This window comes from Eutrigla gurnardus (genome assembly GCF_963514095.1).
Source record: "Eutrigla gurnardus genome assembly, chromosome: 7".
NCBI lineage: Eukaryota > Metazoa > Chordata > Actinopteri > Perciformes > Triglidae > Eutrigla > Eutrigla gurnardus.
Window position 1 is genome coordinate 12,350,558 of NC_139921.1, and position 72,089 is coordinate 12,422,646.

At 43.2% G+C, this 72,089-nt stretch overlaps 1 long non-coding RNA gene across 1 annotated transcript; it reads left to right on the plus strand.

Moving 5' to 3' along the window:
- The first annotated feature begins 21,855 nt into the window (after positions 1 to 21,855).
- Positions 21,856 to 56,414, plus strand: LOC311016416. Its single transcript, XR_014597484.1, has 3 exons — positions 21,856 to 21,921; positions 22,073 to 22,115; positions 56,276 to 56,414. It is a non-coding gene; the product is annotated as an uncharacterized lncRNA (long non-coding RNA).
- The last annotated feature ends 15,675 nt before the right edge of the window (positions 56,415 to 72,089 follow it).

The following is a 72,089-nucleotide window of genomic DNA, read 5'->3' on the forward strand; positions in this document are numbered from 1 at the left end:
CGGCAAATACAACAACAAATGGCAAATACTTTTTTAAGACAAAATCTAATGTTTTCAGTATCAGTGAAATCAGTAGTGTATATCATGGTGATAGGCCCCGGTGCAAATAGTTTTTTGTGCCCTCCATCCCCGACCTAAACACAAGCGCACGCTTGTGAGCACTCCACGCACGCACACACACGCTTGGACACGCACGCACAGTACGGTATGATAACTCTGCCGGCCCGGGGAGAGAGACATGCATCGGCTCGGCCCACAGTGCTCAGCAGCAGAGAGGTGACGAGACTAGAGCCGAGCTGTATTGTGTAGTGGAGAGGGGCCAACACACGCTATGCGTAATTGCGCACACACGCGCGATCGTCCTCTCAAATGCGGCTGCATCCGGCCCGGTTCAGCAGCATCAATTTTTTTTTTCCACCTTCAAAAAAAGTCCTCCCAGTGCGTACTGGATTCCGGCTGGCAGCGCCACTGGGTGTTGTTATATATTCACATTGAAATTCTGACATTGATTTGAGCCCCACCGCCGTATGAGTTAGCCCCACCGTAGTTGAACCAGAAAAAATACTCTGGCGCCGCCACTGCCTTTGATACATGTCACATCCCCCTCTCTCTCCCATGTTTCCTCTCTATCCACCGCTAAATACAAAGGTGTCTATGCAAGAAAATAATCTTTAAAAAAAAAAGCCTTGATCATATTGTTAAAAAAAGGTCATGCTATAGCATGTCGAAAATTCACGAAAAAGTCAGTCAGAATATATTCATAAAAAAATATTTAAAATTGTTAAAAAGGCATAAAAATCGCTCATCTCGCTTGACGCGCCTAGTCTCAGTGTAGTGAGTCCAAAACAGCTATAAAAAGCCATGGTCAACTTTTTCAGGGGAAAAAAAAGTCATACTATAGCATGTCGAAAAAAAAGTGAAAAATCGACAAAATTCATAAAATGTTGTAAAAATGATTTAAAAGCCGTAACATATGCTTGTGTATCGCGTGTCAATCAAAGTCTGGGTGAAGTGAGTCCAAATAAGCCATAAAAAGGGTTGTTGACGGCTGGCAGGTGGCCTAGTGGTTAGAGTGCAAGCCATTTACCCATGTAAACATATATGCAGACGACACCGGTTCAAATCCCGCCTGGAGGTCCTTTGCTGCATGTCACGTCCCCATCTCTCTCACATGCTTCCTCTCTGTCCACTGCTAAATAAAAACTTCTCTATGCTGGAAGAATATCTTAAATCTTTTTTAGAAAAAAGTCATACAAAAGCATGTCGAAAATTCACGAAAAAGTCAGTCAAAATAAATTCTTGAATTATTCATAAAAAATATTAAAAAGTCATAAAAATCGCTCATATCGCTTGTCGCGTCAAGTCTGAGTGTAGTGAGTCCAAAACAAGCATAAAAAGCCATGGTCAAATTTTTCGGGGGGAAAAAAAAGTCATACTATAGCATGTCGAAAAAAAAGTGAAAAATCAACAAAATTCATAAAATGTTGTAAAAATGATTTAAAAGCCGTAACATATGCTTGTGTATCGCGTGTCAATCAAAGTCTGGGTGAAGTGAGTTTGTTGTATTTGTTGTTGTATTTGCCGTTTCTGTGCGTACAAATTGAATCGTGGCGGCGGCGCTGACAACACCCTCCCGCAGCTTAAACACACACACAGTGAGAGAGAGAGAGACAGAGACAGCGAAACGTGAATAGTTACGTTAACAGCCGGGACCCGAGTGGTCATCTTCCCCTGCAGGTGTCAACGGTGCGTCCGTAGTTTTATCCAACACGCCCGCCACCGCCATCTGTTGTTCCGTCCGACGACGTTTAAAAACAAATGTATCCATGATCAATTTTGACCAGCTTACTAACGTTAACTTAACGTGAGTGACTATAAGCCGCTAACGCGAACTGCTAGAGCCAGGTAGCTTACAAACTAGTAGCCTGCTGTCTCTGTGTCGAGCATACACTAAAAGCGGGCTCACATGAGTGACGTTTACGTACGGACAGTACAGTCTGTTAATGAACCCAGATCAGTGACAGTTGTCATCGCAGCTGCCTGAATGCCGTTACGACGTGACGTGGTGGTGCTGTTGAACTCCGCACTTTTCACATGGGAGAGAGAGGGGGATGTGACATGTATCAAAGGATCTCCAGCCGGGATTCGAACCTGAGGCTGCTGCATATATGCAGACATGGGTAAATGCACTCTAAATGCACTCTAACCACTCAACCACCTGCCTGCCATGAATAAGCCTTTTTATGACCTATGACTTTTTTTCCCCTGAAAAAGTTGACCATGGCTTTTTATGGCTGTTTTGGACTCACTACACTGAGACTAGGCGCATCAAGCGAGATGAGCGATTTTTATGACTCTTTAACAATTTTAAATATTTTTTTATGAATATATTCTTACTGACTTTTTCGTGAATTTTCGACATGCTATAGCATGACCTTTTTTAACAATATGATCAAGGCTTTTTTTTTTAAAGATTATTTTCTTGCATAGACACCTTTGTATTTAGCGGTGGATAGAGAGGAAACATGGGAGAGAGAGGGGTATGTGACATGTATCAAAGGCAGTGGCGGCGCCAGAGTATTTATTCTGGTTCAACTACGGTGGGGCTAACTCATACGGCGGTGGGGCTCAAATCAATGTCAGAATTTCAATGTGAATATATAACAACACCCAGTGGCGCTGCCAGCCGGAATCCAGTACACACTGGGAGGACTTTTTTTGTAGGTGGAAAAAAAATTGATGCTGCTGAACCGGGCCGGATGCAGCCGCATTTGAGAGGACGATCGCGCGTGTGTGCGCAATTACGCATAGCGTGTGTTGGCCCCTCTCCACTACACAATACAGCTCGGCTCTAGTCTCGTCACCTCTCTGCTGCTGAGCACTGTGGGCCGAGCCGATGCATGTCTCTCTCCCCGGGCCGGCAGAGTTATCATACCGTACTGTGCGTGCATGTCCAAGCGTGTGTGTGCGTGCGTGGAGTGCTCACAAGCGTGCGCTTGTGTTTAGGTCGGGGATGGAGGGCACAAAAAACGATTTGCACCGGGGCCTATCACCATGATATACACTACTGATTTCACTGATACTGAAAACATTAGATTTTGTCTTAAAAAAGTATTTTTCCATTTGTTGTTGTATTTGCCGTTTCTGTGCGTACATTGAAATTGAATCCTGTCGGCGGCGCTGACAACACCCTCCCACAGCTATAAACACGCACAGTGAGAGAGAGACAGCGAAACGTGAATAGTTACGTTAACAGCCGGGACCCGAGTGGTCATCTTCCCCTGCAGGTGTCAACGGTGCGTCCGTAGTTTTATCCAACACGCCCGCCACCGCCATCTGTTGTTCCGTCCGACAACGCTTAAAAACAAATGTATCCATGATCAATTTTGACCAGCTTACTAACGTTAACTTAACGTGAGTGACTATAAGCCGCTAACGCGAACTGCTAGAGCCAGGTAGCTTACAAACTAGTAGCCTGCTGTCTCTGTGTCGAGCATACACTAAAAGCGGGCTCACATGAGTGACGTTTACGTACGGACAGTACAGTCTGTTAATGAACCCAGATCAGTGACAGTTGTCATCGCAGCTGCCTGAATGCCGTTACGACGTGACGTGGTGGTGCTGTTGAACTCCGCACTTTTCTTGGTTATTTTGTTGTTGTTTTTTTCTTGGTGGTTTTATGGTAGGGCTACCGGTAGGGCTGACACAATTCTTGATGGGGCTATAGCCCAACCAAGCCCCTCTCTGGCGCCGCCACTGGTTGTGTGTATCATCATCTTACCGAAACATTGGAGTCTCCGTGCTCAGTAAGGCAGCGCATCCATGCCTGTGAATCGACAGTGGCGTAATGATTCAGTTCGACTCCCAAAACGAGTCTTACCGACCGGCCAATAGGAACACTCCCAAAACGAGTCTTACCGACCGGCCAATAGGAACGTGGCCCCGCCCCTGACATCATTTTCACAGCGAGACCAAAATCTTGACACTAGAGCAGAATGCTGACACAAGAGCAAAATGCTGACACGAGAAGAAAAACGTTTTGAGAGAAAATGTGTTCACACTGATAGCAAAAAATCTATATTGGAGAGTTAAAAAAATATATTTTGAGAGAGATTTTTTTTCTCAGAAATAATTTTTTTTTTTTAGTCTCAAATATTATTATCTTTTGCTATTGGTATGAAAACTTTTTCTCTCAAATATTTTTTTTTCTCTCATCAAATGCTTTTTTGCTATCAGTGTGATAATTTTTTCTCTCAAACATTTTTTTTTCTCTCAGATCATTTATTTTCTCGCATTTAATAAAGACACAAATCTAACTCCAAAGGTGGCGTGATCTAAGGGATTTCAAAGGGCATGGAGTTGAGGGGAAGGAGCACGGTGGAGGAGGAGCGTGAGAGCTGTAAACATTCAAAATCTGACTAAGTGCCCTCGATCCGCCGGACTTGCCGACTGGGACTTTAACCGACTAATCAGACGCACCTAAAGCCACACTGAAACAACACCTCAGACACTCTGGGCTCCGTTAGTCTGTTCATAAGTAAACACAACATTATCTTAATCACTTGTCATTATTGCTGCTTATTACTGATGAAATAAAAGTTGGATTTAGTGCTCTGACGCCGTTGGCACAGGTTGCTGGTGATTTTAATTATCCAGAACGTGTCATAAGGACAAATGCTGGTTCAACTGGTTTGCATAAATCAAACCTTTGAAATTGTTTACTCATACCTGCTCTGGTGATTTCAGTGTTTTTGTATCGTATTATACTTGAATAACTCAGTTTCGGGTTAATAAATAACAGTTTTTTCAATACTTTGTTTATATTTATAAAAAAAATTACATCATCTAATATATCATTAACAAGAGTGAGCTAGTACAATACAAGGCTTTTACAAGCACATTTATTAGGGGTGCAAAATATCTTCAATTATCATATCGCAAGATCCCCAAAATATTGGTCGGATGTCAGAGATATTCATTTTTGTCAATATCGCACACCCCTATGGGACATTAACCTCTCATCATTGAGCTAAAATATTTACCTAATGGACAAACATGTTCAATCATCATTTATCAGCAGCTACAGTATGTGCACAAAGCAGACGTCTACTCAGTCTCCACCACATGTGCATCAGCTAATGTTAGAGGTTGGAGAAATAATCGATTCTATGATTCCTCGCAATGCTTTGTTGAACGATTCTGCATCAATGCAATAAAGTCTATAATACATTTTTTTGGGAGGCAATCTTTCCATATTTCATATCAGTAAAGTAGCACATTAACTGTATCATACAATAGGAATTGGTTTGAAAGATCCATCCATCCATCCATTGTCTACCGCTTATCCTGTATTCAGGGTCGCGGGGGGCTGGAGCCGATCCCAGCTGTCATTGGGCGAAGGCACAGGTCGCCAGTCCATTGCAGGGCCAACATGTAGAGACAAACAAGCATTCACACCTACGGGCAATTTAGAGTCACCAATTAACCTATCCCCATCCTGCATGTCTTTGGACTGTGGGAGGAAGCCGGAGAACCCGGAGAGAACCCACGCTTACACGGGGAGAACATGCAAACTCCACACAGAAGGAACGTGGGGCCGACCCGGGAATCAAACCCGGGACCCTCTTGCTGTGAGGCGAGACTGCTACCCACTACACCACCGTGCAGCCCGGTTTGAAAGATTTGAAAGACAAATTCTCATTATATTTAAATAAAAAATAGAGATAATTTACAGTTTTTCTCGATTGTTTACACACATTTTCTGAACGCATGCCTCATACTCTCAGAACTCTACACACAAATCAAAAAACACACACACAATGGGCTAGGGCTAGGGTTGGGCGGTATGAGCAAAATCTTATATCACGGTATGAATAATTTCATATCACGGTAACGGTATATATCACGGTATGGTTTTTCCCCCTGTAAATTAAATTAATGGCTTAAAAATAAACATACTGTCGCATTTGATCATTTTCCTCTTTTATTTTAATTTTCTCACAGCAGCATAACATTATTTTAAAGAAAATATAATAATATAATAAATAATAAGCCACAAAGAATGTGCAAATGTCTGGTAAACATTTGAACTCCAGCTTTAACTTAAGCTATAGTGTGTGTGCAAATGTAAACACAGAGCTCCATCTTAATAAGAAATAAAAATAAGAAATGAGAAAAAGTATGCGTCGTGATGGCCTCCATTATCTCCCTCGCCTTTGGCAAAAGACTCGTAATACTGCTTCGCATGTTTTAACTTTAAGTGGTGGAAGAGGTTACCGGTGTTTCCACCTGCAGCAGCAACAGTCGCGCGACACTCTTTGCAGAGTATCGCTTTTTGTTCGTTCCACACAACAGACGTAGCGGCCTTTTTCGGAACGAGTTCCTCCTCTTCGTCATGGGTGGGTCACGCTGCCTCCGTTTCCTCGTGACGTTCACTCTCCGCCTCCGCCATGATTGTTATTACTCAGGTAAAGCTGTTTCTTCTTCGTCGTGCTCATGCAACCACGCAAGCAGTCTGCTGCAATGCCTGCAGTGCCCCATGTGTCGAGGCGGTGTAATTACAGTGACTCAGAGCGATGCCGCAGACATCTGCGCTTTCTCCGGTATAAACGGTATTGCAAAATCTCTACCGGTAGACACTTTTATACCGTCACACGGTATAATACCGTCATACTGCCCAACCCTAGCTAGGGCTGAACGATATATCGTTATCGTCTAGATATGAACATTCAAGATATTGTGGCACCCTCAGGTGTGGGGAGGGATGCCACGTGACCAATCTCAATAAACAAATCACTGTCCACACTACAATCAGCTTTTGGCAAGTTTATTAAGTGAATAGGGCTGGAGCTGTGCAGCGTGGGGCCCGCCGTGAGGTCCTCGTGGCCGTCGGCGTGGTGGTTGCGCACGGGCGGCGCAGTCGGGAGGGGCGCGAAGATCCGGGGGCGGGGGCAGATGAGGCGGCGTCTTTGGGCGAGTGCGGGGTTCGGTGTCCGGGCTCGGGTAGTCCTACGGTCCAGGGTTCGGCAGGGGGAATGTCGGTCAGGCAGGCGTGGGACGGTACACAGGGGGGTTCTCAGACGATCCGGGGGTCGGGCAGCCAGCAGGGTTCTCCGTCCTAAAGGGGTCATACACAGCGCTTTGTTTCCACTCTCTCTTACTCTCCACATCCACCTCTCCAATGTTTCACCGTAGCTACTCCGGCGTTTCTGGGCATCTCTTCCTCCTTTTATCTCCGCCCCTCTCGTTACGCCAACTCTCCCCAGCTGTTGCCTTCGCTGCACAGGTGAGACCGCTTCCCTCATCGGAACTCCTTATATGGTCCTCTGCGGAGGGAGAGCATTCAAAGTGCCCCGCTGCTCTCGCATGCCAGGGCGCGATGTACACACCATCGACCACTTGCCCACATTCCCTTTTCCCCATCCTTACCTGGCGGGCGCCACATATCCCCCCCCTTAGCCCCGACCTTGTGGGAGGGGCGGTCCAGCAGCTCAGGGCAACGGCCGGGGCCCCATGCAACCCGAACGGGAGCCGGCGGTACTGGAAGAGCCCGTTGGGGGTTGCGAAGGCGGTCTTCTCCCTGGCTCCGGGGGCAAGGGGCACCTGCCAGTACCCCTTGGTCAGGTCGAGGGTGGAGATGAAGCGGGCCTTGCCCAGGCGCTCGATAAGCTCGTCCACCCTCGGCATGGGGTAGGCGTCGAATTGGGAGATGCTGTTGAGCATGCGAAAGTCATTACAGAACCTGATTGACCCATCAGGTTTGGGGATGAGCACAATAGGGCTACACCACTCACTTCTGGACTCCTCGATGATGCCTGCCTTTAGCATTTTTTGTACTTCTTCTTTAATGGCCTTCTTTCTAGCTTCGGGCACTCGATAAGGGCGTAATTTTACCTTTTTCCCGGGGGTTGTGAGGATGGGGTGCTCGATAAGAGTGGTGTAGCCCGCCTCTGTGGAGAACACCCGCTGGTGCCGTTGTATCAGCTCCTTGAGGTCTTGGGTCTGCCGGGGTGTGAGCTCCTCCCCCATGGGGACGGCGACGGACTCCCTCACCGGTGTTTTCTGAGGGAGAGAGAGAGAGAGAGAGAGAAGAGGGCGTCGCGGGCCACCCACCTCTTCAGGAAGTTGATGTGGTAAATCTTGGTGGGGTGTCGCCTCCCTGGCTTTCGCACCCGGTAATTCACCTCCCCTACCCGTTCCATTACTTCATAGGGCCCCTGCCACCGGGCCAGGAACTTGCACTCCACCGTGGGGATCAAGACCAAGACCTGATCCCCCACCTGGAACTCCCGTGGCTGGGCTCCCCGGTTGTAGACCCGGGCCTGCGCCGTCTGGGCCTTGGCCATATGCTCCCTCACTAAGGGCCACAGTCTTGCCATCCGGTCGCGGAGCCCCTCCACGTGCTCCACCAGGGTCCGGTGCGGGGACGGCTGCTGCTCCCAGGCCTCCTTGGCGATATCCAGGAGACCCCGGGGTCTTCGCCCGTACAGTAGTTCGAAAGGGGAAAATCCTGTGGATGCCTGGTGAACTTCACGGATGGAAAACATGAGGAAAGGGAGGAGCTGGTCCCAGTTCCTCCCGTCTACTTCCATTACTTTTTTTGAGCATACTTTTCAATGTCCAGTTGAATCGTTCTACCAGCCCGTCAGTTTGTGGGTGGTACACCGAGGTGCGTAATTGTTTGATGCGTAGCAACTTGCACATGTCCCTCATCAACCCCGACATAAAGGGCGTACCTTGGTCTGTGAGGATCTCTTCCGGGATGCTGAAGAGCAGGACCAGTTCCCTGGCGATACCTTTCGTGGCCATAGTGCGGAGGGGGATGGCCTCGGGGTAGCGGGTGGCATAGTCGAGGATGACCAGGATGTATTGGTGTCCGCTGCTGCTCTTCGGTAGGGGTCCCACCAGGTCCATGGCGACCCTGCTGAAGGGAGTTGCTATAATGGGGAGGGGGATTAATGGAGCTCTTACGTGGGGTCGCGGGGCTACCATCTGGCAATCGGGACACTGCCGGCAGTGGTCCTCCACCACTCTCTTGACCCCCGGCCAGTAGAACCTGGCAACCACCCGCTCCAGTGTCTTCTCCACCCCGAGGTGGGCGCCGAGTAGATGGCTGTGGGCGAGCTGGAGGACCAAATGACAGAAGGGACCCGGCACAACAAGCTGCTCTATTTGTTCCCCGGCCTCCATTATCACCCGATACAGCAATTTATTTTTTATGGCAAAAAAGGGGTGGTGTAGTGGTCTTACCCCTTGTACTGGTCGGCCGTCCACCACTGCTACCTGCTTCAGGGCGTTGGCTAGCTTGGGTCCTCGATCTGGGCGGATCCGAATCGTCCCGTCAGTCGGGGTGCCAGGGGGGGGGGGGGGGGGGGGGCGTCCGAGCCGAGGGCCGGAAACAGGGCCGCGTCTCTCCCGATGAGGACCTCGACGGGGAGGTCCGGCACGAGCCCGACTTTATTCCTAAATGTCCCCCTCGTTGTCTGCACTTCCAGGAGCGCCATGGGGTATTGTCTGGTCTCGCCGTGGATGCATGTCACGGCGAGCGTGCCTGGAAGGGGTTCACCGGGGCCGTATTCGGGCCGGGCCAGCGTCACAGCGCTGCCTGAATCCAGAAGGGCCGTGGCGTCGCGGCCATTGAGACGGATGGGGGTCATCGGGGAGGAATCGTCGGTCTGGCCCCAGCAGACTGTTAGGAGCGGACCGCAACACCGCCTGCGCGGCCTGGTGGCCTTCCACGAGGGCCACCAGCTGCTCCGCCGTCTGTGGGTTAGCCTGGCAGGCCAGCTTTTTGGCCTCATAGGGGAGGGCACGTAGAAACCGGTCCATTATAACCCTCTCCACCGGACCCGGGGTCGCTGGCTCGGAGGCCAGCCATCGGTTGGTGAGCCTTGTGAGCTCATACATTTGCGCCCGCGGTGACTCGGTGGCGCTGAAGGTTCAGTCATGGACGAGTTGTGCCCTAGAGATCATTGTGTGCCCCAGTCTTTTCAGGAGCTCCGTCTTTAGTACCTCATAGGGGACCGCTCTCTCCTCACACAGGTCCTGGTAGGCATTCTGAGCCACTCCGGTGAGTAACGGGGCCACCAGGTCGGTCCACTGATCCCTGGGCCACACCTCTCTGGTGGCCGTCCTCTCGAAGGTTAAGAGGAAGGTTTCGACGTTGTCTTGGTCGGTTTGTTTCATTAGGAACCGGGCCGGGTTTATCTGCTTCTTCGGCTCGAGGTTCAGTAGTCTCTGGGTCAAGGCGCCCGTCTGCTCCATTTGCATCCGCTGCATGTCTACCAGGCGCGCGCACAGCTCAGCGAGGTCCGGAGCTGCTGCCATCGTAGTGGGGAGTGCTTTTTTATTGATATTGGTCGGCGGGTGTCTCTGCCCGCATTCTCCACCATATGTGCCACGTGACCAATCTCAATAAACAAATCACTGTCCACACTACAATCAGCTTTTGGCAAGTTTATTAAGTGAATAGGGCTGGAGCTGTGCAGCGTTGTGCCCGCCGTGAGGTCCTCGTGGCCGTCGGCGTGGTGGTTGCGCACGGGCGGCGCAGTCGGGAGGGGACCGAAGATCCGGGGGCGGGGGCAGATGAGGCGGCGTCTTTGGGCGAGTGCGGGGTTCGGTGTCCGGGCTCGGGTAGTCCTACGGTCCAGGGTTCGGCAGGGGGAATGTCGGTCAGGCAGGCGTGGGTCGGTACACAGGTATATGGTCCTCTGCGGAGGGAGAGCATTCAAAGTGCCCCGCTGCTCTCGCATGCCAGGCCGCGATGTACACACCATCGACCACTTGCCCACATTCCCTTTTCCCCATCCTTACCCGGCGGGCGCCACAATATTAATATCGAAAAAGCAACGATATACGATATAGATTTCCCCCGCGCTCGCCCTGCATGTACAGCTCTGGCAGTCACAATAATCTTCATTTTTACGATTGCCCATGAATGCACCGCTATGGCCAGCCAACCAATGACGAACATACGAGGGCGGGACTCCCGCCGCGGGAGTGAGGGAGACGGAGACTGAGACGCAGACACAACATACGCAGCGGGGAAATCAAAAAGAAAGAAAGAAAAGTGAGACGAGTGCGGAAGATAATGCGGCCAGTGGCGGTGCCAAATCTGATTTGGTGCCAAAACATAAATCATCCTTCATTATTTGGAGGTATTTTGGATTTAATAATGATGATGTCGACCAGAGCGGGGTGTTCAGCAGGTCGTGTTTGGCGAAAATTGCACCGAGTGTATTGCAATGCGTTCAGTACGTTACACCGTATGAGTTGGCATCCACCAGACATAAAGACATTACAGACGCTATAACATACCACATTGCAAAAGACATGGTACCCGTGTACACAGTCTAAAATGTTTGATTTTTTATTTATTGATTGGTGACTTTATGTTAATGTTGATGACTGGCAGTGAGTTATCATCAATAAAACTGCAGTTTCCACATTCTTTTGTATTATTATGTTTTTATTTTTCTGAAAAAGATTTGGTTTTCACCGAACCATAGTCATATTTGTATCGATATCGAGATATCTGGCATGAATATCGAGATATGAAATTTCGTCCATATCGTTCAGCCCTAGTACAAACCTCCACCTACCGTCCTATCTAGGGATGTCCCGATCCGATATTTGGATCGGATCGGCCGCCGATATTAGCAAAAAATGCATATCGATATCGGATCGGCCTGCACAGGAAAATCCCAATCCGGACTCCCGATCCAGTTTTTTTTTCAAAACTCTGGTCCGTGTTTTCCAGCGTACCGATGTAGGTAATCCATTCCAGTGTTTTTCTGTTATTCCCCAAAAACTGGTCCGCGTTTCCAGCACACCTAGCGCACACCTGTCCAGCATCCACTAAACAACAACAAGACAGACTTGTCTGTGCATGTCCAGTGTTTCCCCTACCATTGTACAGGCCATAAAATCAATACGCCAAAAATAAGCCACCTATCAATTCATTCATAAATCAATAAACATTTACATTAGGAGCGCCTCCACGCAGCACAGTGTAGACTTGCTCCGCAAGATGCGCAGCCACAACAATCCTCGGCGCGCGCTCCCGCTACGTTCTTCTTCGTGTACTTTACACGCTTGATGTTGTTCTGATGCCGCTCTGCCTCGTTAAACCACAACGATGTCGCTTTCTACTTTGAAAACACGGAGTTGACACTGTATTTTGATAAGCTGTTGCACTCTTCAGACTCGTGGTGTGAGCGGAACCGGACCGGTACCGGAACCGGACCGGCTTCTGCGCTGCCTGCTCGCACAGATCCGCTCGTGCGCACATGCGCTGATGCAGGTCGAGTGTTGTCGATATATGCACTCCTTCAAAACAGCATCAAGCCATATTGTGTGTAGTATTAGGACGTGATGACGTCTGTGGGGGAGGATTGTTTTTGATAAGCTGTGGAACTCTGAGTTAACCTATTTCTTCCTGAATTTCTATGAATTATTAGGCTGTTGAGTAAACCTATAACTTATATTTTACTTGATAAAATAAGACAATATATGCACTCATATGTGTTATAGTGTTTTACAGTATCTGTAGCTATTTATGTGATGCTCCTCATTTTCCAGCCATATTTTTCCGGCCCCTAATTTTGGATAATTTCCATCAACCGGCACCTTAATAAGTCACTCTCTCCTTGAATCCTTGAAAACCTTGAATACACTCTGGGTGAACAAAAATGTCGAATGCAAATATAATAATTGCAGAATTGCAGACTGCTTGCTGTGCCACCTGACTTAATCCAACTGCACCAATACACCTTTTTATTATTATGCTATTTATTATTTTGTCTATTTTGTGTTTATTTAACCCTGTTAAGAATAAACAGGTCAGCTTCTCATTACCAACCATTGTGGATTATTCAAACTAACCTAATTAAGTTGGCTAGTTGTTCTTAAGAGTAAAACCCTTTTCAACATGAGTCCGACAACAAAATAAGTAAATATCTTTAATCTTTAATACATGCTTGGATCGGCCGGTATCGGTATCGGCCGAGACTAAAAGCTACAATATCGGTATCGGATCGGAAGTGCAAAAAGCTGGATCGGGACATCCCTAGTCCTATCCAGCCACAGCACCAGCCTGTAACTGCCTGGCCACAGTACCAGGTTCCAGTTTCCCAGTCATCGCCACATACGCATCCACCTATCCAGCCGCTCCACCAGTATGCACCCACTCTGTCTCCAGTCACACATTGTTCCAACCTTTCGCAGTATCCAAAGCATCACCAATCTCACACGGCACTGCCCACATCTTCAGACCTGTCAGAACAACCTGTTTTGGTGGATTTGGATCACCAAAGACAGCCACCAGCTCCGACTGTAACACCCAAAGAAAGCTTTCTCAAAACGTTGTACAGTCCTAGTAAAAAACAAAAACCTGCTGTTCTTGGGGACCAGAGCCAGCCTAGTACATCTGAACATGAGACTTCTTCATGCTCGTCATCTGCAGATACTTTCATCATCGAGCGTGATCCACTTCCAGAATCTGGAGATCAGTTTCCCTGAATCAAGAGAAGACAGATCATGGAAGCCATGCAGGGCATGCGAGGCAGAGGTGGAAAAATTAGTGGAGGAGAAGGCCAAACTGCAGGATGTGCTGTGCAGTATAAGTAAGTACATTTTGTCTCTCTGTTGCAGTTAATTGTTCCTTTAACACTATTACTTTTTTCTCTCACAGTTTTCCTAATGTACCAAATTAAACTAAAACTTAAAAGCTTTTAACAATTTGGTAAAAAATCTTAGCCCATCATGAAATCTCTTGATTTTTTAAAAACTAGTCTCTTCCTTTTCTTTAGTTTATTTTTGCTTCTGTGTCCCTGTAAGGTAATTCATATTTTGTGTCACAGATGGTGAGCACCTCGAGGCATTAAAAAGCTTTCTGGACAAAGTGGAACAGATCCAACCTCAGGCTGGTGTTGGGGCTCCAAAACACAGATCTGGGAAGCAAGAGCTGCATCCAGAAAGTGGCCTATTCATGTCTTCTACCCGCCTGGCTGCAATACATGCAGAAGCAAAGAAGGACTACCTGAGATTGTTCCATCTTCTTTTTGATGAGTTTTTTACTGCAGAGGAGTGCCGAAATGCTGTGGCCTTTGGGAAGCACGGGAAGGTGCCAGATGGGAAGACAGTCCTGGATAAGTTCAAAGTCAATGGGATTCTAAGTAAGTACATTGCTCATTGTTAACAATTTATGGAAATATGGAAAGGTTGTGGAAATCCATCAGTAAAAATACATAACATAAAGAAGCACAAATTATTTTCAAAAATGAATTTGTTGTAATTCTACTTTTTATTTCTAGTTTGGTTTCCCCTCTTTTTTCTGCCCCTTCTCACATTCATCACAATATCTGGCCAAATTTGGCATAGTTTCTGATGTGTTGGAACCCCATGTATCACATAGCTACATTTAATGTTTTGATTGTTTCTGTGACCGCACAGTTTTACTGAATTTCCTCGTGTGAACCATAGAGATATTTCAATGTGAATTATGTGGAGCTGGAGCTTTAAAGTAGGCCTCCCTTAGAAAGTCCATGGAACAAGTATTTAAAGGGAGAACAGCAGATTTCCATGCTGCAGTGCATGGACCTCGTGCAGAAGCGCATAGAAGGGTCATCTGCACAAGCAGCGACCCAGAAGTGGAAAAAAGCAGAAAGAGTGAGAGTCATCAATTAACCTGAATGTCTTTGGACTATGGGACTATAGTCTGGACTATTCGAACAGAAGCCATGTTGACACGGGGACAACACGCAAACTCCACACAGAAGGCTGGCCTGAAGCTGGGAATCGAACCTGTGAGGTGACAGTGCTAACCACTACACTATTGTGCCATCCCGTTCAAGATTAACATGCACAAAACTACAAATCCTGTGCAGTGTTTCCCATACATAGATCAATGTGCAGCGCAGTGCCACAAAATCAACACTGAGCACCACAAATTGATTACCCCATTTTTTTTTCAACACGATTTTGAAATATAAATATCGTTCCCTTCATTCATCTCCGCATAGCACTCTTTCTCCCTGTCATTCTCGTTCACACACACACCCACACACACCAGTGTTTCCCATACATTGATTTATTTGTGGCGGCCCACCAGAATATCAACATTGTTCGCCACATATTGATTCTATTTTTTCTATCTATTTAAAATGGGAAAAATTGTATTTAATTGTAGAGCTGCGCACAGCACATCAGCCCCTCCCCCCACTATCGCTCTGTCTCGCTCTCTCTCAGACCCGTCTGTGTATAACCCCTCCTCTCCGTGCACACTCAATGCTCATGCGCAGGAACAATTGTTTTCTCCGCAGAGAAGACAGCTGGCTGAATTCCTGAATAAAATCAAACTTTGCTCCAAGTAGGCTGTGAAGCAGTCAATTAAAGTGTTGCAATGGAGCCCACACTATATATTTTTCAGTTATTTGACACAAAGTGTTGGCAATGGAACAAGAAAAGAATTATTAACATGAAGACCATTGCTTCTGCAAGTCTAGGATGTTAAACGTGTGCAGTAATTAAATTATAAGATTAAGGCAAATAAATAGATTCCAAATCAAATCGTGTAATGTTGTTTGTGTGACTAACTGTAAATTAATCTGTCTAAATTAACTAATGTGATGAGAGGGTGTGCATTGGGTTGATATTACCATGTGTGACCCCTCATCTTTTCCATCCACTGCAAAGCTTTGTGAATTTTTCTATCCAGGAGGTAATACCGGAAGGAGTCGAGGGCCCTCTTTATGGCCAGTGCCTCCTTTTCCACCGTTGAATATCAACCTCCCTGGGGAACAGCTTCTGGCTGATGTAGGCAACAGGATTGTGGTCGTCTGGCAGCCCCTGGAAAAGCACCGCCCCCAGACCCCTGTTGGAAGCATCCGTTTGTAGGATAAAATGCTCATCAAACTTTGGACTGTGCAGAACAGGTTTCTCACCCAATGATTGTTGAATGTCCCAGAAAGCTGCCTCTGCCTCCTCTGTTCACTGGACCTTATTGGGACACCGGGATCCAGTCATGTCTGTGAGTAGAGCTGCCCTGGCTGAGAACTGTGGTATGAAACGATGATAGAACCCTGTCATGCCCAGAAAAGACCGAAGTCCCCACGGTGTCCTGAAGGCTGTCAGCTCTCTGGACCACTCTCTGAGACAAATCTATTGCGGTCAAGTATTTAGCTTTCCCCAACTGTTCAAGCAGGTCATCAATTATTGGTGTTGGATAGCAATCAAACTGAAAAATAGAATTTAGGTACCTGAAATTGATGCAGAACCTTATGCTGCCATCCTTCTTTGGCACCATGACCACTGGGTAACACCATTCGCTTTTTGAAATCTCGATGATCCCCAGGGACAGCATCAACTCAACCTCATTTTTCAGGGATGCCAGCAAGCGCACTGGAATCCTGGAACTCAGTCATCTCACTGAAGCACTTTCCTTAACAACAATGTCATGTTTAACAATATTTGTCCTCCCCGGAGTCTCCTGAAACACTTCCGAAGTACAGATTGGCCTCACCTGAAGCTATTTGTCTTCTGAGAGGTGGCTGAGGTCACAGCCCACCGAAGCACAAGCCGGAGGGAGGTACTGCTCATCCACTTCCTCTTTTTCTGGAACACCTCTGATGAGCATCACTTCAGCGCTCCCCCCAGATCACTGCACCCACTCCTTCAAGAGATTTATATGCAATACCGTACTGGAGCGGCACTGTTGATATCTGATATGTGGTGGGCCCAAGTTTCTTCAAGATCTCAAACGGTCCTTGCCACTTTGCCAGCAGCTTGTTGTTATCACTGGGGAGGAGCACTAGCACCTTTTGTCCTGGGTTGGAGGATCTCTGACCGGCTGACCGATTGTACCACAACTTTTGCTGTTGCTGAGCCTCCATCATGTGTGATTGGGCAAGCTCACTCATTTTTCCAATCGTTCTCTCATCTGCAGGACACAATGTTAGCAGACTTCACCCTCTCCTTGTCTCCATCCCAAATCTCCCTCAGGAGTGAGAGAGGCCCTCTTACTTCGTGCCCATACAAAAATTAAAATGGGGAGAAACCTGTGGAGGTTTGGGGTACTTGCCTGTATGCAAAAAGAACATATGACAACCAATGATCCCAGTCTGTACCAGTGTTGTTCACAAACTTGCGAAGCATCTGCTTCAGCGTCTGATTGAAATGTTCCGTCACTCCATCAGTTTGGGGGTGATACGGCATGGTCGTCAGGCTCCTAATGCCAAGTAATTGATACACCTGTTTCAGCAGAGTGGACATAAAGTTAGTTCCCTGATCAGTCCATTTTTCATGAGCCTACTCTGGAAAACAACTGCACCAAACAAAGAGTGACTGATTTTGCTTTTATGGATTTCAATGGAAAGACTTCTGGGTACTTTGTAGCATAATCTGTTATAACTAGCATATAACAGTTCCCCCTTTACTCCTCTCAACTGGGCCAACAATACCCATCCCAAGGCGCTCAAGTAGGGTGCCAATGATGGGTAGCGGTTGGCGGGTGGCGCTCTAGAGGGGGTTTTAGCAGATGACATTTGGCACTGCGGGCAACTCCGGCAACTCAGTTGCTGTCTCCAATACATAATTGAAAAAGTGTAAGGCGCTGAGTGCTCACTGGATTTTCCTTCCTGCGCTCTGGTCACAGCAGCATTACATTTTACACTTTTTAGGAAAACCACACAATAACTTCCGTGCATCAAAGCAGATCGGAACATTCATGTCTAGTAGTGTTCATGCACGCCAGCTGTTTACTGTCTTTAAAGCACCAGGTGCGTCTGTCTAATTCTCAAACAGCAGAATGCTTAAATGCTATGTTAAGCTACAAGTAGGTCAATGTATAACATTAGCTTGGGATGTTTTTAAGAATTTGTAGTTGTGAAAGTAGCTGCATCCCTTCTAAATATCAAAATATGGAAATCCTAACTTATCTTTTCTTCCTCCCTCAAGGTGCTTTGCATAAATTTCTCACCCCTCAACCCTCCACTGATGAAAGAAGAGTGAATTTCTCTCACTAAGCTGAGCTGTTAATAGTGACTTCTTCCAATATATAACAGTGAAATGGTCAAACGTACTTCACAGGTAATTTCAGATTTTTTTTAAATTATTTTCCCAGCTACACCATCAACTTCATCCTCCATTCAAGAAGAAGAGAGTCGATCCAGTGGTGCCATGGCCTCCTACTCGAAAGATGCATCACTTCTCAGTGCTGACGTTTCCTGTATAGAGCAAGGTACCACAAGCTCTATAATTATAGCTGATATCCTGCACAGCCCAGAGTTTAAACTGATGTGTGAAGTGTGTGCTGTCATATTGTTAGAAAAAAAACAAACAGTGCAAATCACTATTGAATTCCCACCAAACTGTGTAAATACCAGTCACTTTTACCCATGGACATTTCAGAATTTTTAATATACAGTAGTGCCTATCAAATTTCTAGGTGTCAGACACTCAGTGATGCATTCTGTCCCTGAACAGTGGATTATATTAATAAAAACATAATTTTTTCCCCAGCTACAATAGCATCTCTCACAGTGGAAGACACTGCATCCTGTATATTGGATTTTATGGTACGGTGGTGTTTTTTTTTGCACATGTTAAAATGTTCCAATTCTTATCTCAATTATATAAAGTGTGTGAACTTAAACTGTATGGCTATGCTGTGGTTCCTGTAGGCTTTGCATGCAGGGGGGCCTCCATGTCCATTTTGCTTGGGGCCCCCAAATTCCTTGAAACGGCCCTGTATGAAAGTCATATATAGGGTACTGAAGTAGAGATATTTTTTATTTAAATCGATGACTTTATGTTTACAGGTATAATTATTTAAAACAGTGACTTTATGTTTTAAATATATATTTAAAATATCATCATTTACTTTAAATGCCAACCAAGGCTAAGAAGCACTTTTGCATTTGAAAGTGTAACATTTTTTTTTCTTATTTATTTTATTATACAATACACTTGAATGTGTCTGAATGTAAAAAAAAAAAAACTTAGCCTATAAGCAAAATAAATAAATAAATAATTTTTGAATATATAAATAGCAAATCGTTTTTCTCCTTGAGCACAAAATGTGACCCGCCACGGCAAAACCAGCAACAGGTCGGTGGGACGAAGTCACGTAAACGACGAAATAAGCTTTTTTTTGCAGAATATGCAAGTTGAGATCATGAAGAAGCCACTCCATGTTTCAGATAACAGTACATTTTGTATTTGTAGTTTCGGAAAGAATCTGCCCTTGTCTGCGTCTTTGCTGGGGCGTGTACGGTGATGCAGTTAATTTCCATACTGATTACCGTTGGTCATTCACGCGTTGTTGTTATTTTTTCGGTCAATCATCTACTGGCATTAAGTTGGTTTTATGTTAAATGAATGTCATACAGGTGGATGTCCCACGTGTGCCACAAGGCTTATTTTTCAGATATATGACCTTTGAATTTTGAATGTTAAATGAATGTTAAATGAATGTCCAGGCTTATTTTTCAGATATATGACCTTTGAATTTTGAATGTTAAATGAATGTCCAATGAATGTATGACATTCATTTAACATTCAAAATTCAAAGGTCATATATATTATAAATATATTATTCTCCTTGACATTTTGACCTGAAGTCGTCAAACCAACTCTGACACATACAGGTGGATGTCCCACATGTGCCACAAGGCTTATTTTTCAGATATGTCATTTTGGCAAATGTGCATAATTAAAATAAGTTAATAAATGTATTATAAACGTATTATTCCCCTTGACCTTTTGACCCAAAGTCGTCAAACCAACTCTGACGCATACAGGTGGATGTCCCGCATGTGCCACAAGGCTTATTTTTCAGATATGTCATTTGGGCAAATTTGCATAATTAAAATAAATTAATAAATGTATTATAAACATATTATTCTCCTTGACCTTTTGACCTGAAGTCGTCAAACAAACTCTGACACATACAGGCTGATGTCCCACATGTGCCACAAGGCTTATTTTTCAGATATATGACCTTTTAATTTCGAATGTTAAATGAATGTCCAATATAAAACCAACTTAATGCCAGTCAATCAGCTGCACATTAAAAGGGAAGCACATGGCTACTTATACAGCGCCCATGTCCCTCGCAGCGGAGGAGTTGGAGCGGAAGATATCAGACACTATATCTACAGTTACATTTCAACGGGATAAAGACAGCGAATGGAGGAAATCCATAGCTTTGACTGCAAATGCTACGGAAGAAGAAAGGAGAACTCTCCTTGGAAGACAAACTTTCTCAAGAGCTTATGTACAGCATACAGATGGATTCTTTAGCTGCCGAAAGAGAGCAAACGGACACGTAGTTACGTCGGAGATGGCTACATCCACCAAAAAGCCGCGGATGAAAAGAAAGTCCGCCCGGACCTCTTATTTCTTCGAAGCCAACATAGTCTGCAGGAATACTTTTCAGTTTCTTATGGGGTGAGTTGAGTTGAAAAAATATAATCTTAGTTTGCTTCTCAGTTTGCTTGTCACTTCCTACTTTTGTGATGATCATTAAAGAAAATCAACAGGTTAATTACCTTCTCTAATATTTTATTAAAGAAATGCTTTTCTTTGTCACAAGTAGATTAGATAAATAGACTTTCTATGAACACACAATCCTCCTGTTACAGGCAATGAGCATATCCCTGAGAGAAAAATAGTATACTGTAGCCTATATAAAAATAAAAAGCTTTCAATGCAATAATCAATGCAGCTTGCATTTCAACACATTATGGAACTATCTATTAGCTCTCATACTAAAACATGGTTACTTTCGGTCATTGACAATAAAAAAAATGAACAGATTCATTTTTCTTCTCTGTGTCATTAAAAACAGTAGGGGCAAGCGCAAACCTGGGCAGTGGCAGCTAGCCGTGGCACTTCCGGTGGCACCGCGAGGGGCCACGGCAGCTGATGCTGTTTGCTCTGTCACTTCCGGTGGCATCTTCAGGTGCCACGGCACCTGCGGCTGTTTGAGGCACTTGCCACTGACCTGCCACGGCATTTACTGACCTGCCACAGCAACTACAGCTTTTTGAAGCAGCTGCCACAGGATGAAGTGACTGTGGGGCTGGTAAATGATATTTTTTAATAAAAAATAATGATAATAACAAGTGATTTAACCATATAGAGTTGGCACATAAGGATGTAACATTATTAGAGCACTAACTATTTGTTGAATTTATGAATGCCAAAATTACGGGGGGGGGGGGGGATATATAGAAACATAAATATATCTAATATATAATAGGATTTGGAGAGAGACCTACAGAGTGGACATGTTCTGTCCAACAGAATGTATCTGTGGAAGCACAGAGGATTTGATCCAGCCCTTCGAAGACACTATAGTGAACATTTCACTTTATTCAGTGACACAAAGGTATGTACGGTGTTCTCTTTTTGTCTTATTTGCACACAGTCCTGTCTTCAAATAATTGCAAACAACAGTATGTGAGTGACAAATATCTGGAAATCACGATTTTCTAGAATTTATATTCCAAAACATACTTAAATTTTTGTAAAGATTTTTGACAGAGAAATGCTGGTGAATGGGAGGAATGACATGACTTACCAAATGTTAAGTAACAGGACTTTTAGGCAGAGGATGGGGGAAAGAGAGGAATTGATCAAAAGTGACAATATTGTTTTTCGATGTTTCATCTTTCCCAGACAGAAAAATGTATTGAGCGACTGGAGTAGACCTGTAGTAGAGAAGCAGCAATTCCTTTCACAGGTAATTTTGCCAGAGGTGAGCTAAAACATATTATTAACATTGTTATTGTTATTGTTGTTGTTGATTATCATGTTTGTTTTTTAGATTTTGATTAAGTGGTTGCAAAACAACAGCAACATGTGCCGATACCAAGCAGAATCTTTGCTTATGAAGAGCACATCTTCCCAGGACAAGACAAGGTAATGGTTTGTGTTGTGGCTGTGCATGCACAACATTACTTTATCTTTTCTGTCTGTCTTGGCATAAATTAGTTTTGCAGATCAAGTTAACATATTTGCAGAATGTAGTATGGATTCATTTTCAGATCCTTATCTTTTACTGTTTTTCCAGAGCTGCAGAGATCACAACGGGAGACACAGAAAGCTCAGAAGAGGTAAGACATTTCTAAACACAATCAATCAGTCACTAACTCTCTCTCCCACTCACTCACACACACACACACACACACACACACACACTATGAAGGTAAAACGATGTCAAAACACTTAGAAAGACGCGCAGCAACGTGTGTGTGAACGCATGGTTACTTTGTTATGCGTGCGTGCGTGCGTGCGTTGTTGGGCGCAGATTGTATTTCACGCGTATATGAAGGTAAATCGATGTCAAAACACTTAGAAAGATGCGCAGCAGCGTGTGTGTGAACGCATGGTTATTTGTTATGCGTGCGTGCGTGCGTGCGTTGTCGTGCGCAGGTTGTATGTCACGCGTAACAAGAAGCTGCGTACATATGAAGCAGCGTGCGCACGTCTGTCTCTCACTGTTTGACAAATGTTGTTACGCGTTCACACGCACGTGCGGTCGCAGATTCTGATGCTGCGCGGCCGGAAGTTGTATGGCGTCAGAATCGTTTCATAATGCTGTGCGCACCTACTCCGCGTAACTTGAACGCGTAATGTAGTTGGCCTTTTCATTTTAGTCAACCAGGGGAGGCAGCAGCGAGCCATACTTTGTCTGCCGGACCGGAAATTTAAAAGAAGAAGAAGAAGAAGAAGAAGAAGAAGAAGAGAGGAAGGAGAAAGGTGAGTGGGAAAGATTGTGAGTACTTTATAAATAGGCTACATAGGTAATTTGTGTTGTGTAAGTTTTAAAGTAGAGTCTGGAGTATTGCTTGTTGCAGTGTAAACAAAACATTGAAACTGGGCCCCTCCTCTCGGGCTCAACTGTGTAACGTAACGTAGGCTACGTAACGTAGCCTCCTGCCACAGACAGCAGCAGTTATAAGGACCACAAAGGAAAGGAAATATAGCCTAGTCCAGCGGTACTCAATACTACTATACCACTATTTGTGTTTTGGTTGGGTCAACACGTGTATCGGGACTTGTCTCCATGCCAACAGACAGCCTGTTATTGGGTCGCGCTGCGAGCATTTGTAAGTTTCACTTTCGTTTTTGAAGCGGTTCGCATGTTGCCACTTTGCCAGTAGGAGCATAGATAGATAGCATAGACGGGAAAAGATTACATGAAAGTGGCGTGTTCCAAGTTCTCTGCCTAAAGAAAGGTGGACAGTGAAAATCGCCAATTTAAAGAAGAATGGACTGAAAAGTTTGCATTCATTCTTCCTCCAACCAGCACAAGACCCATGTGCTTAATATGCAGGAGACTATCTGTGATGAAGATTTCCAATTTGAAAACGGCATTATGAGACATACACATTTTGAAGAAACATATACTCAAAATTCAGAGGTAAGAACAACAAAAAGAAATGCACTAAATACAGTATATGACATGTGGCCTGACCGACCTCAATAAATGGACCTTTGAGTCATTGAAAAACATCTTTGTGGCCCTTGAGGATTTGTATTTGAGTACGCCTGGCCTAGTCCGAGAGAAGCGTGTGCCCGAGGTGACGGTGAACAGTTGATACTCTGCCCCATCGTGTGAGTAACAATCTTAGGACGTAAATGAAGTGGCGTGCATGTATTGGGTGTAAAAGTGCAGTGACTGCCATCTTGTTTCCCTCACAGCTTCCGAGTCTGCGCCCGGCAGAGGACAGAGTGCAAGTGGAAGACCAGCAGTGGTCGTGGAGGATCGGTGTTGCCAAGCTACCACAATTACGGACCCCTCCCCCCCACACCCCCTTTTATCATTTCTGTGAATAAATATTGTTTTAAATGCCCTTTACAGTCTCCAAGCACTTTCTTGCCTTTAAACAGCTCCTCGCTCTTACAGAGCTTGCTTTAATTGAAAACACATTTTAAATTACACAAATAACTTTTGCTAGCTGGGGTCTATATAGACATGTTATACAATTTTATTATTAGATTTAGGCTAATTGAAAAACACAGACACAAAGTTAGTAGCCTAGATACAGTACATGTTTGAGCGTAAATATTGTTAATATTAATAAATTGCAACACATTTGTATCAACAGATTTTCCCTCAGTTTTTATTTTGATAAGAGTCTTGTCTAGTGTCTAACGTGTCCAAACATTTAACATTTAATTGTGGATGCATTCATTTTAAGTGGGTTAAGTTCAAGTTCTTATTGACTGATTTATTTAACTGAAAATGGATATTTATGTTTTCTTTGATTTTTCCTGTACAGGAAATCATCCACCACCCTTTGTTCAATAATCATGTTTGAAACAGAACTTACTTCTCCTCGCCTTGTGATGTTTGTTGCTCGGTTTTGAACCAGGGAGCTCCCACAACAAAGTGTCCTGGGAACTCCCATTGACTGGTATGTCTTGGTGGGGAGGGTTGGCAAAAACATCTGGGATGCCATGTATTTTGACTAGTGACGCAGTTGAGTTTTGCGAACCATAAGGACAGCAGATCGGAGAACATACTCACTCAATGACTGGCTGTGTGACTCCATTCATAAATGTTTTATTAAAACTCAAAGACAGCGTGTGAAGACTTTACTTTTAATTCTTAACAGAATGATAGAAAACCTTTTGCCACCACAAGAGACCTATGAGATAATTCTACTATAGACAGGAAATGTCTCAATTTCAATGTAGTTTTTTTTCTGGAGGACAGTGTACAGTATTCAACATTCCCTTCTGAAGAGGAAGGGATGTGGCTGTTCACAATATCAGCCGGGGCTGATTTACATTGGCAGTCCCCCTGCCAGATGTAATTTGGCTCTCAGTGATCAACCATGGTTGACACTGACTTGTGTATAGGATTGGAATTTACCATTAAATTAGATGAGGCATCAAATTACATTTACAATGCACAGTTTGGTATGTCCTGCACGGTAGTACAAATAAACATTGTATTGTCATGCCGATTAAAACAATAAATATTATTATTATTAAGTGATGTGCTTATGGTGTGTATGGCTGCTTATGTATACAAGTAATGATAGTGGTGCTGCAATATGATAATTAAGGAATCAGGATTCCCACACTTTGCTTGAAATCATTTTCCAGGACTTTTCATGGAGATTTTCAGCTGCTACAGTCGGACAGACATGTTATTGTTGGAGAAGTGTTCTTTTCAACAGTTGTCCCTTATTTTGGACATGATTGTTTCTGCGTTTACTCCTCATTCTCATTCTCTCACCCCCAGAAGTCTGATTTAAAGATGTGCAGTCTATGGTTCTCACTCATCTAAGAAATAATCTCTTATATGCTTAGAAATTATGACAAATTTATCATACAGAAACGCAAAAACATGTTTTTGTTTTTTAAACTATGTCCACTACAGCTCTGTGCTGCTCCTGTCACCCTCATGCTCGCCATCCAATACAGAAAACACTCATCAACTAAAGTTTTCTCACTAGGCACTTCTTTGGAAAAGGAATACTTGGTGGGTTCTGTATAGTCAAATATGTGATAAACTTATATTATATACACGTAGAATGCTCAGATAATCCTGAATGCTCACTAAATACAGGAGCAGCTGTACAGTCATTTGTAATAAAATTGATAGCAATCATAGCAATGGTAACAACAGTACTTTGTTGTTGGGCAGACTTATGTGACATGAGTACCAATACAAATACTGATTGAAGAGTAAGGATGAGTGTGATGATTCTATAATTATTATGGTAATGTTATTATTGGTATAATCATCAATAACCCCCCCATGGCATGGCACTGAGCTGTCCCTTGGTTTAGTTAAACCTGGCAAGAGGGGGTTAATGCTGTGGGTGGAGAAAGTCAGAACTACCTCAGGACATAATGAAAGAAGAGAGACCTCAGAACAGACTGGAGGACAGCAGTTTTTAATAATGTTAAAACCAAATTTAGCTGCAAGAACACTTAATAACAGTCTGTAACACTCATCACAGAAAATGCATGAAGCTCGGGTGTAAAGTTACAACTATATTGTTGCTCAAACTGTCACTGAGCGGACAATAACAGTGATAATGAGATGTCAGACAAACTACTTTTGTAATGAAAATTTGATCAACCACAAGGACAGTGGTTTGAACCTGTGACATAAAACATAAAATGTAAAAACCACAAATTTAGCATAACCTGAAACTCAACTCAACCTCAGGATGCTAGAGTAAACTTTGGGACATCAGGCTGTCCCAAAGTATGGAGATTGAACTATTCCTGATATCATGTGATTGCTGAATTTGTCATAAATTCCATGCAGAGGCAACCTCAATACCAGGGCACATGTGTTTGCCTCTGGAAACACACGCTTCCTGTTGTTAACCGACTCATGAAGGAAGTCCAAAGTCGGCTTTTGATCGAATCCCAGAGGAGGAATTTTTTCTGCACCAGTTGCAAAGCTAAGTACATCCTCCAGACTCAACTTTACTGGTTCCTGCCCTTCAACATGCAGGACTGCTTCTCCTTCTGTAAAGATGAAGACATGAAGCTTTTAGACACTAGCCAGACTTTTTTTTTATTTTTTTTGCAGTAACTAAAGTTTGACACATACCCTCAATGTCGACCAACCAGTCCCGCCAAAAGGCAACTGCTCTCTCCTCAGCCGAGCGGCGAGAGCTGCCTTCAACAGAATAGGTGACTCGGAAGAGGTCTTTGACTTCCGAAGACGTCAACGGTGCTGGGGGGCTTCCAACAAATAACTCCTGCAAGTCCGGGCTGTCTTTCAGGGCCTGCAGAACACCCAGTTGCTCCATTCCATCGCATAGCCTTAAGATATTAGATATAAAAATAATGAGTGATTTTCTGTCATTAATACCTAGGAATACAACCTCAGTGCCTGCTATTGTGTAAAATTTACACTAACCTTGTAACCACAGTGCATGTAAATGTTTTATATTATTGAACAAAATTATTACCAAATATCTATTAGAATAAACATGTCGCACACTTACTGTTGGAGAGGCAAATTCAGCCTGCCATTGAAATAATACTCCAGGGATGAACTCAACAGTTCATCCCTGTCACTTATTGTTCGGATGACGGTGCTGGTAGCACCCAAGAGGGACAAGTGTTTGTCTGCCTCTTGCACGGCAGCACGGATTTCTGACAGATTCTCTGCCTGTTGGATCTGTAATGAATTAAAAAATTAGTTTCTACTCTTGAGAACTAACAACATTTCTATATTCTGTTGGCTCCTTGCAATGGAAGAGAATCCTTTTATTTCCATAAATTCTGTTTTTCCATGTGACCAAAAAGTAAAACCAGTGTGAGAAACAGCTTTGTCAAGAGGTATCGCAGGAGAAGGATAGCACATCGACTCCATTGTACGGACAGAACTGTATCAGTGCATTCCTGCATAGACGTAAAGCACCTTTTAATCAGGTTTCAACATACAGTACAAACATACAGAAGCCGCCTCATCAATCTGCAAGACTGCCTGAAAGACATCAAATCCTGGATGTCCTCTAACTTCCTGCCACCGAATTCAGATAAAATTGAGGTCATCGTGTTTGATGACCTCACTTTCTCTAATCAGATCCCTACTCTAGATGGCATCACCCTGACCTCGAGCACAACTGCGAGGAACCTTGGAGTCATTTTTGACCAGGACCTTTCCTTCAGCTCCCACATAAAACATGCGACTAGGACCGCCTTCTTCCACCTGCACAGTATCGCTAAGATTAGGAATATCCTTTCCCAGAGTGATGCTGAGAAACTAGTGCATGCATTTATCACTTCTAGGCTGGACTACTGTAACTCTCTCCTGTCAGGATGTCCGAAAAACTCTCTAAAGAGTCTCCAGCTAGTCCAGAACACTGCAGCAAGGGTTTCGACAGGAGTTAGGAAGAGAGAACACATCTCTCCCACTTTAGCTTCTCTTCAGGTAGCTCTGAATCAAGATTTTTACACATGCCCTTAAGCAATTATCTTCGATCACTGACCGACAGTCACAGCGCCCTTCACCTGTCACACAAATAGTCATGTCAGCTGGTAGGCTAACCTTTTTTCCATTGCCACTTATGTTTCAGGGTTACGTTCAGTGCTTGGGATGTGCCTCTGGTTCTGACAGCAGTATTCAATTTTTAATTTATCAAATTTAAAGTGTTTTTTTTAATAATTATTTGGTCTATTTAACTTGCCTTTTGCAATTCTGCCCTTAACTCTTCATCATCAATCTCTGAGATTGTAGCCGGTGGTGTTGGCTGTCCTGTGAGCTGGCATAAAAGTCTCTGGGAAAAGACATGTGGGGCCACTCCTCCATGGACAAGACAGACCGAAATTATTGAGCCAATTGCCCTGTAGTTGCCCCTGGCCAGTCCTGAAAGTATAACAGACATTTTTTAAGTTTTGCAGGACAAAAAGTTATGCAAGAAATTCAGTGGATACGGATATACACTGGTTGCAGCGGTTCATAATTCTTGCAAAACGTAACTTCACATTGAGATTAGTTTGTAAATAGTTAATTCATGTTAGCACATATATTTTCGACTGACAGTTTAATTGATTTAATGTCCCACCTAGTTGCGGTGGGTAACGTGGTGTCCTCTCACGTACATACCCACTGCATCCAGTGCAAGGTTCTTGTTATCGGACGGTCCCATGAAGAAGCGTGAATTTAGAACGGACTTCATTAATAGAGTAAGAAACTCCCTTGTCGGTCCTCCATTATCAACAGCTCCTTCCCCCTGACCGCAGGTGTCCACAAAAACTATGTCAAGTTTCAATTTGGGGTCAAATTTTTCACGTCGGAAGGCTCTAAAAGCACTTCCGAGTACATCTGCCCTGAGTACGTTTATGTTGTTTGCCGATGGTGGCTTTGATTCTTTATCCAAATTCATACTCAGTGTAGTCATAATAGCCTGAAGTTTGGTCAGGGGGCCTGGAGAATGTCTGGGAGATGTGTGCCGAGGCAGAGAGGCCGTTTGTCCTCCAGTATGGCCATCATTTACTCCGTCAGTGATGTCCTAAAAAACACACAGATAGGGTATTGTTAATGCAGGTATTTCAACAAAATGATTAATCATACAGTAACACTAACATGCAAATGGGATTACAGTCATTTCAATCAGACAACTCTGGAATGAGAAGAAATAATTTATTGAGCTTAAATTTAGCAAGCTGAAGCACGGATAGCATATTCTTGAGCATGGCTGCAGCAGGTTTGGCATCAGGCTCTGTCTCATATTTGTTCCCTGAATGATCTGCTTTTGCCAGACATTACAGGGAATGAAGCGGACCCCCCACAGGGAATCAAGAGAAAGAGCCCACATGTGGACGCTGGGGAGGTGGTGGGTTTGCAAAAGCTCATGGGCAGCAAGGCAGCAGTAGTGAAAGGCAGAGCAGCAGCAGAAGCATAGCCAGGGATGAGCAGGTAAGCTGGGGGATTTAAATAACAGTACTACTACACTAATAGGAGAGCATGTGACTGATCAGCTGCGGCTGATATATCTATGTAGTGAAAAGGAGCCACAGCAATCGCAGATCATGTCCATTGCATAACTGTATGGGCTCAAGACTTACCAAGACCTCAGGCTCAGTGTCAAAAACCCCATCAATGTCCTCATCGTTGTCGGATTCCTACAAGTTCCACAAACACAGATTGTGTCACGAACTCAATACAGTAACAGGACAGTCAGTGCTATTATTTCATGTACAGCATCACTGACATGCAGATGGAATTACAGTCATGTCTGTCTACTGGTATGTCCAGTAACACATTACATTTACATACATTTAGGTCATTTAGCAGACGCTTTTGTCCAAAGCGACTTACAATAAGTACATTTGTCACAAAGAAACCACAACGAATCATTGCCGATAAAGTAAGAGCTAAAAGTAGAACAAGTGTTAGGTCCTCATCTGAGTAAACTAGTACTTCAAGAGCAACAGTGCTACGATCAGAGTGCTATAGGTAAGGTTGTTGTTTTTTTTTGGGGGGGGGGGGGGGGGGGGCGCGTTAGTGGGTCATGCTAGTCGAGGTGAAGTCTGAACAGGTGAGTCTTGTTTTTTTTTCGGAAAATGGCAAATGAATCAGCTGTCCTGACATTGGTCGGGAGTTCGTTCCACCACTGAGGCGCCAGAACAGAGAAGAGTCTGGACTTTGCTGAGCGACATTTGTTTGATTTCAGTAGAGGAGCGAAGTGCTCGCTTCGGGGCATGAGGTTACACATGTTAATAATCAGTGAAAAGGAGCCACAGCAATCGCAGATCATGTCCATTGCATAACTGTATGGGCTCAAGACTTACCAAGACCTCAGGCTCAGTGTCAAAAACCCCATCAATGTCCTCATCGTTGTCGGATTCCTACAAGTTCCACAAACACAGATTGTGTCACAGACTCAATACAGTAACAGGACAGTCAGTGCTATTATTTCATGTACAGCATCACTGACATGCAGATGGAATTAAAGTCATGTCTGTCTACTAGGGCTGCACGATTCTGGAAAAAATGTGAATCACGATTTTTTTGCTTAGAATTGAGATCACGATTCTCTTGCACGATTTTTTTTCACAAAATGTTTATTGCACTGATGAACTTTAACAAAACAAAAAACACCCCGCAGCGGTGTTTCACCGCGTCCCATTCATTGGGTGCAGTCGAATAGTCAAAAAATAAGGTCCTAACTCCTACTCCTATCTCCTATTCCTTGACCTCTGGGGAAAACGTCACGGGGTTAAGGAAAGGCGATAGGAGAACTCAAAAGGATTTAGGAATAGTCGACCGCGGTGCTCAGAGAATCCGACCGGACTTTCACTAAACTACGTCATTAAAACGCGGCCGCTGATGATTGACAGCTGATGATCGGCACCGGCGATTGACGTGCGTCTGCGCTGGAGAAACTACAATAATGGACTACAAAAAGCGCATCGTCCACTTCTCCACATGTTGGTTTTATCAACAGCTGGTTCACTGACCGGCTTCAGTTCCAGCAGCTTCTCCTTCCTGTTTGACCGGTTGCTTTATTTACTTTTCATTTGTGGTTTTAGTTTCGTTTTTGTCAAACATTTGTAACATGATTGAAATAAAAAAAATTAAAAAAAACATTCAATTATTATCACTGTCCACACACATTATCACTATTCCAATTACTATATGTCTGCATGAAAGTCGTTGTTAAATATGTAAATGCACATATCGTTTGTTTTCATTAACGGCCGAGGTGTGCGGCACTTTAAATGTTGCTCTCGCAAAGAATTGTGGGTCGGCGTAATCTCCTTTCCTATGGCATAGGAAGGTCCGTTGCATCCTATGCTAAAGGAGCTCTGAAAGGAAGCATTGGAGCTCCTTTCCTTTGCATTTAGAGAATTCGAACAGCTCTTATCATGGCGGCCACTTGTTTACTTCCGGGTCACTTCTTCAGTTAGGAACCTTCCTAAGCAAAAAAGACTATTCGACTGCACCCATTGTCTATGTGAAAAGCCGTGCAATGCATTCTGGTAGCGTCGCGGCGAATGTCGAAATGCCGCTCCTCATTTGCATAAAGTTGAAGTCGAATCTACTTTATGCTAATCAGAGGAGCCGGGCTCGACTCGCCGCCTCGGGAACGGTCGCGAACGGTCGCGAAAATCTTCTAAACTGAATGTTGTCGATCTAGGATGATTGACAGGCGCTCTCCTTCATACAATCACGCGCACACTTCATGGCTGCACCTGATTGGACGATCGCTTTCACTGCTGTCCTGTCTGCTCCGGAGTTCACGCAGACCAACATGGCGGCTCGTTTGGAAACTTTCTATTATTCTACGAAAATAGTTCACCGAAAGGTGTTTCTGAAAACATTTTAAGCGAGAAATAAGATATGCAGTTGCTGAATCTGTCTTTATTTTAGATCGACAACATTCAGTTTAGAAGATTTTCGCGAGCGCTCGCGAGCGTTCCCGAGGCGGCGAGTCGAGCCAGGCGCAATGAATGGGACGCGGAGAAACACCGCTGCCTGTGGACACGCACCATCTTTGCAAACACTCAACTGCAGGCGGCTTCCTCCACTGAATCACGTGTTGTAAAGACGCTTTACCATAGGTTGAGGGAGGAGGCAGCGGCAGTGCTGCGTTTGGGGGCGCTTCAAAAAATCCGGAAGGAAATAGGAGCATTTGTGATGCAGCTCGAGATATAAAATGCTTCAGAATCGCCGTGTGTAGAAATGAGATCACGTGTATGTGTGAATAGAGATCGTGATTTTTTAACGATTTTTTGTGCAGCCCTACTGTCTACTGGTATGTCCAGTAACACATCATGTTAATAATCAGTGAAAAGGAGCCACAGCAATCGCAGATCATGTCCATTGCATAACTGTATGGGCTCAAGACTTACCAAGACCTCAGGCTCAGTGTCAAAAACCCCATCAATGTCCTCATCGTTGTCGGATTCCTACAAGTTCCACAAACGCAGAGATTGTGTCACAGACTCAATACAGTAACAGAACAGTCAGTGCTATTATTTCACGTACAGCATCACTGACATGCAGATGGAATTACAGTCATGTCTGTCTACTGGTATGTCCAGTAACACATCATGTTAATAATCAGTGAAAAGGAGCCACAGCAATTGCAGATCATATCCATTGCATAACTGTATGGGCTCAAGACTTACCAAGACCTCAGGCTCAGTGTCAAAAACCCCATCAATGTCCTCATCGTTGTCGGATTCCTACAAGTTCCACAAACGCACAGATTGTGTCACAGACTCAATACAGTAACAGGACAGTCAGTGCTATTATTTCACGTACAGCATCACTGACATGCAGATGGAATTACAGTCATGTCTGTCTACTGGTATGTCCAGTAACACATCATGTTAATAATCAGTGAAAAGGAGCCACAGCAATTGCAGATCATATCCATTGCATAACTGTATGGGCTCAAGACTTACCAAGACCTCAGGCTCAGTGTCAAAAACCCCATCAATGTCCTCATCGTTGTCGGATTCCTACAAGTTCCACAAACACAGATTGTGTCCCAGACTCAATACAGTAACAGAACAGTCAGTGCTATTATTTCACGTACAGCATCACTGACATGCAGATGGAATGATCTGCAGAACTTGAACTTAACCCCAAATGCACCATATATCGATCATCTGTAAAACACAGGAGCTGCACTTTTTGACGCACCTTATCAGAATGGTCACTGCCCTCAATTGTTATGTGTCATTGTGTCAAAAGAAAGATTAGGTCTCCGATTACAAATGAATAGCATGAAGACAATGCAAACAAAATAATGCAGTGATAAAGCCACAATCACACTACATGAAGCAGTCATCAGTGTAACACAGTAGCTGTATTTCTTTGGGATGTCTTACCAAATCCAAATCCTCAGACTCTTCATCTGGATCACTTATTTTTTCCTGTGGAGAAAAACAATAAACCTCAACTTTATTTTGTCATACAAGTGAAATTATTGAGGCAACTTAAGCCTGCAACCATATTAATGACATCTAACATACTGCACCTTGGGTAAGATGTAAACTGCCGACCGTTTGTTTTTGGTCAACATCCGCAGGGATTGAGATGTCCACGGTTTCTGATGGATTACATGTATATTCTTGTGTCCATCAACAGTGCACAGGTCAAATGGCTTGTCTTGGATGATGGGAAAAGCTCTTCTTAGCTCAGAGATGAGTCCAATGTCATCTCGATCGAGCGTCACCGTGATTTTCTGGACTCTCAAGGCTGACAGTTGTTTAGAAAAAACAGTTATCACAATGTATCTCAGTTTTGCTGAAGAACAATTCCATGTGAAATCATATCATCTGTCTATCTTTTTAGTGTAATGGGAATATAATTGAGTTATTGTGTTTTAAAGATATTTCAATACCGTGCCGATGTGAATACGTCTTCAGCCTTGGGTCCAAGATAAGTCCCACCCGAAGTGTGACTTTGTCGCTGTTAAAACACAATGGTTATTGAAGTCAATGTTGGTCTGAAAGCAACAGTGAAGTTGCATAAGATACTTTTGCTCAAGATGGACGCTGGTCAGCCTTCACAGGTGTGTGAAAGTGAAATGTACTGCATGCGGTGTAGCTCACTCACACCTGTTGGTCCTAGTCCTTAATTGTACTTTAAGCACTATGATCAACAGGTGTGAGTAGGGGTTGGACAGACCAACACCCCCGCTCACACTGATTGGTCATTTTCATTTATTGTGCAGCACTAGCCCAGATACTTCCAATGATTCTTAACAGAGAGGTATTAGAGCTCTAAAATGAGGCTAACAGAATGACTTAAAAATGCTATCAGTAGGCCAACCATTTAACTTGCTAGGATAATGGCACAATTCCAAACCATCCCCTAAAGACTCCAGCTCTGAACCCCCACTGACTTTACTGACATCAGCTGTAAGTGATTTAGTGTGAGGAAGGGCTGCAAATGCTATCGTTTCATAAAACGTGCACTAAGTCAACAAGATTGTGGAAATTAAGGACTTGCAGCGACATTGTTTAAAACTTTTTACGGAAGGAAAAAATACACTTTTGTATCGTTGTAGTACTGCTAAATGTATTTATGGTCAGACTACATTTACAAGTACAAGAGTTCAGCAAGTCACCGAAGGACGCACTTTGAAATTGTATCCGTCCAGTTAATCACAAAATGTGGATGAAAGGCTTCAGTCTCTACTTAGGTGAAGCATTTAGAGACTGAAGACTTGTGAGTGTAGCTACAATGCAACCACATACTGCATTAAGTGTATACCTACAGAGATAGGCCAGCAGAGGATGTGTCTTGAATCTCTTCACCTCCTGCATGTGAGCTATACACAAAAAAAAGAAAGATTATACACTTTTAAAGACACTACACCGATGGCACAGATTAAAGCACATTAGCTAAATAAGCAATTACAAGTACCTATGTCCACAGGACAGCAAGTGGATGTCCAAATATTGCAGGGGTACATGATGCTGGCAGTACCGGCACAGCTCCTTGACAACCTAGTACAGACATAGGGACAGAGAGATACAAATTATAAAAGGTCCCAGTTGTTGATGTTCCATTTTTGAAATGCATGTGAAACGCATCATAGGTAAGATCTGCTTTAAATAATGTTCCAAGGCCAGTACTTTCATATGGTGGGGACCATTGGTCTGTCTGCTGGTCTGGAGGGCCACTGGGAAATTTCCTTTAATGTCAACCTCTGAATCTTTCTGTTTTGGTGTAGCTATATGTGTGTGTTTGTATGAGAGAGACTTTGTGAACATACATGTATGAGAGATGACTGTGTGGCAAAGATAAGGAACTTTGGGTGGTTGGCATTTGACAATGTTGGTCCTTTAATTTTGTGTAATGACGTAATGATGACTTGGAACCTGTGTGTTAGGATACCCTGCTGTCAATAAATAACAAACAAAAACAATAACAACAACAGCATAATTACCAATTCATCAGCAATCACAGGGATGCTTTCATCCGATCTCAGCTCCTCTTGTAAGGGAACAATATATGCAACTGACCGGTTCAGTCCACTTTCGTCCTTCAGGTACTTAATAGTATAACCATCAGGTTGCGGTGGAATTTCAAACAATTTGTTTGATCTGTTAGAGCGGTACAACTTAAACCCTCCTCCATACTTTAGTGGTGGGTAGGCACCATGGAGGCCTTTCAAGAGGTCTAGATGTGTACCCTCTTTATCAGGGAATCTAACTCTCTTCTTGCCCAGTCCACGTTTTTTCAACTTAGCTGATTCGGTGGGAGAAGGCACGGTTGTTTGGCCTGGCACAGCCAAACAGATGAAGTCATGCTCCCATGGTATGGCTGTTGGTTTTCTACTTCTTCTCGACACCAGTGTTTGGAGCCTCCTGTTTCGAGTAGGCTCAAAAAGTCTGGACAGGGATGCTTGGGAAAAAGTCTGAAAGTTGGAACATGCAGGTCCTGCGTTGTTGTTGCTGCTGGTGCTTGCTGTCATGTTGGGTAGTGTAAGTGGTACTGTGTTGTGGATGGAATGTGTCAGAGGATTTAAGTTATGAATTGAATTATTGTAAAAGTGTGGTGGTATGATGGGTGGGTATGTACCTGAACTGTTTGTGTGTGGTATGTTATGGTTTATGGCACGTGTTGTAGTATGGGTAGTAGCTGGAGTGTCAATGAAAGACGGTCCTTGCTCATCTTGTGCATGGGAGGAAGATGGTCTTTGTGATCGTAGAATTCCAGCAACTTGTTCCAAGAGCATACCAGCATTCATTGTAACTGCAAGAAATCAGAGAGGTAGCTTGATTAATATTTAACCACTTTGAAGCTCCTTCATTGATCAGGGTCCCCCAGGGGAATATGTCCTGTCTTACCTGAAAGGGGGCCAGTGTCCAAGATCACATTGCTATTACATCACGTTGAGGGCTGCTGTCCAGGCAATTTTCACAAGTGTGACCTGCTTAAAGAGGTATTTCACTTTAAAACACTTTAACATCTACGATTGGGCTGGACAATTATTGCAAAAATAATAATCACGATTATTTTGATTGATATTGAAATCGCGACTATAATGATCATTCATGGAGTTGAAAACATAATCATTACACTATCCAATGTAGTGCCCTGAGTGAAGTGACTGAAGTGACTCAAAAATTACTAAAAGTTTGAGAAACTTAACGTTCCTTTAAAAAACTCTAGAGGTGTAGAGGAGCTGAGCATGATGTAAATATTTACATCAGCACGTGCTCAGCTCTACGACGGCATTAGGGCCACTGTCGAGAAAAAAAGAAAAAAAAAAACGGAGCCGAGAGAGGTGGGCAATATTCTGAGATTAAAAAGTCAATAAGTCAAGATAATGAATAAACTAGCAAATTTGCCACTTTAAAACTCGCAAATTTGCTAGTTTTACTAGCATAAATGCAGGTTGTTCGCAAATTTGCTAGTTTTACAGTCGCAAATTTGCCACTTTAAAACTAGCAAATTTGTGACTTTTAATCTCAGAATATTGCCCACCTCTCTCGGCTCCGTTTTTTTTTCTTTTTCCCCGACAGTGGCCCTAATACGCCGTCGTACAGCTCTGACGTAAACAATGGAAATAATCCGGTTGTATACACACACCGGCTGAAACCGAATCGGCCGAAAATTTCACCCTGGACCCCGGTGTCAGTGTTGCAAAAGCACTGTTGCTTGTGGACAGAACAGTAAAACCGGGAACATGGTTGCAAAATACCCGGGCTGATGTGGACAAGGCCTAGGTCAGAGGAGAAAAGCCAGCCTGCTCAAAAATCCTTTTGGAAAGTTAAAACAGTATAGCTGTCCTAATTAAAGTTTCAAGAATGATTTTTGAGCGTCTTCGGCTTTTCTCCTCTGATTTAACTTTTTTCGAACATACTATCTCTCTTCAAGGCGCAGACCTACCTGGACGAAGGTTCTCTTGGTTTCACTTTTTGCCTGCAGTGGAGGTATGCGCAGTTCCCAGCGCGGGAGTGTGCCAGGGCGGACGTCAAAACCCGGAAGTTTAGCATCGCGCTGGTTCCCAATGTTGTTGTTGTTTTGAACATGCCACATTACATGAACACATACAGAAAAATGATTGTGGTAGTGTATCGCCTACCATATATAAATAATAAACATATGTTTATTGTATCTGTCATATATATGACAGATGAAAACAAGAGAGAAAGGAGAATAATAAATAAAAAGAAACATTTAAAAAAATATATTTTAACAAGTGATCCATACAAAACAAATAAAAGGTTTTTAGGACAGGTTAAGTTTTGCTACAAATGTGTACAGTTTATTATCATGGGGATTATGTATTTGTTTCAAACATTTTTGTAACAAGGATAATTCATTCTTAAGAGCAAGCCGAGAGGGCTGGGATTTTGCATATCGACACTTGTGTACATGATAATGAGATTACTCACCAAAAACTCAGTTTATTTTAATTTTTTTTTATCTTTGATCATTATTTGAATATTTTGAAAGGACCAGAAATCAATGTTTATGGAATAAAGTGAATGGATTTTTGCATTTGGGATGATGTCAGAAAATCAGCTCTGTGACTAACACAAGTTTACGATACAACGTATTTTCAGCGAGATAATATTCACATATGAACACCTTTTCTACACTTATCTCCTGGTTTCCTCACCCACCCTGGTTTCCGGTTTTTCGCTTCAAAATAAGAGAACGAAAAACGGAAAATGACTCGTTAACTGATATCAGATACTGTGTTTATAAATGGGAATCGGGAATTAAATAACAGTGCCATTTTTCATTCCAGATTTTGCAGTACGTCTTTTTTAATGACCCGGAAGGCACCGTATTATATGGGGTCAGTTCAGTCTCATTAATAATGAATGCACAGAGAAGGATTCACAAATATATTTTGTGATTTATATATAAATGACTCTCTTCTCACAAATACATTTCGTTTTAAATAAATGTAATATAGATTTATAAATATATGAATTAAAAAATTATTTGCAATTTACATCAAAAATGCATTTGTATGTTGTTACATTTATATACAAACTGTTCAACTTTAATTTACAAGACGCTTTTCATTTGTGAACTTGTTTGCATTTGTTCGTGAACTGGGGCCTGTACTACGGAGCGAGTTCAACATACCCAGGGTATCTTTCAGAGATCCAGCTTAAGTAACCCTAACAAAGGCAATCAGATAAGCGGTCACACAAAGCTGGTTATCAACTCGTTAACTCAACCCAGGGTTTACCTGTCCAGCTATGAGCGCGTGCACATGAAAGAGGCGGCGTTTGCAGCATTTGACCAATCACATACATGGATCAGTCTACGGCAGCGGAGCGGTGTATTTCACGTACGAGGAGCGAACCATAATCTTACAGAAATATGAAGAAGTTAAACACATAATGCAGGCAAAAAGCAACAGTTTCATCTGCCAAATGCAGGAAGGACAGCTGGCAAAAACTCGCCGACTGTGTGGATGCGGAAGTCGTATTAATAGTATTAGTAGTAGTATAATATGACTGCCCCATCATAAGGACACTACTAGATCTGACTGATTTGATGACAACATTAACTTCGCTGATAGCTTAGTGGTAGTGTTGACGCCCCATGTACCGAGGCTTCCTGCAGCAGCCCCGGTTCGAATCCGTCCTGCGGTCATCTTTAAATCATGTCGTCACTCTTTCTTTAGTCCCTTTAACTCTTATGATGTCCTTCAGCAATACAAGGCCAAACATAACTTTAAAACAATGAATTTGTTGCATGGATGTATTCTTATAACGTGGTTTATGACAATATCAGCCTCATTCTTTCAGCTGCAATCCCGGCGGTGTAAACTTGGGAGCAAATCAAATAAATATAAAAACATAATTCAAAGTGGTAAGTAGGCTGTACGCTGACACAGAAAAGTCTTTCCCTCCGATGAGAATCTGTATCTCTCATATAAAACATCGTCAGGGACAGAAAAAGGGTTTTGCCGGTCTCTGTACACTCTATAGTTCTCCTACGAGACCCTCTCACGATCCACCGAGCTTCTTTTTTTTTATATCCGAGCACCAAGACAGCTGATTGGTCAGTCGGCGGTGTGTTTCTACACGTTGATCTCTTATCAGGAACATAACCTGCTCCTGAGCAGGTTAGCTCCACAGCGTAAGTTACCATGGTGATCTACCCCGGTAAGAAGTGAACCAGCGTCGTAGGACGGAAAACCCAGAGTTAACGCTTAAGTTACCTCGCTAAGCACAAATCCTGCTTCCTAGTACAGGCCCCTGGTCTGCATTTATTTGTGGATTTTTGAGACTCTCCTGACGTGGCTGGATTCACAAATGCATTTTTTTCAACATGGAACTCTCTGTAGCCAATCAGATGCCTCCCTCGTTTTCAGCCAATCACAAATGCGCAAAATGCGCAGAGAAAAGGCTGTGCTCTGGCCATGGTGAGGTACCCCGTGGGAATGCAGTCATGTGATTGGCTGAAAACGAGGGAGGCATCTGATTGGCTACAGAGAGTTCCATGTTGAAAAAAATGCATTTGTGAATCCAGCCACGTCAGGAGAGTCTCAAAAATCCCCAAATAAATGCAGACCAGTTCACGAACAAATGCAAACAAGTTCACAAATGAAAAGCGTCTTGTAAATTAAAGTTGAACAGTTTGTATATAAATGTAACAACATACAAATACATTTTTGATGAAAATTGCAAATATTTTTTTTAATTCATATATTTATGGATTTATATTACATTTATTTAAAACGAAATGTATTTGTGAGAAGAGAGTCATTTATATATAAATCACAAAATATATTTGTGAATCCTTCTCTGTGCATTCATTATTAATGAGACTGAACTGACCCCATAGTATTATGCCGCAAAAACATCTGATCCTTAGACCATCGTAGATCGGGAGACGATTTTTGTGTCATGTCTTTATCTGAATATTCAGAGTTTATAACAGCCAGGAGGTCAAGTGGTATGTCCTGTGGCGATATAGCCGCAGCACTGAGTGATCACTTTGGCCTCCTGCGAGGCTTTTCCGAGAGGAATGTGAGCCGGTGGTGCTCTGAGTACGGACTTGTCGTGAAAGATTTCTGCCCAGACAGACGACTGGAAGGCGAAGTTGCGAAAGCAATTGAAGAGGTAGGTCAATCGTTGTCACAGTCCGATTTGGCTAACTACTGGTTCGATCTACTGTCAATCAATAGGCTATATGTCTATAAGAAAGCGTCACCAACAGTGTAAGCCAACGTAAAGGGGTGCAGTGTACGTCAAGGGGTGTGATTTTTTCTCATAATAAACAGTAAGAGCAGATAAACATACTTATGTGGCCAGTGTCACTGTAATTTGTGTTTGAGACAAATAAAGACACAAGTCTTGCACTGACATTTGTGCAGTCAGGGCATAACCTAGTGATGTTATCGTCACATAGCCTACATAGATATACTCTGGTATAAGATGCTCTGAAAAGATAGATAGATAGATAGATAGATAGATAGATAGATAGATAGATAGATAGATAGATAGATAGATAGATAGATAGATAGATAGATATTCTGTATTTACTGGCTCTCCTGTTTCTAATAAATCCCCTTTGTCTGTACAATAGGTTTTAGACTTCTATTATGACACATGATTAGGTAATGTGCAGTAGATCAATATGCACAGTATTTGGACATTTAAACACATATTAATTCATTTCAATAACGTCATAAATAAAAATCCTTTCCTCAGACTGGGTCTTCCTACGGAAGAAAATTGATGACTGGCTACCTTGCGGCGAAAGGGGTCAAAGCTTCCGAGGGCAGAGTGGGGAAAGTTCTACAGACCATTCGTCAGCCTTACCATGCAGCAAGGCAGCAGGTAAAGCCAAATGCAGTGTCTTTGCATGCCATCACAACTTAGTGAGAATGTATTCATAACAATGAGGGATCATTGAGTTTTTACAATTTTCTTCAGGGTTCCAGAAACCTTAACCCGGTGCCTTACAGTTCTGAGTACATGGGTCACACAATCCACATTGACCAAAACGAAAAGTTGGTGATGTTTGGAGTGACCCATGTCATACAGTAAAAAGATTGTTGGGCACTCCCCCATGTCCATCAAAAACAACATTGTCATTTATGATGAAGTGTACAGGTAAGAAAAAAGAAAGAAAGAAAAAAATGTGCTTAACTGCTTACATGTTAAAGGGTAACTTAAATGTATTTCTAATGTCAAAAAACTGAATGAGTAATTATATTTAAGTTGAAAGTTTTCCTTCTGTTATTATCTTCAGACCAGCTGTGTTGTCCTAAGGGATATGGGACCAAGTGCGGGTAGACTGTGGTCGGGAATTTTTCCTGACCCTGTATATGCAGGAGAAGCTGGCTGCATACCGTCACAACAAAGAAAGGCAGCCATACCTCCAAACTCCATCTACCAGGGTAAAATACATGTCATAAAAAAATACAATTGATGCTTGTTTGCATTTGGGGGCCTGCCGCATGACACTGTGCTTGTAATCTTTTAACCTACACAGAATCATGTAATTGAAAGGATGTGGTCAGAAGTGAACAAAAGAGTCAATTTCCCTATGAAGGCTGCACTAGTCGAGATGTGTGACCAGGAGGAAATTTGTATGGAAGACAGTCTGATCAGATTCTGCGTATCCAACCCTGTATTGTTTCTCTTTCCTGTGCTCTGCTGATCAGAGCGGCGTCCCTAACAACGGTGTTTTTTTACAGTGTTGGGAACATTACTTTAAAAAAGTAATTAGTTATAGTTACTCACTACTTGTTCCAAAAAGTAACTGAGTTAGTAACTGAATTACTTTATAATAAAAGTAACTACCGGTAGTTACCAGGGAAAGTAACTATTTGCGTTACTGTAAAAAAAAAAGTTGCTTTATGTCAAAGAATTTGGATTTTTCTTGTAATGAGATGGCAAACTGTAGTCTTGTAGTCTACTCCTATAGTCGCGTAGCGTGTAGTCTTGTGTATAATAATTGAGATCGCATTCTCCGCACCTCGCATGCGGGAATAATTCAAACTTGAGGAGAAATGATACAGTGGGAGACGCTGTGTCTGTCATATATCACAAAACAGGTTCAGGGCGCACATCAGTAGACGCCGCGCCGTTCATCATCATCATCATCATCATCATCACCACCGTCTTCACTATCCGCGCTCCACAGCTGCACCGGATTCCCGTCCAACACCAGAACGGCGGGACACCGGGCCCACGTAGCCCTCGCGCGCCGCTCAGACCAGCAGCAGCCCCAACTCCGGCTCCAGCTCGCGGCAAGTTTGCACGTTTCTCCACGGACAACAGGCTGCCGAGACCAGGCACGAGCGGCGCGCAAGCAGAACACGATCCTGACTTTTTTTTTTTAACCGACAAATTCAATTCATAGTAACGCACCGCATTTAACGTTCAGTAACGATAACGGCGTTGTAACGACGGAAACAGTAATTAGTTAGATTACCCCGTTACTGAAAAAATAACGGCGTTACTCCAAACACTGCTTAGCAACGGTTTGTTAAACAGAAATAACGCAAATCAGAATGTAAATAAATATCAGAAATATTAATGAATTATCGGAATGCAACATCCAATCGAGCCGTGTAATAAAAAAGGCTTATCCACTGTTTTTGTGAGACTTGATGTCACAGCCCATAGACGGCCTTTGGAAGTCGGTACCCAATGAGAAAAAAAAAAATAGACGAGGGAACCGGAAGTGTTAAAAGCGCTAAAGGAGTTCCGGTTCTACTGGCAGAGAAAGAGGGAGACAAAAGAGAGACAAAAATGACAGAGAGTGAGGAAGAGAGAGAGGACAGATAGAGAGAAAGAGAGAGGAGACACAGATCGTGACGGGATACTCCTGTGACCGAGAAGGACGCTGGGCATAATGGACAACAGTGCAATAGCCAGCAGGTAGGCCTATGCAACAATAAATCGTTACCATCCTTTTGGGCAAGCGATTTTTGAAAAGTTTGAAAAGAGTTTATATAGGTAAGTTATTTGTTTACACTAATAATACAGAAAGGAAAGTTAAGTTTCCCAAACTTTGAGTAATTTTTATTCACTTATCAGGGCTGTACATTTGGACAACTTTCGTCGCTACTAAAAAGCATTATTTGCGACAAGAAATACCAGTAGCACACCTGCCAGAGGTTGCGCTGCTAATTATCTTGGCAACGCCTCCAAAAGCCCAACGAGAAGAAGAGGAAAAATTACTTTATTCATCCCCTGGAGGACAATTGTAATTGTCCAGTAGCTTACATAACTTAAAATTAAATTATATTAAATGCCAAGTATACATGATATGATAATGCCTTCAGCTTACACCCCAACCCCCCTTAACCACAAATAGCATTGTGCATCTTAAAGGCCGCAGGAATAAAGCATTTCCTGAACCTTTCTGTTCTGCAGGTCAGGGAGATGAGCCTGTTGTGGCTGCTCCTCTGACCTACTGTATGAGAGTCTTGTGTAGAGGGTGTTGTTCAGGGTGTGTAAGCTGAAGGCCATCATGGGGGTGACCCATGGTGGCCTTCAGCTTACACACCATCCTCCACTTAACCACAGCTTCCACCAGCTCCGCCTCATCTCCCATCACAGAGCTACATTTCTTGTTGAGCTTGTCTAGTCTGTTTCTGTCCCTGACCCTGATTTTGTTACCCCAGCAGACACCAGACCTGTATCTAAATGAATTGGGACATGGTAAAATCCAAGCTTTAACGTGATAGCAGGACAGAAAAAACATATAGCCAAAATGTATATGCACATGTCAAATTTTCTCTGTTAACATTGTTTTTCCTCCATATTTTCAGACAACCAATTCCTGCTCCCCAAGATTTCTTGGATACAGTTGCAGATGTATTAGAATCTGTCAGCCAAGAATTGATTCAACAATCAGCAGATACCGAGATTACAGAGCAAGCCATCAACAGAGTGGATAGTGTGATTAAAGTTTTGTCAAGCTTTCCAGAACTGCAAAATGCTCAAGAAATCTTTGAAAAATTAAACAAAGCCCTCGAGGAACTGCAAGACAATGGATCTGTCATCTTCCACATTGCCCAACCTGGAAGACCTGCATTCCACATACCGGAACAACAACTACAGTTCTTATTAGAATTTAATTTTAGTGTTCCAGACATTTCAAGGCTGTTCGATGTGAGCATCTCTACTATCCGCAGACGTATGGCACAATATGGCTTAACAGTCATGAACACTTATAGCAGCATTTCCGACACGGACTTGAGAGCAGAGGTGTCACAGTTTCTGGCAAACTGTCCAGGTTCAGGCCTGAGGGTAACGTGGGGCTTTCTCAAGTCAAAAGGCATAAGGTGACTTTTATGTTAAGCTGGCACATACATACATAGTAGGCCTATATATATATATATATATATATGTGTGTGTGTGTGTGTGTGTGTGTGTGTGTGTACGTGTCTTCCAAATTCTTTAGTCACAATGGTGTCAGTATGACACCTGTTGTTTGAGATGGAAGAACAAAACAAATGCACACATTGTACATTTTGATTTATTCGCTTTACTTTGGATTTAGTTTTAATAATCTGTCCACTGTTGAGACAATATTGCTATAGGAAGCAGTGCACGCATTGACCTTTGTATGGTGATGAAACATTTCATTCATTGTCACTTTTCCTTTCTAAAGGGTACAATGGCGCAGAATTCGTGACGCTCTGAGAGCTGTTGATCCCATGGGTGTAATGCTGCGTGGAATGCAGCAAACACTGATTCCAAGACGACCATATGAAGTTGCTGCTCCTCTGTCACTTTGGCATATAGATGGGAACCACAAGTTAATCCGGTAAGCAGCGTTGTTCTTTATTTACTTTTTGAGGTACTTGAATCTGTATTGAGCATCTACAGTAACATTTCCTGCTATAGGGGTCCAAAAGTCTGAATCGTTTATAAATTTATCATTCATGAATTATGTCTTCTGTGATAGTCTTAAACTTTATTTATCTGTCTGTCTTAAATCAGCCTTATGGATGTTTGTGGATCAAAAGTCATATTAGAGGAAAAGGCTCCTTAGGATCACTGTGTTGGAGTTGTAACTACACAATGGCTAATGATATCTTTTGATAGATGGCGAATTGTTGTTCACGGTGGCATTGATGGCTACAGTCGCAAGATAATGTACCTCAAAGCGAGCAACAACAACAAAGCATCTACAGTTTTCAGCAGCTTTTTGGCAGCTGTCAATGAATTTGGATTGCCAGAACGGGTTCGGAGTGACAAAGGTACGCTACATGTAACGTGTTGCGTGTTGTTATGTGTATCCCTTCGTGAATTGCGTTCTAAAGATCATAATGAAAAGAAACCCTTTTGTGCTTTTAGCATAGATTCTGTTCCTGTATCGTTGTACTGTATTCTGAAATTGCTAATGAACAATTCAATCCATCAATCAAGGTGGAGAAAACATGGATGTAGCACAATACATGTTGGAACATCCAGACAGAGGACCCGGTAGGCCTATTATGTATTCTTACGTACCGTACATTGAATGAATGTCCACGCTGTTCATTGAATTGCAATTCCTTGAGTTGCAACACAGTGGGTTAATTGCAGTGTAAACAAAGAAAACAAAGAAAACACCGGCATGATGAGTGCCTCCGCGCCGCAGCGGTCAAAAAACGTTTGTCGTTCTGGGTCAAAAACTGATAACAAGAGTGAACAATGCCAAAGTAACATTTTTAGAACAATTAAATCAACATTTTGTAGTTAATATGATGTAGATTAGTGGATTACCTGTTATTCATACTTTCTTTCTTTCTTTCTTTCCACACAGAGCGAAGGAGCCACATAACGGGAAAGAGTGTCCACAATCAACGAATAGAGCGTTTGTGGCGTGATCTGTGGTGCGTAGTAAGCTCCAATTACTATGCAGCCTTCCGCAACCTGGAGGACATTGGTGAGCTGGACCCTGACCTTGACATTCATCTCATCTGCCTGCATCATGTGATGATTCCAAGGATCAACATGCACCTTCAGCTGTTTAGAGACACATGGGATAACCATCCTATGTCATCTGAGAGCAACAAGTCTCCACAACAACTTTGGATATCCGGTCTTCTGTTGAATCAGGGATCCCACACGGTAAATAATCATCTTGACAATTGTCATGACAATCATGTAGTGCGATTGTGTATGGACCATTTTTATTCAATGTTTTTTTTTTATTGTCACATTACTTTGATTACAAAATGGGGAAAAAAATATGTTTCTGAACAACTCATACTTGGTACACTCGTATACAGGGTTCTAAATTAACTTTTTTGATCACCAGCCAATGAGAGAGAAATTATTTACATTTGTAAAACAAAACTTTGTTTCCCAATCTTCATGAAAAGAATATTTTTTTAGCCTCTGTGATACTGACAACTGAAATGATTGCTCTCAGGTATTGTCCCTCCTCTATTTAAATATGAAAGTAGGCTGAAAATCACAGGACACGTCTGTTCTGATGATACAAGTCAGTGGTCCTGAAATGTGGGTTTCTCTTCTATACACATTCTACATCTACGTGCAAAGCTCTGTGGGAAACAGTAGGGGAGGAACAGCTGGGCAGGGAACCGGGATTTGACACAACACTGACGAGCTCTGAGAGCCGGTTATTATGTCGCTGCAGGAGAAGCAGGTCCATGCTTGCAGCTGACTGATTCTGAGTCAATTCTTATCACATGACATGACATGTGGTGCGCTTGCTGCCTCCCAAAAAGTAGAGATTTTTCACATGGTTGTGAGCGCGCATGACAAGCGTTTCCGCGTTACATTTGAATGGCCCCATGCACACACACACGCTTCAACCAAGTGGCACCCTCTTTTATATACAGTCTATGGCTTCAAACAAGGCGGGAAAGGGGTCAAGTAAGAGACGTGTTGAAGACCCTTGCTCTAAAACCGTCGCTGCTCTAGCGTCAAATACTGGCCTGTGTGCAGCCAATGGGTGTCTGATATGTCAACATGTAGCACTACGGCAGTGTTCATGGGAAGTGTAGTAAGTACTGCCAGGGGGACAAATGACCGAGAACAGTAGAGCGGCTCTGACCGACATGATAATTCATAAGTCATTCCCTTAAATATCATAAAAATGTTAACACCATCACACTGGGTCAGGGAACTATTGGCACTTGAAATGCATCTGATGTTAGTCTAATATTAAATGTGTGTTACCCTGTGTAGACCAAACTTATAATATATATATTTTTTTATTTTACATATACAGTACAACAAAGATAACAAACAGAAACAGAAACAACAGCAGCAACAACAACAACAATAGCAAGAAAAAAACAAAAACAAAACATGAATGGAAGTTCATGAATACATTCATAAAACACCCCACCTACACACACACCTACACTCACACACACACACACACACACACATAACACAGAGGGAGTGGTCCCGTTCTGAGACTGGCAGGACTGGGGACATAACCCACCAGGACCACACACCACACAGAGAGTGCTGAGAAGGATAAATTGAGGCTATCATTGTGCCCGCTCACAATGAAATGCAACATTTTAACATTTGGAAACATTTAATCCTGTTCTCTTCCACCTATAGAGCGAAAAGAGAGAGTCAACAAGCCTGGTCCAGTGACCATCTCTCAATCACCTATATTCACCTCTCTTTAGTATATTCAGACCATGTGTAGACCAAACTAAATCTAACATTTGAAATCTGATTTCATGACAGGTTGATGATCACACATATGGCATTGACTGGGGTGGACCTGTAGGTACTGTCGATCCTTCAAATCCAGTCACTGTCCCCGAGGCTGACGCACCACTTCAGGCAGCGATTGAGGCCCGACTCCAGGAGACCATTAACCCTCTTCAGCCAAGCCCATGTTTTGGGTTGGACTTATATGTTAGGGCTACCCGAGAGGTGCAGGTTGTCATTGGACAGCCTTAGCTGTAGGTGGTTATTTGGCAGGATATAAGAATATGAGTCTTCTTTTTTGTTATTTTCCCTTTTCAAAACCAGAGTAATATACAGTAATTCTGTAACATTCAGTCATGCTGGTGAAACTGAAAGGAGGATTCATTGTTGGCTGCTGCTAATCTACATGACCACGCACACACACAAAAATTAAAATGAGTGGCTCAGCGACACCATTGTTGTATCCTTGTTCATTATTATTTATTTAGAAATCATTATTATTTATTTATAGATTCTATTTCATGATTACATTCAGATAGATTAAATATATTAGATAGATAAAAGTAAAGTACTGAGTAAAAGTAAAGTTATTTACATACATGATTTCATATAACTGATATGTGATGTTGCACATTTAAACCTTTTTAAATATAGACATTTATGTCTATATTAGGGTTGTCTCGTCTGTTGTCTTTTGTTTTGCTTTTATCTTGTTGTATGTGTTGTTTGTATTATGGACCTCCCAGTGGGTGAGTCTGAAATAAAGCTTCAATCAAACCACAAGGGGCGTTCTGTTTGTTTACATGTCAGTTGAGAGGAGGTCAAAGTTCGAACCGTAGAAGAAGAAAGTGTCAGTTGGTAAACTGTTAAGGTGTGCTCTTAAATTGATGTCATGATCTGTGAGAGATGTACAAGTGCGCATGCGCAGAATAAAGTGAGCTCTCTGTTCCGGTCACTCCGATGATTAGCATGTGTGATTATTCCTCCGTGAAATTAACTGCTTAGTTAACCCGCTGTTCCTGCCCTAAAGATGGCAACACCAACATAAACAGTTGGAAGAAGAGAGATTAGTCTGAGATTGTTTATGTCCTTTTAGCAGTGTTGGGAAGATTACTTTGGAAATGTAGTTGGTTACAATTACAAGTTACTCTGTTGAAAATGTAATAGTAGTGTAACTATTTCAATAACTTTCTCAAAGTAATGTAACTAATTACATTTGATTACATTTTGATTACTTTTCTTAATTTTGAATGAAATCTCTCAACTGTTAACCATTTTCATATTTTAAGACCTATAGTGTGATAAACCTTTATTTACAGCATGTGGAAAACATGATACCATGTTGACCCAATGACAAATGTGCACAATTTAGACAATTTATAAAGATGAAACTGTTCAAAAGTTGTTCTTTTATATGTTCAAAGGTTTAACCATATATTATGAGTCTGACCTTAGGCCTGTACTGCGAAGGAGGCTCACTTCCTCACTAAATGGAGCGACAACGGGCTGATTTCAGCCAAAAAGGAGCAGGTTGTTTTAATTGAGAGAGTATGAGCGATACAAAAAAGCCTGATCACAGCCTGAAGCAACAGTGTCGAGCTTGGCCCCTGGAAGGACGCGGAACCGGAGACTCCAGCTCGGGCATGCTATCAGGGGAACTCTAAAAAAAAAAACAATAATAACAACTTATATAAAACAAGTTATCCCAATACACACATTTTATTGATTTATTTCATATTTAACAATAAAACATATATTTTTTTTAATATCGTATGAACCATATGAACATGTTTGTGTATCAAATTTCATTTAATTTCAATTAAAAACTGGTCAAACAAAGAGCCGTTGCGATCACTGGTCACAGTCTACAGATTACCTCCGCTCTCCTCGCACAGTTACCACACACGGGCTTGAGGCATTTCAAGTGTCCGACGTTTGGTTCTGTTTGCAGCTCTTTCGGACCGGCACTGCCTCCGTTTAACCCTATATAATACAACTATATAATAATTAACTTACAAGTAAATTCGCAAAGAAGCACAAAGGCCGCTAACAAAGCTAGAGACGAGAGACAAAGAAAGCAGCAAACCGTGCGAAAAATGAAACAATGAAACCCCATGAACCGTTCTAACCATAACCCTAACCTACCCTAAAAGACAAAACATACATTGGACTTTGTTATTTATTGTTATATCTGCAGGAAATTACAATTCATATCATATGGTGTGACAATCAAATCATATGTCGTGACAGGCAGACATGTCGCACCATATGATGAAGTGTCACACCATATGATGTTTTCTGCACTTAGCACAACCTTGAGTCTTGTAGCTACACATTAGCATACTAACAACATGCTAGCTATAACAAAGCAGCATTGATTTACATGTAATTATGACAAAATAATAACATTTCTTTTGCATTTTTATGAAAAGTGTGTCACACCAAAAGACATCTGGAAGTGGGACTTTTGTCAGAGTGCCAACAAGATCTGATTTATTGTAAATATAACAATGATGACTCACCTCAGGTTGTACAGTACAACCTTGCTGAAGAAGGTCCTCTCCTTCCCAAGGGTGTCAAAACAGTTGCCCGTTGAAATATCCCAAAATAGTGTCACACCATATGATTTTAATTTGTGGGACAAAATCTTTTTGATTAGAACTGACTCAAAACAATATGCTTGGACTTTGAAAAGAGTAGGCTCACAAATAGACATCTGTATTATTTTTCTGTATTTTTTTGAGAATTTTTGCATTTATTTTTCTTAGTTTTGTTCAAGAAACAAGTGCCGGACAGTCACACCATATGAATTTTGTTATGTTTGGTTGAAAATTCTGAAAAAATGAGTGATGAACTGTTTTAATGTTGAGTATGTTCACATAAAGCATAATGTTCTGCACAATATTGAGAAGGTTTTTGGCAAATATATTTTATATTCATACATGTTTGACACTGAAGACAGCAAAACTGCCATGTCACGTCATCCACCCATGTCTGTATCTCGCATTGGATCGATTGCACCATCTACTGGATGAAAATGTCACGTCATCCACCCATGTCTGTATCTCGCATTGGATCGATTGCACCATCTACTGGATGAAAATGGAACACAGAACAACTACATTACGCGTTCATGTTACGCGGAGTCCGCGCACCGTGCAGATCAACTTCCGGCCGCGCAGCATCAAAATCTGCGACCGCACGTGCGTGTGAACGCGTAACAACATTTGTCAAACAGTGACAGACAGACGTGCGCACGCTGCTTCATATGTACGCAGCTTCTTGTTACGCGTGACAGAGTCTGCGCACGTCGTTTCCGCGTACATGTGAGCGCCTGACAAAAATGTTCAATTATCTTCATGCGAGCGTTAATGCGTGCGTTCGCTAAAAAACGCATGAATGTTACACGTAGTTACTCCGCGTAATGTGATCACAGGCGTGCAGCAGCCATCACGCGTGAACGTGCGCGTGAACGCGTGACCATTATAAGTCAATGAGGAAACTACATTACACGTCAGGCGCTGTGTGCTGCACAGGCGTCAAAGCACGCGGGTGTGACGCGTTCAGTTGATAGTTGCGCAAGTAATATGAAACGATTCTGACGCCATACGCGTAACAAGAAGCTGCGTACATATGAAGCAACGTGCGCACGTCTGTCTGTCACTGTTTGACAAATGTTGTTACGTGTTCACGGAAGAAGAAGAAGAAGAAGAAGAAGAAGAAGAAGAAGAAGAAGAAGAAGAAGAAGAAGAAGAAGAAGAAGAAGAGAGGAAGGAGAAAGGTGAGTGGGAAAGATGGTGAGTACTTTATAAATACATAGGTCATTTGTGTTGTGTAAGTTTTAAAGTAGAGTCTGGAGTATTGCTTGTTGCAGTGTAAACAAAACATTGAAAATGGGCCCCTCCTCTCGGGCTCAACTGTGTAACGTAACGTAGGCTACGTTACGTAGCCTCCTGCCACAGACAGCAGCAGTTATGAGGACCACAAAGGAAAGGAAATATAGCCTAGTCCAGCGGTACTCAATAGGCGGCCCCGGAACTATTATTTAGTCAGTATGTGTTTTGGTTGGGTCAACACGTGTATCGGGACTTGTCTCCATGCCAACAGACAGCCTGTTATTGGGTCGCGCTGCCAGCATTTTTAAGTTTCACTTTCGTTTTTGAAGCCGTTCGCATATTGCCACTTTGCCAGTAGGAGCATAGATAGATAGCATAGACGGGAAAAAAGATTACATGAAAATGGCGTGTTCCAAGTTCTCTGCCTAAAGAAAGGTGGACAGTGAAAATCGCCAATTTAAAGAAGAATGGACTGAAACGTTTGCATTCATTCTTTCTCCAACCAGCACAAGACCCATGTGCTTAATATGCCAGGAGACTATCTGTGATGAAGATTTCCAATTTGAAAACGGCATTATGAGACAAAAGCATACACATATCCTCAAAATTCAGAGTTAAGAACAACAAAAAGAAATGCACTAAATACAGTATATCACATGTGGCCTGACCGACCTCAATAAATGGACCTTTGAGTCATTGAAAAACATCTTTGTGGCCCTTGAGGATTTGTATTTGAGTACCCCTGGCCTAGTCCGAGAGAAGCGCGTGCCCGAGGTGACGGTGAACAGTTGATACTCTGCCCCATCGTGTGAGTAACAATCTTAGGACGTAAATGAAGTGGCGTGCATGTATTGGGTGTAAAAGTGCAGTGACTGCCATCTTGTTTCCCTCGCAGCAAGTGGAAGACCAGCGGTGGTCGTGGAGGATCGGTGTTGCCAAGCTACCACAATTACGAACCCCTTCCCCCCACACCCCCTTTTATAATTTCTGTGAATAAATATTGTTTTAAATGCCCTTTACAGTCTCCAAGCACTTTCTTGCTTTTAAACAGCTCCTCGCTCTTACAGAGCTTGCTTTAATTGAAAACACATTTTAAATTACACACATAACTTTTGCTAGCTGGGGTCTATATAGACATGTTATACAATTTTATTATTAGATTTAGGCTAATTGAAAAACACAGACACAAAGTTAGTAGCCTAGATACAGTACATGTTTTCTGTTTTTCGTTCTTTTATTTTGAAGCGAAAAACATCACATCCTGCTGTGTAATTAGCTGCATTGAACACAAGAAGATCTATTGAGAACAAAAAATCCATATTTCCTTTTATTTTAGCGAAAAGTAATGCAAAAGTAATGTAAAAGTAGTGTAATGCCTTACAATTCAAAGACAGTAATATTGTAATGTAACTAATTACTTTGAAATGACAGTAACATGCAGGGCTGGACTGGGACCTAAAATCGGCCCTGGCATTTTCAGCCGAGACCGGCCCACCAGGTATCGATTGAAAGACAATGAAGCCTATGAATGACAACAATTTCTTTTCTGACAATGCTTGTACACTGTCGGGCATCGCCCCTCGGCTGTAATTGGTCCAGCCCAGAATCAATCATGACTAAGGGGCCGATCTACCAGTTTTGTGTACCAATAGCAGTGTTTCCCACAGGATTCTATCGTGGGGGGCTTGTGATCTTGTAGGGGGGTCCAGGGGCATGCCCCCCCGGGAGAACATTTTTAATAGATTTAATTTTAATGCATCAATTTGGTGAATTTTGAGAACCAAAATATGACATCAATTACTGACCAATTTCTTACAAACTGCTGGTACTAATACAAAATGTTGACATACTAAATGGGGTTGAGGAGTTTAAGCATTCAAGAAAAGATGAAAAGAAAAATGACTAAAACACAGTGCTGAGCCTTCCAGGGTTCCCCAATTAGTTTTCACTGAGGGCCAAATTATGTCCAGGTTGGTTGTAGTAGCAGATAGTAGTAGTAGTCATAGCCTGTGTTGAGGGACAGATAAAAATGTACGCTTGAAAGAAAATAAGTCCAATATCAACGATTTATTTATTTGAATGCCCCTGGAGAATATTTTGATCAACAACAAAAAACAACAGCACTACAGCAAGTGGCGCACAAGAGGAAAACAATATTGTATAACAGTAGAGTTAATGGTTTTTGTTTGCAGTGTCTTGCTTTTGTCTTGTAATTTGCAGACGGTCCCATCGCACTCGCCCGGCTGCCGGCTGCGCATATAGATCAATGTTCTCCGTTCAGCTCGGAGGACAGCTGATTTTTGTAAAAAATCTGTGTTTTGGTGCTTGTAGCTCGTAGTCTTTGATATTACGGTGGGAAAGAGGCATCATTTGTGTTTGAAAACGTTTCACTTCAGATGTATTGATCCCGAATCTGTGAATATATTTTCAACTTTACCGACTCTTTATTTCACCTTATGGCAGGTTATTAGTTAGTCACTGGGTCCGCACGGCCCGGATTTGCTCTTGCGGGCCGGATTTGGCCCGCGGGCCGCTAATTGGGGATGGCTGCTTTATACTATTAGTTTATTATGACTATTATTATTATTAATATAAGTGGGTGACTATTCCTCAGCCTTCCTTGGTGTTTTGGTTTTGACATACGCGCACGCACTGTCAAATTCGCGCAGCTAAGGGGGGTCGGTGCGGGGGACGCCTTGCCATGGCGACGGGGGAAAACAGAACGTTGATGAACCAAACCAGCCGCGAGGATTTCCCCTTATAATAAGCGCTGCTGCCCTCCTGTTTAGGCCTATTATTAGAGCCGCTAGTTAAGTCCATTCAATGTGTGGGAAACACTGAATATGTATCATGACTAATACCATTAATAACACTAATACCATTAGTAAAAAAAAAAAAAAAAAAAAGGCTCGGCCCAAAATCGCCATCGGCCCTTCGGGCAAATGCCCGATATGCCCGATGGCCAGTCCAGCCCTGGTAACAAGTAATAAATAATGCATTACGCTTTTGAAGTAACTTGCCCAACACTGGTTCTCACTCATCTAAGAAATAATCTCTTATTTATCTCGACACTGAAGACAGCAAAACTGCCATGTCACGTCATCCACCCATGTCTGTATCTCGCATTGGATCGATTGCACCATCTACTGGATGAAAATGGAACACAGAACAACTACATTACACGTTCATGTTACGCGCAGTGTGCGCACCGTGCAGATCAACTTCCGGCCGCGCAGCATCAGAATCTGCGACCGCACGTACGTGTGAACGCGTAACAACATTTGTCAAACAGTGACAGACAGACGTGCGCACGCTGCTTCATATGTACGCAGCTTCTTGTTACGCGTGACAGAGTTTGCGCACGTCATTTCCGCGTACATGTGAGCGCCTGACAAAAATGTTCAATTATCTTCATGCAAGCGTTAATGCGTGCGTTCGCTAAAAAACGCATGAATGTTACATGTAGTTACTCCGCGTAATGTGATCACAGGCGTGCAGCAGTCATCACGCGTGAACGCGTGACTATTATAAGTCAATGAGGAAACTACATTACACGTCAGGCGCTGTCTGCTGCACAGGCGCCCAAAGCACGCGGGTGTGACACGTTCAGTTGATAGGTGCGCAAGTAATATGAAACGATCCTGACGCCACACACACACACACACACACACACACACACACACACACACACACACACACACACACACACACACACTCTCTGGAGATTAATCATGTGAAACATATATTTCATATATGAAAGCAGTGTCAGTGTCTTGAAGACATAAATACAGGCAGATTTGACATAGTTTGACTGACAGTAACTTCATTTCTGCACTCAGCAACAAAAAAAAACTAACTATATGTGAAGTTGCTCTGATCCACCAGAAAACTGGGTTGCTGAAAGTACTAAATTGCTTCTTACTATTAAATGCAATACACAGCAACAACAAAGTTGTTCTGGTTTTACGGCATTGGCATCACAGCTGTTCAGTGGCCAGAGCCCACTTCACTTGCTCAAAGGTGACACCTGATGGCGGAAGTTGTACATGACGTTCACAACAACATTAGTTTGACATTATGAACCTTGAAGCTTAGATAGACACCTGTACCTGTTGGGAGATTAAGTATTTCATATGCAAGCTGAATCTGGGAGGTGAATGAAGTAGATGTTTGAAATACAGAATTCACAACTGTAAAGTCTTGAATTACACAAATGTTGATTAAAACAGTATTCCGTTTAAAATTATGCACTGCAAATGCTCAATAATTCTGAGGCATTATTTGAGAACAACACAAATATGTAGCCTACTATATACTTTGACCACACTGAATTGTTTTGTTTTCTGCAGGAAAATATTCTTTTGAGGGATTGCGTGAATGCAGCTGACTGGTGCAGCAAAGAAAATTTCCAAGGCAGACTCAAACTTCCTGCTGTCCTTTCGATGGACAAAGTGGAACAAGCAGAGATCCTCCGTTCACTGCAAGAATGGGGAATCATGGTGACGAGGATTCTCCAGCTGAAAACTTTTGCCTTCGAAAAAAGAGAGGACTCCAACAAATTCTGTGCAAAACTTATGGATGCAGCAAACTAAAAAGTTTTTGACAGATTTGAGGAAACAGAGGAAGAGACTTAAAACAACATTAATAAAAAGAGTGAACAAAGCTAAATAGTGTCTTCTTTACCGTGCTTACTGTGTTTACTGTTGAGACTGACAAACAGGGGAAAAAGTTACCCCCACACACACAAATCTCAACCCTAGGTTTTTTGATTAGGGTCATGTACCTGCTGATTTTGGCATTCATAAAGTCTAACAATATTTACTTCTAACTTGATTAAATCATATTTATTATCAAAAACTAGCCAACGTAAAACCAGTCACTTCATCCTGTGGCAGGGGAGTGGCAACTGACTCAAACAGCTGTAGCCCCGCGGCAGGTCAGTAAATGCCGTGGTAGGTGAGTGGCAGGAGGGGGAGAGAGAGAGAGAGAGAGAGAGAGATGTGTTTCTATACCCCCCCCCCCCCATGCTACATTCTTTTAATTATCATTATTTTTTTATTAGATTAACAGTCCCACAGTCACTTCATCCTGTGGCAGCTGCTTCAAAAAGCTGTAGTTGCCATGGCAGGTCGGTAAATGCCGCGGCAGGTCAGTGGAAAGTGCCTCAAACAGCCTCAGGTGCCGTGGCAGGTCGGTGGCACCTGAAGATGCCACAGCAAACAGCGACAGCTGCCGCGGCACCTCACGATTTGCGCGTGCTTCTCAAAGAAAATGCTGCTCTCAGTCAAAGATAAGAATAAGACTTCCCTTAAAGGAGAAATCCGGTCAAGTTCCCGCAAGTTCCCGTCTCCCGATGTCCTCACTCTGGAGCTGTTTTCAAGCCAATACAGTGAAAAACTTCTTTCCATCGAGCAGTGCCGTCATGTCCATATGACAGTGTAACTAGCGCCCACAGATCAAAACAAACACAGATCATGACAGTACCCCCTCCTCAAGGGACGGATCCCAGACGTCCCCAAGGTTCATGATACGTAGGGCGGGTGGAGGGGGCCAGGAGGAGGGGTTCAGGATACGTAGGGTGGGTGGAGGGGGTCTGGGGGCAGGGCTCAGGAGGCCGGGCATGAGGGCGACCTAGCGGGCGGGAGCGCTCAGGAGGCCGGGCATGAGGGCGACCTAGCGGGCGGGACCGCTCAGGAGGCCGGGCATGAGGGCGACCTAGCGGGCGGGAGAGCTCAGGAGGCCAGGCATGAGGGCGACCTAGCGGGCGGGACCGCTCAGGAGGCCGGGCACGAGGGCGACCTAGCCGACGGGGCCGCTCAGGAAGGCGACGTGGAGCAGGCGTAGGACGGCCCCCCGTCGGAACAGGAACGGGTGACGAGCGGACCTCCCGAAGGCTGCGTGGAGCAGGCGTGGGACGGCCCCCCGTCGGAACAGGAACGGGTGACGAGCGGACCTCCCGAAGGCTGCGTGGAGCAGGCGTGGGACGGCCCCCCGTCGGAACAGGAACGGGTGACGAGCGGACCTCCCGAAGGCTGCGTGGAGCAGGCGTGGGACGGCCCCCCGTCGGAACAGGAACGGGTGACGAGCGGACCTCCCGAAGGCTGCGTGGAGCAGGCGTGGGACGGCCCCCCGTCGGAACAGGAACGGGTGACGAGCGGACCTCCCGAAGGCTGCTCGGAGCAGGCGTGGGACGGCCCCCCGTCGGAACAGGAACGGGTGACGAGCGGACCTCCCGAAGGCAGCGTGGAGCAGGCGTGGGACGGCCCCCCGTCGGAACAGGAACGGGTGACGAGCGGACCTCCCGAAGGCCGCGTGGAGCAGGCGCGGGACGGCCCCCCGTCGGAACAGGAAGGGTGACGAGCGGACCTCCCGAAGGCTGCGTGGAGCAGGCGTGGGACGGTCCCCCGTCGGAACAAGAACGGGCGACAGGCGAACCCCCAATAGGCTGCAAGGAGCAGGTGTGGGACGGTCCCCCCGTCTGGGCTGGTGCCGGACGACCCTCCGCCGGGACTGGTGACGGACGGGCCGCCGACTGAAGACGGGACGGGTAGGCCTCCGCTGGAACTGGTGACGGACAGACCCCCGTCAGAACCGATGTGAGCAGCATCGGGGGGGCTCGCTTCCTCGTGCCGCACCGCCTCCTTGAGGTCGGCAACCGACGAGCCAACTGCCGGTCAGCCAGCTGGACGCTCCTTGGCCCTCCCAGGGCCAGACGAGTACCCCAAAACGGGTTCGGGCAGGAGCTGGGAAGCCGTGCTGTGGCCGAGACATGATCCGGTGGCCTGGCTGTGACTGTTGCCTGGGCCGCTAGCATGGCTGTAGCCGAGACATGGACTGGTGGCTTAGCTGCGGCTCCAAAAAAAAGTCCGCTGGCAGCAACTTGGCGAGCCCTGCTAGCAGGATTCGTCATAAAATCCACATACCAACGTATGGTCTTAAGTCCATCGACTGCTGGGTCCTCTTGTGGTTGGATCATTCTGTCAGGGTTTCGAGCTAGGAAGCAGGCGTGGACTCGAAAACAGGAGGTGAGGACCCAAATGCAGTGAAAAAGGTTTTATTTTAATAATAAACGAAATACAAACCAAAAACTAAGACTAAAACAAAGTATCAAACAAAGGAAACCAAGAGGGCAAAAACGACTATCAAAGAAACACTTACTAAACAGGAACCAAAACACGAAGGGACACGGGAGGCAGAAACAAATACATCCAAGGACAAGACGTGGGGCAGCAGACAGGGAGTGACAGACAGCGACCTCGACAAACGACAAACGACAATGATCCAACATGAGACAGGGGAAACACACAGACTATATACACACAGGGAGGCAGGGAGCTGACGAGGGACAGGTGAAACACATCAGGGCAGGCATGGTAATCAACACGAGAGGGAGGGGGAGTCAAGACAGCGGAAACAACAAGGACCAGGAAGTACGAGACAGGGAATCACACCAAGGGCAAAATTACAAAATAAACCAGGGAAACAAAATCAAGAAAACACAGATCAAAACACACACAGATCATGACACAAACACTATTTAATGCAACTAATTGAATCAACACGTGAATTTATATCTATATAGATTGTCCCGTCACATCTGACGTCAGATCAAAGGCGGATGGCACGCGTAACGGAAACTCAGCCTCTCGGACCAAAACATCTCCCTCTCTCTCTCCTGTTTTTTATAATATGGGCATTGTTATTATTATGATACGCGCGCACAGCGCGTGATGCGCGTGGTGGGAGCGGCGGCGCTGCTTCTGTCATCGGGTTGTCAAGTGACGGAACTTGCACTGAACCTCCCCTAACGCATTAAAGGAGAGGAGAGGAGCTCATTTGATTGGTGAAGATCTGAATCGGCTGTATTAATCCCAGTCCACGCCTCGTCTCCTCCTCGTCTCTGTAGAAGAAATTGTGTTACCTTACAATTCTTATTTGGTTTTGGTATAATGTTCCTTTCTCTCTAAACATCAAATGTCCTGCTGAGCTGTTTTCCATTGTGTTAACCCTTGCCGTCTTGATGAAAAGACTCTTTGATCATTCCCTCTTCCTGAACGGTCTCTGTCTCAAATACATTGATCAAGGCCCGATGAATGACCCCTGTAGTGACATCATCTAGCTCTTCCGAGAACGGTCACACCTTGTAGATATCAACAGATGTCTCTTCCTCTGCAGAGAGACATGTGTTGATTCAATGCAAATCCACTCATGACACCTTCCCTTTTGTTCTCTCGACTGTTCTGTATAAATCCAACTCGGCCAGGCCATTCGACAGAATGGACTGTGTGGCAGCGCAACATTGTCTTTTCTCCACTGTCAGTGATTAAACCTAATTTGAACCAGCCACAGAATTGGACCTGAAGAGTTTTCTTCCACATCTCCCACTCACGCCTTCTTCTCCTCCCTCTTTCCCACTTGCGCCGGTGGGCGAGACGGGAGGTGTGCCTGCGCGAGCCTGCGCGGTGCACGAAACTTGCAAAGTCCAGGCGGACACACCCCGTCGGCGCGGCGCAGGTGCGCTGAAAGCTGACTGCGCCTGGTCTACGAAACTAGGGCCCAAGGTCAGTATTCATGATTCCAAAATAAGAAGGACACACGGCAAAGACGGAACCCATGGGAGAGCTATGCGATGAAAACTACTGCAGTCCAAAGGCTCATCTCCCCTTTGCCAAAAAAGACATAATGGTGATAACCCCCAAGCCCTTTGGGATAAGATTCTATGGAGTGATGAGTCAAAGGTAGAACTTTTTGGAAGACATGGGTCCTGTTACATCTGGTAGAAATCTAGCAAGTAAGTCAATCTCTGAATGGCAAAAAAAAAAAAAATGAAGGTTTTGGAGTGGTCTAGTCAAAGTCCTACTTAAATCCCACTGAGATGCTGTGGCATGACCTTAAACGGGCAGTTCTGTCTAATGTGGCTGAATAAAAACAATTCTGCAAAGAGGAATGGGCCAAAATTCCTCCATAGTGATGTAAAAGACTCATTGCCAGTTATTGCAAACATTTGATTGCAGTTGTGGCTGCCAAGGGTGGCGCAACCAGCTATTAGATTTAGGTAATTATTTTTTACATGGCTGATATAGGTTTGTTATAATACATTACCTTCAATCAATGGAATAATCATATAAAAATTGTATTTTGTGTTCACTCATATCTAAATCTTATATTAAAATTAGTTTGATGATCTGAAACATTTAAGTGTTAAAGGGGCCCTATTATGAAAAATCGACTTTTCCATGTTTTTCAACCCTAAAATGGGTCCCTGGGGTGTCAATAAGTCCCCACAGTATCAGAAAAGACCACCATCACCCCGTTTCACTTTCTCAGTTTGAAAGAAATCCTCCCGATAAACGAACGGTTTGCAGAATGTCCACTAAATGACGTCAGCACCGAATTTTCCTGTGCCTTATATGGGTCATCTCGGCTCATTAGAATCGCTCCACCTGTGTGGTCCCGCCCACATAATCCCCATACCTGTTGGCTGTCAGTGTGATGTACATACAAACCAGTGAACTAAAGTGCCAAAATCAACGGAAAGCGAGTTGGCAGTCCAATTGCTGATATTTACTGGCATCGTCGGAGCATCTACGATGGAAATGTGCGCACACGCGTCCGTAAATGTGTGTTTGTGTGTGCGACGCACTTCACCGACAGGAGCTTTGACAACATGGGTCGCTACAGTTCAGGATATGCTTCTAACCTGAGGCTAAAGTTTGGATCAATACCGACAGTCCGAGAGCCAACCACCGACACTGAAGCGGTAAGTTACTAAATATTATGTAATATGCCGTGTTACAGTTTACCGTTGCTTTCTTAGCATTGGTGTGTTCATTGGCGTGTTGCGCTAAAGTTAGCATTGGCGTGTTGCGTTAAAAGCTTCCATTGTATTGATATTGAGGACCGTTAACGATACGTAGTACTGCGGGGGCCCAAACCTGTAAAATAACGCTAGACATCAGTTTGCTTGGGAACGTTTTGTAGCTTGAATGCGGCAGCAAGAGCAGCTGATCTGTTTGTTTATACACGCCGATGCAAAGACGACGTCACCAAACGTTTGTTTTTGCACCGCTAACGAAGGGATTTTACGAGCTATTGGTGCGTCACAACATCAGTTCTAGTGAAATAGTAATGTGTTCCACATTTCAGATGTATTCGTAAACTCTGTCTGTCTGTCTGACTGTCTGTCTGCTTACAGAGCAGCAGCTCACATCAGCGTCCCACAGCGACCCACCACAGCTACTGTTGTCACCTGTCTAGGAGGACTACAGGCTCCTTACCCAAGTAAAGGTGTGTAGCCTGACATGTAGCCTACTTTAGATCAGGTTTAACAGCAACTACTAGTAGTCGTGCAGATGTGTATTTCTATTATGTGATATCATGGGTTTCATTCCTCCATACAACTCAGTTACAGCTACTGTGTCCTGCAAGGACTTTGGTGTTGGCACAGCCATGGTTCCAGACCTGTTTCACAACCACTCCAATAAGGAGACCATCAAAGAGAGCTCGCCTGGACCCGGTAGAGGATACTTTGGAGGGCAGCTCTTCCTTGACTTCAGAAGAGCTTGATATAACCCTGCAGAGTCGGCCACAAACAGTTTGCGTTTGTGTTCTGATATAACTGTGAATTTCAACTGCTGATTAATTTGACAATAAAGTCTTTACAGTAATTGTAAAATGTGTCATGGTTAATATTACTGAAGTAACGGTCAGGACGACTGCATAATATGTTGCATAGAGGGATTTATTTTTATAAAACACAATTGATAAACAAACAACAGACTGCTGTATTCCTCTTATGTGTAAAGCACCATAACCAGCTGTATATTTCATGAGTTTTGGAGAGAGAACATTCAGACAGACATTCCAACCAGGATGTCCGACCATGCAAGCCTCTTCCTCCTCCAGCTGCTGCATCCGTCTTCTTACCTAGTGTGAATCATGATCATCGTCATGTTATGTGAATAATAATCTCAACAGACAACTTGGTGTAACAGACAGTAACATTACCCGTGGTGTCTCCATGCAGCAGACATGTTCGGTGTCTGAAGGCCCACTTAGTCACCTAGATGAATATAGTACAGAATTTGAGCATTTCAACAACAAATCTGGTTAATATGGTAACCTGACTGACTTTGCTGACAAGCTGAGGTGTAAACCTCATGATTGAATTTTGTAACAGTAAGTTTGGCACGTAATGTTGAGATGGAGCAAATCACGTTATAAAACACGTTACGGCTGGACCGCTGTTAGTTTGTAGCGTAGAACCATAACCATGGCAACAAGCTGGACGCGGACAGCACAGGGCGGAGAGACACAACCACTTCCTCAGTAGGAGCGGGGTCAGGGGTCATCCATTAGCATAAGGCTACACCCCGACAGACTCACCCGTTTGAAAAAGTGGGGTAAAAAAGCTGAAAATGAGGCGTGTGATCCACTCCGAAATACATGTTCCGAATGTTTTTTCCAGTTGAGGAATTCAAAGACCAGGTTTGGAGACATCAATAACTTATATTAACTTGTGGAAAAATAGCATAATAGGGCCCCTTTAAGTTGAGCTCAACAAAAATACCAATAATAATAATTTAAATAATGACATCAATATGCACTGCATCAATTAGATGAAAAAAATCCTCTCATGCAGTTCCACTCATATGCTTTGTTATGTTGGTATTTTCTTTTGTTTGCATCTTAGATTGTGTTTGCGGTGCAATTGGTGGAGGCCGTCTTGGCTGCAGTGGCATGACTAAGCTGGGCTCATGGCCCCCAGGGTTTTGCCCAGCGCTCTTCTTCCTGAATGGTTACATGTGTTGTGGCAGGGCAGCTGTACGGGCTGCATTATGTACAATCTGTGGATGGCTTGTTGTGGCTCTGAGGGCTAACAGGCCAGGGGTCTGTGGGCATATCACTGCCAAAGGTGGATGCAGCCGTTAGAGGCAGAAAATGGCATCAGTATATGTTTATTAAAATAAAAACTTGTTGTGACATAACTTTATAATGTTAATCCCTTTTACACTCTTAAATGTATTTTCAAGGTATGTGTTATAATATTAAAGAATGAAATTGAAGGTTGTTTTCGAAGCTGAGGTCTGAAATCCATCACAAATGTGTTAACTGTTATGATAATTGATAAAGTTTTACTTTCTGGAACATGAGGAATTTTGAACTGGCCTTTGTACATGAGGCTAGGGGTGTGCGATATTGACCAAAAATAATAATAATTGATGATATTTTGCATCCCTAATAAATGTGCTTGTAAAAGCGTTGTATTGTACTAGCCAGGGTGGGAATTTCACAACGGCCACGACGGCTATGGCCAGACTGAGATTCAAATATAATACAATACAAAAACACTGAGTAGAGCAAGTGGGTATTGAGATTTAAAAGTGCAAGTATGAGTAAACAATTTCAAAGTGGCCTAAAGGATTCACTTAAACGGAAATATTGCACAAAGACCAACAAAAACTATAATGTGAGCATTTTAAACTGATTAAATGCACTGTCACCGGTCCGGTTCCGCTCACACCACGAGTCTGAAGAGTGCAACAGCTTATCAAAATACAGTGTCAACTTTCTGTGTTTTCAAAGTAGAAAGCGACATCGTGGTGGTTTAACGAGGCAGAGCAGCATCAGAACAACATCAAGCGCGTAAAGTACACGAAGAAGAACGTAGCGGGAGCGCGCGGCGAGGATTGTTGCGGCCGCGCGTCTTGCGGAGCAAGTCTACTGTGCTGCGCGGAGGCGCTCCTAATGTAAATGATTATTGATTTATGAATGAATTGATAGGTGGCTTTTTTTTTGGCGTAATGATTTTTTTTTTGGCCTGGAGGCAGGTCTCCTTGGCCTGGCGGCCCCGCCAGGCCAGTACAAGTGGGTCTCTCTGGTTGGCGCTGTCTGTCCGCTTTCTCCGTCCGCGCTGTCGGCTCTCAGTGCTGTGTGGCGAAACGCCCCCCTTTCAGATCTACTTTCATCGCACAGAGGATTTCGGACTTATGCAAATGACTCCTTTCGTTACATAAAGAAAGGAGCTAAATCTGAACAGCCTGTAGGAGCACCGTTTTACCAGAGGGTGGGCTGCAGAGACCATACAGGAATTGCTTGTTTTCCTCATCCTGGGAGTTGGCAGGGTCAGGGTAACCAGTTTATAGGTGTAGAGACCAGAGAAAACCTACCTGTTTTTCATAATATGGCCCCTTTAAAACAACAATATATAATGATATTATCATAGACGATATATATTGCACACCCTTACATGAGGCATTCATTTTTTCTCTCGTCAAAATAAATGAATGTTAAAATCATTACAACCATACTGCCAAAGCCAGTAAAGTACTGAAAATTAATGTTTGAGAAAAATAGAATGCCTTTTTTCCAGTGGAGCTGAAGTCATAAGGTGTAAGCTATAAACAAAATGTTAAATCATATCACCCCTCTATCTATTTTTGCACTTGTGCAGAAACAAATGTGTGATCTCCTTTCCTCTCAAGTTGTCCACCTTTAGTTAGTTATGTGTCTTTCTGGAGCATAACGACGTATTCGTGATGGGGAAGCTATGTCTGAAGGGAAAAAATTATTCTGGGGCCACACCCTACGGTCCTCAAATGATACACACATGTTATGAAATGTTGCTCCAGATGTGGGTCTCTGGGCCCCGCTGAGAGAAATGAATGGCTCGGGGGCTGCAGGCTACCTACAGGTCCACATCCTTAATGAGTAGAAGAGTCTGCTGAGAGATATGATTGATAGTATGACAGCAGTGGAAGGAGGGAAAGCAGCAAGGGCTTTTGATAAAAAGTATCGAGTGGGGGCTTTGGCAGACAGTAAAAAGAAGGAATCTGGCATCAGCTTAATACCAGGAACCACTATACTGCGAAGCCAGAGTGCTTCCTCTTGTCATAGCCCCTCTTCTCCAGTCTGTTAGTTTAATCAGAGCTGGACGTTCCTCCCTGTTGCATGCCTTAGAATATATTCATCATAACACACTTTCTCTTCCAAGGGAAACAAATAGAAAAGGTGGAAATCCTGGCAAGTCATACTGGGTGTTGCGCATTCAACCCTGTCCCCAACTCAGCCTTTCACCAACACGGCAGATAAAGAAATGGAGAGACAGAGGGGAGTTCGAGTATATTAATTTCCCTTACTGTACAAAACTTGCTGTGTATGAATCATCTGGGGGTTAAAGGGGTGTTAATGGTCCACTCTGAATGAGCCAGTGCTTGTAAACCTAATTCTAAAATGGCACAGAAATTACATCAAGGAGAGAATTACAACAGAAGCTCAGAATTCTTGCAGTAATACAGACACCACAACTTCGGGAATTGCTGCCAAGGGCAGTCCCCACAAAATAATAATGAAGTGAGGCTGGATGGATGCCAGGAGGGCGGCTGGTTATGCCAGCCTTCATAATGTGTTAGACCATCTTTGTCATGTCATACTAGTGAGCTATCGACAGCCTTTGTTCCCATTAAATCCAGCGGTTTCACATCTTATCATACTACAGCTTTCATGAAAAATGAACTGTATAGTTCTAGGAACACACAGAGTTAATGAACCACTTTTAACATTGACTAAAGCAATTATTTGGAAAAGCGAAGTTTTGGTCTTGTACTTGTCAATTTTTATAGTAATTTTGCTCTATTGAAATTGTAAATCAAATTGTTTTCTTTTTTCAAAACAACCTTGGTATAACAATAACTTATTCTTTAACTTTCAGGGTAACCTTGTTGAATAGTATGGGCTGGAGATGTTCACTTGCCAAACATTTTTGTTTTAGTCCAAATGGGATGCTGTAGGGTTTTAGTAATAATTAAATTATGGCGACAAAGACACACGTTGTAAAACAACCACATACACAACAGCGAGAGAGTGTAAGGAATAACTCAAGGTGACACAAATGATATTAGATAGACTACTTTTTTCAATCAAGCCACTTCACATGATACTCCCACGACCAAACATTTGGACACATTTAGCTAAAAGTTATTTTAGCTTACCTGTCTTCAATTGTTTGGACCTCGTCCTCGGCTCCACACTTGCTGTGTAACGACAGAAATCCAAGGTGTGTTTATGAAAAAAGTCCTACTGGACAAGACGGTGGTCTGTTGGCACCGCGTTTTCCAAATTTGAGCCTGCTAGCACACATGCGAAACACTGGTGGTTTAAATACCAGCTACGTAATTACTAGTTAATTAGCTACTTGTCTAAATACTTATGATTCAGCGCGCGTGTTTCTCTCGCTGTAGGCTACCCGCGCGAATCATTCCCAAGCTCTTTCCTCGCTGGTAAACGTAGACAGCTGCTGTTTTTATTTCCCTAAAAAAATGGTTGACTTGCGTTGTTTCGGCAGTGTGTTAATCCATTCAGGGTGGTTTCCCATACAGAAGCTTCCGAGGTGCTCACGTCGTTACGACTAGGTCGACAGTTCATATGAATATGTGGCGGAGAAAAACAACACGAGCGTCACAGCTCCATCCCTTCCAGTCAACTACTGCTGATGGGTTCATGTACTGCTCGGAATTCGCTCTACCATCATGTTAGATCTAGATAATCATAGTCATATATTCACAATTTTGAATCTGGCTGGCAGTTTATTTTCTGTTAATCTGCTAAGCAATAGATTGATAACTCACTTCAGCTCTTATCAAAATTGTTGCTGATGTTTTTCCCATGTCAGTTGGCTAATTGTTTAAGCTCTCATAATGTTTTACTTTGCTTTTTTTTTTTTAATCTCACTCAATTGCTTGTATGTTTGTCGGGCCAGTTAATATTACTTATAAAGCGGTCTCCAAGATAGCCTAGACATCGGACAAACTTACTCATCAATTTCCTTAATGTCACAGAATTCGCAATTGTCATAATTCCGACAGCACCTGAAGGCAATCTAAACATTATTTTAGACTTCTACAGGGGTGGGCGACAAAGAGAGGGGAGGGAGCAACCCCTCTCATCTGTCATGCATTTCCCCTTTGATTCAGCAGCAGCCACTGAATCTTATTTTCCAGCATTTCTCCCCTGGGCCCTTTGTTCAGCTGTTGAATGTGCTGTGAAAACCTGTCTCTGATCTAGTTTTCACTCGTTTTACCTTTGTTTTCCAATAGCTCAAACTACCACTGAAAGATTCAGGTTTGTGCCCACATCACACAAATTCAGTCAGACCTACATCACAGCAAAGTCTGTTCGGAGTGGAACAAACATTACAGAGTAATTGCTTTTTCTCATATGAACACGTGTAGTTGCTTTAGGGCAAATGTCAGCATATTGACATACACACACAAAGATGGGATGAGTTGTACAAACAACAAACTGCTCCCACACAAGTTTTTTTTTCAACTTTTTCTTTTTTTAAACAAAAGTATCACATATAAATTCAACAAATCAAACACAGCCTGAAGTTCAGAATAGTACATGTACAAGAACATTAAGAAATTGAGACACACGGTTGCTGAGTGAAAAAAACAGTAAGGCACCAATGCCATCCATTGAAACCAGCATTTTTCAAAAAGGTGTCAAGAACATTAAAGTAAAAGAAAAAATACCACAAAACATAAAAAAAGTTTTAAAAAAACCTTGTTAGTGAAATAAGTATTGTTAAAGATTAGCAGAACAAGAGTTAGAATATTGTTCTATCCAGTTTTTGTGTAGATTTGTACAGAAGCAAAAATAAATAACCACCACCCTACTGAATACTTAACATTGAAATCTAAATATGACTGAAGTTAATAATATTGCAATACATAACACTAATGTGAAAAACATCTATCTCAATTTATGCAGTTTGAATTTTAAAACGTTTTCTTTTCAGGTGCATTTATTCAAATGTCCAAATTCCTTTGGCCTACTTTTGCTACCATTTGGTAGCAAGGTTAAATTAATAAGTGGGATGTTAATAGCATTTGCTAATCCTTTTTAACACAATTTATTTTTAACAATCCAAGATGCACAAAAATCTACTTATTCACTGATTTCTTGAAAATTGAGCACGGCTGACATTTGACACCCACTGACAGGGTGAAAGATCACTTAAATTTGCTGTTTGATAACGAGGAGTGAGGATTACCGGTAACACTTTCTATGAAGGTCATGTATATAATGCATCTAGGGCCCAGTGTTTCACTGTTGTACTGTAAAGGCTGTGCTTCTGTATCACACTGTAAAATAGCATCAAAGCTGAAAAATCTTCTCTCAGATTGTTTTGAGATGAGCTCTGCTGGTTTCCATCACAACACTTTCTGGTTTTACAGAAGACAATGTAAAGAGGACTAGGGCTATAAGACAAAACTGTGTTACTTTCTCATCTACAGCATAAAATACAGTACCAGAATAAATAATAGCAATCCAAAATAGTATTTCTCACTGGATGGTTTAATATTTGATTCACTATTCAACTGTTTTGAACATTTTCCTTGCCATTATTGATACAAAAATACATAAGAAAACATTTACTGTTTATATAGCATATGGCAAACAATCAAGAATTGTTAAGTAATTCAATTTGTCACACCCAACAAGAAAATGCAACAACTCCTAATATCACAGCCCCCCCACGCCTCCTATACTGTACATTTCCAGTCAACACACACACACACACACAACCACACACAACCACACACATCCACTTGATAACCACTATACAAAGTTAGCTTTCATCACAACCACAGGCACAGTTAAGAGTAGTTAAGTATTTGCTGCTGTCTGTAAGTTAAATGAAGTGGGGAAAAGTTACCACAGCTAAAAACCCATTCACCTGCAGATATTCTGCAAGTTTGTCAATGCGCACTGTTGTTCCTATGAAAACAGTTTGAATTCCCATCAGTGAGGTCGAGTGGTTCTGTGTGTGCTTTCTGTAATTATGGATGCATGTGTGCTTTGAGGGTGTGTCTGTGTCTGTACACTGGGTCCACTTACAGAAATGTATGAACTGACTAAACCGTAAGGAAAGGGATTCTGTGCTTTGAGCCATAGTACCAGAGCAGGTAAAAAGTGTAACAGGTACATTTTCTTCCTGTTACCTTTACTGCTGTGGTGTGTGACAAAGTTATTTTTAATTCAAGACGGACCAATAAAAAGTGTCTTAAATGTCCCTGAATTATGCCTTTGACTTTTGTGTGACTTTTGAGCAGTGGATGGGAAATCACACAACCACCACAGTAACTACATCAACAACCATCATCCTATAAATTGTGTATCTCAGTCAGTACTTCCACAAACTGTTGTTTTCTAAAAATATATCTAACAATGTAAAACACTTATTTCTTCTCAGAGGCCATTATTGAACTCCTTCTCAACGTCAACTATGCTTTGACAAAAATATGATATAATAATCAGCAACATATATAAAATGGTGATTTACTAATAATTATATCCATATTAAATTCATGTAACCGCCTCACTAATGTCTTCCATGAAAGGAAGAAGTGGTTTACTTTTGTAGGAGCCACTGCTCCACGATTCTCGGATGTGACTTCTCAATGAACGAAAGATAAACTATTCACCCTTAAAATATATACAGACAAAGGTCCCCTCGCAACAGATAACTAAAAACATTCTCCTTCAGATCACTGGACCGACCTGGAGGAAATGTGAGGCCGCTTTATGGTTCGGTTAGAGGATTAACGAACCCTGAAATCAGAGCATCAACAAGTTCCCCACTCACCCCGAATGAGGAGGGGGGACAAAACCTTCAGAGATACCAGACTTTGTGGCACCATTAACACATTAGCGGTTGATTTAACACCTTGATTCCACAGAGAAACCTGGTCAGGTTAAAAGATTACGACCTCCTTTCCCCCCTCTCCGGATCTTCTCAGAGATATGAGGTCTGGTTCGATACCAGTGGGAGTCTGCTGTGTGGGTCAGATAAACCCCTTTGACACTTGAAGTAACACATTTAGATAAGGAGCACCAGATGTTATTCCTTTGAAGTTAATGGTAGAAATTTGGCCACTTTTGGAGCAAAGCTACGAAAGTGCTCATTGACACTTCGAATTACAGTCTAGATTTGTTATTATTACGTAACACCTGATAATTATGACTGTCCATTTAAATCCTGGGTTTCTGCGACCCAGAAGTACGCAGTTCAGAAACTGTGATTCAACCACAAAAGTTATGTTGACCTCTACTGCCCTCAAGTGGCCAGAGGTAAAATGGATCATCTCCCAGTCATCATTACGAAGATCAGAAGGAAAATCAATTTGGATGTTGAATTCCGATGTATAATTTGGATGTTGAATTCCGATGTATAGTAAACATCGGAATTCAACATCCAAAATGATTTTCCTTCTGATCCTTCCAAACCTCCACCTACTGACCTATCCAGCCACAGCACCAGCCTGTAACTGCCTGGCAACAGTACCAGGTTCCAGTTTCCCAGTCATCGCCACATACGCATCCACCTATCCAGCCGCTCCACCAGTATGCACCCACTCTGTCTCCAGTCACACATTGTTCCAACCTTTCGCAGTATCCAAAGCATCACCAATCTCACACGGCACTGCCCACATCTTCAGACCTGTCAGAACAACCTGTTTTGGTGGATTTGGATCACCAAAGACAGCCACCAGCTCCGACTGTAACACCCAAAGAAAGCTTTCTCAAAACGTTGTACAGTCCTAGTAAAAACCAAAAACCTGCTGTTCTTGGGGACCATAGCCAGCCTAGTACGTCTGAACATGAGACTTCTTCATGCTCGTCATCTGCAGATACTTTCATCATCGAGCATGATCCACTTCCAGAATCTGGAGATCAGTTTCCCTGAATCAAGAGAAGACAGATCATGGAAGCCATGCAGGGCATGCGAGGCAGAGGTGGAAAAATTAGTGGAGGAGAAGGCCAAACTGCAGGATGTGCTGTGCAGTATAAGTAAGTACATTTTGTCTCTCTGTTGCAGTTAATTGTTCCTTTAACACTATTCCTTTTTTCTCTCACAATTTCCCTAATGTACCAAATTAAACTAAAACTTAAAAGCTTTTAACAATTTGGTAAAAAATCTTAGCCCATCATGAAATCTCTTGATTTTTTAAAAACTAGTCTCTTCCTTTTCTTTAGTTTATTTTTGCTTCTGTGTCCCTGTAAGGTAATTCATATTTTGTGTCACAGGTGGTGAACACCTCGAGGCATTAAAAAGCTTTCTGGACAAAGTGGAACAGATCTCCTACACTTTTCTAGACA